Source organism: Notamacropus eugenii, chromosome 4 (genome assembly GCF_028372415.1).
Source record: "Notamacropus eugenii isolate mMacEug1 chromosome 4, mMacEug1.pri_v2, whole genome shotgun sequence".
In the NCBI taxonomy this organism is placed as follows: Eukaryota; Metazoa; Chordata; class Mammalia; order Diprotodontia; family Macropodidae; genus Notamacropus; species Notamacropus eugenii.
In genome coordinates this window covers 336,017,637-336,089,725 of record NC_092875.1, presented here as the reverse complement: position 1 = coordinate 336,089,725, position 72,089 = coordinate 336,017,637, and positions in this window count along the sequence as shown.

Here is a 72,089-nt window from a genome sequence, read left to right as displayed (position 1 = left end):
ATCTCAGTATAGAAGTATACCAATTAAAGATTTTTTCCAGGTGCCTTTGTTCCTTTTTAATACATACACACACATACACACACACATATACATATGTGTATATATATACATACACACACATTTTTTTCATATGTGCTTACACTTGATCCTGGCAACCAGCTCATTAATATTTACTAATTCAGTAATTAATGGATGTATAACAAAATGTTACATTCTCCTTGTCCCTCTGTTATTCTGGAGTCAAGAGTAATGCATTCATTCATTCATGGGATTTAGAGGTAGAAGGGACCCTCAAGTTGATCCATTCATAGATTCAGCTAATGGGAGTCTATATATTAAGTTTGAGGTGAATTTGTGAAGAGAAGTTAGAACTAAAAAGAGAGAATAGGGCTGAATATAAATATCTGATTAATTATCTACATAGAGATTGTAATTGAACCCATGGGAGTCATCACCAAGAGAGCCTGGATAGAGGGAAAATCCAAGAGAGACCCTTCGAGTCACTTCCAATTAGTAGGAGATATTCATTGTTAGAAGGCACAACCTAAGAAAAGATACAGTAAAGACAGTAAAGAAGTGATGAACAGTAGGACTAAAACCAAGACAGAGATGGGTCATGAAAAACCTAGAAAACAAAGGGTATCTCAGAGAAGAAGGTGATTGATAGGATCAAAAACAGCAGAAAGGTCAAGCAGGATAAGAAAAGGTTATTAGATTTGGCAATTAAGAGATCATCAACAACTTTAGAGAGAAAAGTTTCAGTTAAATGATGAAGTTGGAAGCTAGAAAGATGAGACACTAGGAGTGAGTGAGAAGATTGTAGTGGGGAGGCACTGAGGTTAGAAAGATTTTGCAGGTAGACTAGCGATGATGGGGAGCATAGAAAGGATGGTAACTCCTAGGGATGTTTATATAGAGATGCATGGATATACCTGTAGATAATAAAAAAGGATACAGTAGACATTAAACATTAGTGAGAGGGTGGAGGATGACAGATGAAGCAACCTCCTGGAATAGAAGGGTTAGACTGGTATCAAGGGCATAAGTGTTTTCATGAGAAGTGCAACTTCTTCATGTGAGACACAGGTGAAGGAGGAAATATTGGGAGAAGATGTGGTAGTGTGACAAGATTCAGAGGAGAGAAGGGGAAACTCAGAAAATTGCATCATACTTTTGGATGAAATTTATCTGAGAGTGTGGAGTGGGAAGTTGGTGTCACGGGAGGTTTGAGGGAGATAAAAGGGCTCGAAATAGTCGTTGTGGTGAAAAAGATAGCAAATCTAATAAGGAGGCATAATTGATTTCAACTCAAATGTCATAACTTCCATGAAACTTTCTCTGAATACACGGCCCAAAATGACTTTCCTCTATAAGACTTCACAGAATATTTTCTTCACACATTTCCAATAATGTTATCATGTGATACTTTGGAACTTAGTTATTTATATGTGTATGCCATATTATAGCCCTAGCAGACCACATAGTCCATGAAGATAGTCAGTATATATTCTCCAAATATTTTGTCTTACTGGGAGCCCAGTATAGCCTTCTTCACTGAATAAGAGTTTGACAAGTTAAATTGAACTGAGTAGAGGATAAAAGTATGACATCATCTCTGACCTCAAACTTATCATGTAATTGAGTAGGAAAGACTTTGTCTATGTGTACATTGCTCATCCTGAATTTTCTAACTGGGAAATCTGGGTCTTGCTGTTGTGTCAATGGCCATATGCAGTTTGGTTGTAGGCGATGTAACCATATTGATTACTGAGGGTTTCTCAAGGGCTGTGAAAGAGCTCTCTCCATGAAAACTGCAACCAAGTGAGGGAACTATAATGTGGCTATTGAGGGAAAGCATTCTCAGGTGCCTATGGCCCATGCCCATGCTCTAGAAATATTTTTTTGAAGGAAAGGGAGAGTCATATGAGTATCCCAAAGAATAAAGAATCACAATAAAATTAGTTCAGCAATGCCCCAAAAGATTGACTTTCAGAAGACTGTTGAGGAGGGAAGATGTATTCTCACAGTAGTGAAAGGGAGAGGGACCAAAAAGTGAGCAGGGGAGCCATAGACAAATTACTGGGAATACAAGAAAAAAGACCAAAGGTGAAATCTGAGAGAGGAAAAACTACAAGTTCAAAAATCAAGAGAGTAAACCACCAATGAAACTCACAAAAACAGAATGAAAAATGACTAATAATAAGATTATATTATGAATAAAGATGAACCAATACCTACCAACGAAAAGGGGCTTTACAGATTTCCCCAAGATTGTTCAGTCATTTTACACTTGTGTCCTCTTTATGATCCCATTTGGGGTTTTCTTGGCAAAGATACTGGAGTGGTTTGCCATTCCCTTCTCCAGCTCATTTTACCAATGAGGAAACTGAGGCAAACAGGGTTAAACAATCTTCCCAGTGTCATACAGGTAGTGTTTGAGGCCAGATTTGAACTAAGGATGATGAGTCTCCAGAAGTTAGGACTCTACACCCACTGCTCTATCCACTTATCTGCCCTTTGCTACCTAGCTACTCCAAAGATTATTGAACAAGATTAAGAACTCCCAAATAATTCATAAAAGGAATAAGGCTTTTAATAGGAGATGTTATGATACAAATGAGGGATAGAAATGAGAATTCCCAAAAATTTGGGACAGAAGAGACAATTTAGAATACATGATAGACTCTCTAAAGAAGGAAGGCTAAAGGAGAATGACAAATTTGGAGCTCAAAAAATACAGAAATAGAAGAAAATTTGACAGAAGAGAAACAAAAGGCAGTAACTTTATAAATACTTGGTTTTATGTTAGCCAAAGTTGCTGACCTTGAAGACAGGATTTACAGAAAGTGTTTAATGATCACAGTACCTCTGTAACAAAACAAAAAACAAAGACATGATAAGTTAAAATAATCTAAGTGTACAAAACAATAAAATTGTACAGAATGTTTGAATACAGATGATAAAGTTCTGGATGATCACTTCACAGATATTCCATAAGGGAAAAAACAAAAGAAAAACCCAGATTCAAAACTAAAAGCCGTATAGTGATTACATTTCAAAATGTCAGTGACAAACAAATTTTGCAGGCATACGACAATAAAGCCCAATATGAAGGCTTAATTTAAATAACCGAATATTTCATAAAAGCCAGGGGAAATCAGAAAGAAGAAATTAAATATTCAAAAAATCAAAGGAGCTCAAGAAGCAGCCTAGAATAACATATCCTGCAACGATGATGCCAAACATAAAAGAAAACAAAAAGATTTCCTATTAACAGAGAGAAATGAGTCATTTATGCAAAGCAAAATAGAAAAAAAAATCCCAGAAATCAGCAATACATTTTAATTGGAAAAACTCAAACAAAAGAAATGAAAGGACTATGTGTCATTACTAAGAAATATTAAATGAGACAAATTTTCTCATGTTTTGTTGTTATATAACAAATCTGTATTAGAATGTGTCTGATTCTGTGTGTCTGTGTATAAAAATGTGTTTTATAGGGAAATTCCTATTCCTACTGCCTCCTTTTTCTGAGTAGTCAAATCAGGCTGGCTTGGGCTACATTTTAAGCTCTTCTCCATCTCTTACCTCTCTCAGTTTTCCACTATGTTAGTGAGAGAGAGAGAGAGAGAGAGAGAGAGAGAGAGAGAGAGAGAGAGAGAGAGAGAGAGAGAGAGAGAGAAGAAGAAGAAGAAGAAGAAGAAGAAGAAGAAGAAGAAGAAGAAGAAGAAGAAGAGGAAGAAGAAGAAGAAGAAGAAGAGGAAGAAGAAGAAGAAGAAGAGGAAGAAGAAGAAGAGGAAGAAGAAGAAGAAGGAGGAGGAGGAGGAGGAGAGAAAGAGGGAGAGAGTAGGGAAGAAGAATAGAAAAATATTCATTTGTAGGGGAATATAAGATTTTGTTCTATTAATATCAATTTAGTTCTTTTTTTCTTCTACTGATAAAATCTGATAATCCTTTTTCTGATCATAATCCAGCTCTGCCTGCCTTGCAAAGCCCAAACCAGTTCATTCTTTGCATGATCTCCAATATTTTAACCACTTTTTTGATTTTCAGACTTTGAGCTCTACATGGTTACATTATGTTCCTTAGCCCATCTTGACTTCCTAATGGACCAGTTCAAATTTACATTATCCCCCTTTTTTTTTAAACTCCCTTGCCCTCTTTAATCTATTACTGTTCTTGTCTTATTAAACTTCAAAACTGGTTTACTCCTCCCATTTGCTTCTTTCACTCCAATTTATTTATATGCTGCTGAACAAAGCTGGATGGAAAAAATCATCAAACTGTGCTGATCGAATCCATCATAAATTTATATTGTATTATCTCAACCAGGTCCTCAAGTCAGCAAAGCAGTATACACCTGTATAACTGATTCATTATCCTACTGACCACAAGAGTTTTTCCAAACCTTGCCAACTCTTCCAATTGTCATCACTTCTCTTCTCCCTTCTCCCACGCTATCAGCTGAGAATCTTGCCCCATACTTCACTGGAGAAAATTGTAGCCATGGGGCATTAGCTCCCTCTTCATCTCACATCTCCTAGATACTTTTTGCTATTTTTCCTCTACCTTCACTATCTCATAAAAAGAGGTGCCTTTCTCCTAACGAAGGCAAAATTCTCTACATGCACAAGTGATCCCATTTCATCTCCTTTACTCCAACTGATTTCCCCTTCTATCATCCCATTGTCTCATCTACCTCCAATCTTTCCTTCAGTTTTCAATCAAAACCTCCTAGTCACCTAGGTTCACAATGTAGGTGTTATCCTCATATCCTTGCCTAGTGACTGCTTCCTTATGGCTTATAAACATGTGCATGTTTCCTCATTCCCAATAAAATTCTTACTTGATCAAGTCATCGCTGCTTGCTATTATCCCTTATCTTTCCTCCCTTTTGTGGCTAGATGTCTTGAAAACTTCATCTACGATAGATTTTTCCTCTCCCTTTCCTCTCATTCTCTTCTTAACTCTTTACATCTTGGCTTCTGGGTAAACTACTATCTCCAAAATTATCAGTGATCTCCTCAGTGCTGAATATAATAGCCTTTTCTCAATTCTCATTCTTCTTGACCTTTATACTGCTTTTGCCCTAGTCAATCAACCTCTTCTTCTGGATACTTTCTTCTCTTGATACAGTAGACACTGATTTACTGCTTCTTCTCCTACCTATCTGACTATTCTGTCTCAGTTTTCTTAATTAGATCTCCCTCTAGGTTATATCTGCTAACTCTGGTTATCTCCAAAGGGATCTGTCCCGTTCCCTCTTCTCTTCTCATTCTGTACAATTTGATTTGATGATCAACCATCATCTCTATGCACATGATTCTCACATTTATTTATTCAACCCTAATCTCTCTACTGCCCACAAGTCTTATACCCCCAGCTGCCTATTGGACATTTCACACTGTATGTCCTATAGACATCTTAAACTCATCTAAAATTGAACTCACTATCTTTGCTTCCAAACCTGCCCTTCCTCCTAACTTCCCTATCACTTTTAAAGATATTATCATGCTTCCAGTCACTTCCTTTCACAATCTAGATGTTACCCTTATCTCTTCAAACTCTCTCACCCATCATATCTAATCTGTTGCCAAGTCTCGTCAATTTTACTTTTATTGTATATTTTTGTACATTTTCTTGTACTTCCCCCTCCTTCAAGCTCCAGGAGATAGTTGCTGGTCTTAACTTTGGTCAGTGTGGAGAAGGTTCCTATGTTACTATGTCAGAGTTACACAAATGAGGGTTTGCCCTTAGTCCATGTTGCTCAATCCTCTTCCCCTCCCCCTCCCCCACCCAGTTAAAGAGATGCATACTTGAAGGTTTCTGCTCAAACTTTCTATGCTGAACCTCCTCCCCAGTACCTCTGAGCTTCTGCTTATATCCCTGTGCCAAGCTGGCCAAAAACAAAGCAACACAAAACAAAAACAAACAAACAAAAACCTTCTCCACTGTAGTTTCTTCTTGGATTTCTCAAACACAAATTGGTCAGGTGCTCTATCATTTGCAAGATCTGGGCTGTTTTGATTTCTCTCACTTCACCATTTTGCTGATCTTCTTGTTTCTTTAATAATTTGTTAGGAAACTTGATTGTTGTTTCTATTGATTTCTGATTGTTTGTGATAATCTGGTTCTGTTCTGTTTTTCCCAGCTTATTCCCGAGGAAGTCTTATTTTGTTTTGTTTTACACTAGCAGATTCTAAGTAAAATCTAGTACAGAAAGACTCCTACTTTGTATGTCATCCTTCATGGATAATAATGACTTCCTTGTGCTCTGAGGGTGAGAGAGAGAGAGATCTCTTTTCAAGAAAAGGGGACAGACTCTTCTTCAGTCAGGTACTTGAGGTCTGGAAGTAACAACAAACACTATATGGTACTATATTTTTAAAAAGGCTTGAAGTATTTAATACTAAATTAAACAGGATAAATTATATTCCTCTCTTAGCAGGCTTTTCTTTTGAAATTTCCAGGGGTAGTTAAATGCTAGAAAATCAGCCAGCCCTAACCAGTTTGCAAGAGAAATTTCAGGGAAAAGAAATAGTGCCCAGTCGTGTTTGAGACAGAATTATTAATACTATTGGATGTTTTTTTTGGGGGGGGCAAATAAAAGTTCCTACATATTCTAATTGAGTACTAAAAGCATCAGAGCTGGAAATAGAATAAGGAAGAAAGAAAGGAAAAAGGGAAGGAAGGATGGAAAGAAGGAAATTTGTCTCTCTATCTCATGCATCTATTTTCCAACGAATATGCTGGGAGTGGGGATATTTTGATAAGAAGAATTGAAAACTGTGTGAAATAATTATTCTAGATCACTAATAATAAGAGAAAAAATGACTCCAAAGTTTAATATCTTCTTCACCAAATTTGCAAAATTACAAAAGAGGATAAAAGTCAACACTTGAAGGTCTATAGAAAGACAGACACATTAATGCAATGTTCGTGTTTGTCCTTTGTTGCCAAAGAAGATCATGCCATCAGAGAAATGATGACATGAGTTGCACTTGACTTTGTTTTGAGTGACCAGCACGCCACCAACCTCACTTCTCCTCCAGAGCCATCTCAATCTAGTGACCTGATATTCCTCAGGATGACTGGAGATGACCTAGGATGCACTGGGAGACCTTGGACCCTTTCAGTCAAGGTTTTTGCAGGTACTCACTTAGCATGAGGCAACACCCATTCATTGAATAGGCCTGTTTAAGAAGTAGCTCCTTTAATGAGGTAAAGAAAAACAAAGACATCAGGCTGTGTGGGAAACAGCAACAGTTACTATTGATAATCATTGTAAACCTAGCGGGGTCCAGAAACCCTAATGCAATGTTCTTGGGGTTTTGAAGAGGTCAAAGCATACTACAAAGCAATTTGGAATTATGTTATGATACATTGCTGGGCATATACTATAAGAAGGTCAAAGATGGAAAGAGAGATCCCAAATACATTAAAATATTCACAGCAATATGTTTAAGGTAGGCAAGAATTGGAAACAAAGTAGATTCCTAGCAATAGATAAACAAATTGGGGTTTATAAATATAATTGAATGTTACTGTATCAAAAGAAGCAATTTATAAGAATAATTCAGAGAAGCCTGGGAAGACCTACATAAACTGAAGCAGCGTGAGTAAAGTATACAGGAAAAATAATATATACAAATACTAGAAAAATGTAAAAAGAAAAAAATAAAATAATGAAACTAAATATACTATAATTATGATGTCAAATCTGAGCCCAAAGAAAAATTGCAGAAGAACTGATAGAGCCTCCTAGATCTTTGTTTCTTTGTGGGGGTGTGGAGAGATGGGTTGTTAATTGGTAAATTAAGTATTTACTATTTGTTAGGTATTGTAGTAAATCCTATGAATGCAAAGTGAAAAATTGAAAGAGTCTCTGCCCGTAAGACCATATGGGATATATAGAAAGATAAAATCAGGTATTTGGGAGGCTGGATGGCACTAGCTGCTGGGGATCAAGAAAGGAAATTTAGAAGAAAAGTGTTTTGAAAGAAATGAAGGATTCCAACAGTTGGAGGTGAGGAAGGACAACCTTAGGAATGATGAATGCCAGAGAAAAGTCATGGTGATAGGAGAGAGAACGTCATTTGTGCAAAATATCTAGCAGGCTAGAGTGATTAAAACAAATAATAAATGGAGGGGTAAGATGTGCAAGAAGATTGGAAAGATAGGAAGGGAACAGGTTGTGAAAAGCTTCAAGTGTCAAGTAGATAAGTTCACGCTTGATCCTTGAGGTTAATAGGGAAGTACAGGAGTTTATTAAGTGGAGGGGCATTACTTTGTCATATATATTTTAGGAAAATCATTTTGGCAGCTATGTAGAAGATGGAATATAGTAAGAAGACTATGGATATGGAAAAAATCATACAACGAAGTGTCACACTCATTTGATGTGTTAGATTTTCTGAACTGCTTTTTTCTTTTTGAAAATTCATATTTATAACTTTTGCTTACTGAGCTGGGAGAAGGGAAGAATATTTTTGGAAATTTAGATGACAAAAAGTGTATTGACAATAATTTCAATGAATTACAGAAAAGAATAACAGACTTGATAAATATTTAGCTAATTGATCAACAAAAAGATTATGTAGATAATATATATGTGCATATATATGTATATGTATACATATACATACACATATTCAAGGCCTCTTATTCAAGGTCTCTATCAAGGATACTGAAGACAAACCAAATGAGAAAGCTTCACAATTAGTGGTACATATTTCAAATAATGCAGGAGGAGGGTAGACTACACAGGGGATTTTAGAATCCCTTGTATTGATAGGCAAGCAAGAATAACTTGATCAAATACCAAGACTGGCACCTTAAAAATTAGTGCCTTGTTCACTTATTTTAGAAAGTATGATTCATGTATATTTTTTGTTGATAATACTATTGACTGTTCACTAATCTAGAACCTGTTTTCCTTAAGTGAGATACAGAGATATACCACATCCTATTACCTTCTTTGGCAACTCAACCCACTAAGACGTTTTACAGCTCATGCAAAATCATTCCCTGAGCTAGGTTAACAGTAGCTATGGAAAATAAGTTTTTTGCTGGGGTTTTTTTTTGGCCGAGCAATGTAGAAATATGACGTTCATGGTCATTGTATTAGAGTAACATGAGTTTTTTTTTTTTCTTAATGCTCCAAGATTGAAATTTAAAAAGCAGAGTGAGATTACAAAGAATTTGGGGATAGGCTTCAAGACTGTTTCATGAGTAGCTTTTAGAAACATAGACTTTTCTGAATGATCTATGATGTACACAGGGAGCAACCAAAATCACAATAAGACCAGGTGCAGCTAATGGACTAATTAGACTACATGACTGAGGTGTCAGCCAGCTTTCAAATTCTGTGGCTGGAATGTTCATCTCTACTTTGCCTCTCCTATTTACAAATTTATGCCAGTTAAATATTATGCTAGTTAAAGGCATGTTGTAGGTTTAATGTGATCCAGTTTTCCTATTGAGTTTTAAGTTCTTAAAGGGTGTGATTGTCCCTTCCAGATCTTCCCTATCTCCATAGTATTTCTTATAGTCCTCCCCACACAGTGGTCTATCTGTACATGTTTCAACTGACTGACAACTCTTTGAAAGTCATTAGACACATAATATTAGCTAATGTTTATATGGTGTTGTAAGCTTTACAAAAACTGATATTTACATCATCACATCTAATCAGTACAACAACCCTATAATAGAGCTAATACAAGCATTATTTTTTCATTTCTTAGAAGAAGAAATTGGAAGTCAAAGAGGTAAAGTGACTTATCCATAGTTCTACAGCTAGTAATTTCAGTGGTAGGATTTAAAGTCCAGTATTTTTAAGTTAAACACTCATGACATTATTTCATAAACTTTTCAGTAGTGCAACAGAGAATAGAGAAATAATAGGCCTCATTCTGCCTTCCACGTAACAGCATGTATAACAACATTAGCAATATCTAAGTAATTCATTCCAATGTTTTTGATATTTCATTGCAAGTATTTAGGGAATGACTAGAAACATTCCTTAAGTCATGTCCCTTCTTTAAATTCCTCAAAAATAAACTGAAAGAATAGTAAGGTTTTTTTTAACCATTATGTTTTAATTTATGTAACTACAAATCATAAAATAACAAAATACCAGAGGAAGAAAAATCACAGGTGACCCAAAGGAAAATGGAGGTATGATACTGAGGTAGGTTAAAATGTGTTAGGATCTTCTTATGAAGATGCCATATAAGACATCTACTAAAATATATCGTTAGGAAAAAGGCAGGTAAGTTTGGCACAAAGAGTAAGGGACAATGGAAGAAAGGCTACATTGATATCCACGGAATTTTCAAATGATGCAGATGAAGAACTTTTCCATTTTTAAGAAATCTTCCACTGAAAAGACAAGCATCTCACAAGATGAAAAGACATAGGTGAATTGTGTTCTGCATTGATGGAAGAATTAACCACACTGATAAGGTGATGGATAAGTTGAAGTACTAAGATATGCTCATAGGACACCATTGGATTCCTTGCACAATTTTCACTAGGTAAGACTCCAAAAAAAGTAGCATGGTGTGGTAGATAGAATGTTCAACTTGGAATCAGGAAGAACTAGATTCAGTTTACTCCCTCTGAGATCTACTAGCTGGATGAACCTGGGAAGTCACTTAAATTCAAAGTGCCTCAACCATATGGGGATCAAAACTTTTTTGATCATGTACTCCTATCAGAAAAAAGGAGCACATACACCTTTGTGTATTTTAAATTAATAAATCATGTTTGTGTAATAAATGCTTCCACCCCCCCCCCAAAAAGGTGTGGGGGGGGACTGGAGGAGATAGGTAATAGGGTTCTCATTCATCATCCATTGTCTGAAGTACAGAAATACCTTGAAGAGTTGTTTGTCATAGCCACAAAGTGAATATGCAAGCTAGGGATTGGCAGTAGAGTGGGAGTTTTTCCAAAGATACTAAGCATTGCTGCTGCTTTTGGGTGCCTGGGTAGGTGTTAAGTTTTAACTGTCCTGGGAAGTTGGGGAGGGAGTTTGGGAGGTTGCCTAGTAGTAGGAGATATTGTATTAGCTATACTGTTGGAAAAAAGAGATAAATAGGTATGCCTAGATTTGAAACAAAGACCTATGATTGGCCAAAGCATGAAGTATAAGGGTCATCCCATCTGCCTACCCCAACTAACTGATCATCCTTCCTCAGTTTATACCACAACCCTCAGGAGGATGTAGTCTTCACTTTGGAGACCACTGCATTAAACAATTCCCTAATCTTTATAGATTAAGTTGCACATGGAATCAACTATGTTGTATTTTTTGAGTCATGAGGGTATTTCTTTATGTTGCACAGAGCCTTCCTATATTAAGAGGAAGACCCCATTTCACTTTGCTATCAAATCTACATTGTCTTCAAATCAAAAAAGCTCAAGAAGAATCATGAGTATTTTGTACTTGGGGTCAAATATCACTTTTTTCTGTTAATGAAGCATTGTCTTCCATGACTAAGAAATTACATGAGGTCTTGGTAAATGTAGCAGCAATTGAGAAATCCATTATGTATACTTTAGAGTACAAGCAGAATTTCAATTTGTTCTTTTTTTAAAAAATTTCTTTCAATGATCTGCACATCAAGAGTACCAGGATTAAGAATAGACAATGGAAGGGAAAGAGAAAGACCAACATAGATAGAAAGACATACAGACAGACAGAGACAGACTGACATAGAAAGACAGAGAGGAGAGGGAGAGAGAATGAATATGGAAGGGAGAAAGAAAAGAAGGAAAGAAGGAAGGAGAAGGGGAGGGAGAAAAGTGAAGAAAGGAAGAAAAAAAGAACAAAAAGGATTCCAAAATAGCCAATACATAACTTCATATAGTTTGGCACATCTACAGCCTGACATTATAGCTTTCCTGCCAGGGTAGGTAAGTTAACACTTAATTAGTATGTGTACCAAACAAAAACACAATTCTGTGCAGCACATTTTTTTTTCATTTCCCCCCACTGCCCCACAAATAAATAGACTGGTTTCTACCCAAAATATTCAAGGAAAAGACTGTGCTTGCCTGGAGCAGGGGCCAGATGCTTTGACTTCCAGCTTTCTTCCATCAAAGCTGTGCAGTTTGGAAATTAAAATCTACAGCAATAATGAAACATATTAAAATGCATGCAAAGTCTTGAGGGCTTATAATATGCTAAAAACTGGCAATGCATGTTTACATCCATATATCAACTTGGATGTGCTGAAAAGATTTAAAGTGTAAAATATGCAAATATGTGTCATATTGTCACACTTGGTCTCTCTAATGGAACTCCCTTTCATCTCAAGTCTCCTTAATTTCATGAATATTACATGGCCCTCACACCTTTTACTCCTGCTGTTGCTAGGCTGAGAAGATTATGAAAATATGTTAATAGTAACTTTCATCAAATAAAAGTTGCAATATTCTAAATAAAGAGTTTTTTCTCCTCTTCTTAAAATACAAATGGTAGAAGGTTTCAAGCTATTTTGTTTCCCCATGGGAGAGCAGATAACTATAGGTCAATTAAATTAATGAGAAAAGCCCATAGGAATGGAAATATTTGTGCACACTCGTGGCTAGCCACACGTGCAGCTGAGATAACCAGACAGGTGTGTGGTGGGATTGAAAATGTGCTTGAGGGATGGAACTATTCCTTGTTCTAAGGGAACCAAAAGCTTATGAAAATGGACTCTGGAATTATTCTGACCTGGATGAAAGTCAGTGGGTTAGTATTGAATTGATGAAGTTGCTGAGGGAATAGGAGGGCTGGACAAACCTCTGAGAAGTGTGCACATATAAAGGTGACAAGGAATGCTGGGGTGAAACATGATTTGCTTTACCTCTTGTCCACTCCTAGCTTATTATCCTCAGCCTTTCTGAATGACAACCTTGTCCTACTATCCTGACATCTGCTGTAAGTCTAATTCTGGTAACAGTCAGGCAACTGAAAAATTCTTGACTTGCTTTGCTGACAGTTTCATCAGTCAGAAGGTAGTGGAAGCAATAAGGGAAACTACTCCGTTATACATAATTCTGACCAGCAGGAAGATGTGGCACTGACAGCAACATTGGAAGGAAGTGCCCATGTCATCCTTGAGCTTGTAATATAAGAAGAAAGGGACACCAGGTATAGTGAGATCCTAGACTTTAGGAAAGGGCAGCCAAAGAAATGAAAGGATAAGTCTAATGTCTTGGTCAGAGAGGTAAAAGAGGAAATTAGGACTACAAAGGATGTGAAGTATGATAGGAACAAGTGCGATGAAGGAAGAAAGGAAGGAAGGAAAGGAAGGAAGAAAGAAGAGAGGGAGGGAGGAAGGAAGAAAGGAAGCAGATGCTGAGTAAACAATTGTAAACAATCACAGTGAGAAAGAAAAGGGAATTACCTAAGAAACTAATTTGACTACAGATAAAACTCTCTAATAAACTTAGATATTTTTAAAAGGAATACATATGAAAGAATAAAAATACAACTGAAGACAAATATAAGTGTATAAAAATGCCAAGACTAAAGGAAATTTTGAAAAAAAATCCCTAATGATGAAAAAAATGATCATTAAAGCTATGTTTGAAGCAAGAGGGAAAAGAAAGAATACACTCATATATTGGGATAGGTGGCATATTATGATCGGAGATTATGGGTAAAAAAAACCTACTAAGTCCTATTTTTCTTCCATATTTTCTAGGAAAAATAATTTTAAGATGAGAAAGGGAAGTATAAATATCAAATACAAACTCCTCTGTTTGGCATTTAAAGCTCCAGATGACCCTTCTAGACCTATTACACATTTCTCCTGTTCATGTACTCTGCAATCCAGCCAAACTGACCTTCTCCCTGTTCCTCACACATAACATTCCAGCTCCTGTCTTCATGCCATGCACAGTCTGTCCTCAGTGATGGAAATGCACACCTTACTTCTATCTCTCAGAAGTCCTATTTTTTTTTTTTGATAAATCAGATGTCCAATCAGCCAACAAGCACTGATCAAGCACCTCCTATATAACAGATGCTGTACCAAGTGATGTATATAACAATGACAAAAGTGAAATGGTCCCTGACCTCAAGGAACTTATACTTTATTGGGGGAAATAGGCACATGTATTACTACACAAAAGTTTTATGTAGAGTAAATATAAGATGTTTTTGTAAGAAAAGCACTAACAATTGGGAAGATGACTTCAGCTGAGTTTGGAAGAAGTTTGGGATCCTAACAAGTAGATGTGAGGAGGTAGAACATTCCAGTGGTCAGGTATAGCCTATGCAAAGTTAAAGAACAGAAAGAAGGAATGCTATGTTTAAGGCAGAGCAAATAGGCCAGTTTTACTGCACTATGAAGTGTGTGAAGGGGACTAATGTGTACTAAACCTGGAAGATAGACTGGTGTTGTGAAAGGCTTTAAATGCCAAATAGAGGAGTCTTCTATTTTTCCCTTTTGGATACTACAGAAAAAGAGGGAACCACCGGATTTTGTTAAATAAAGGAGTAATGTAGTTGGATCAGTGCTTTGAGAGAAGTACTTCAGCAGCTCTTTGGAGGATGAATTGGAGATGGGAAAGACTTGAGGCCAAGGGAACAATTAGGAAACTAATGTAATAGTCTGATTGAGAAATTATAATGGCCTGGATTATTTTGTTGGCTAAGTATTTATAGAAGGGGATGGATATTAGAAATATTGCAAGTAGAATCAGACAGATATTACAACTGAATGAACAAGTGATGTGAAGGAACAATAAGGTGTCAAGTATATTTTTTTCAGGTGCCAAACCTGGGAGCCTGTAGGATAGTGGTGCCTTTGACATTCATGGGAAAATATGAAAGAGGGCTAGGTTTCAGGAAAAGACAGTAAGTTCTGTTTTGGATATGTTGAGTTTGAGTTTCCTGGGAAACATTCACTTGGAAATTTCCATTACACTTTTGATGATGTAGGACTAGAATTCACAAGAGAAACTAATGCTGATTATGTAAATCTGGAAGTCATCTCTATAAAGATGGGAATATAACCTTTGGGAGTTAAGAAAATCACCAAGGGAAGGAATATAGAAAGAGAAGAAAAGAGGGGCTAAGACAGAGTCTTTGAGTATACCCTCGGATAGTAAATGTGATATGGATGGTACTCTAGCATAAGACACTGAGAAGGATGAGGTAAATCAAAAAAAAACAATGTCATGTAAACCTGGGGAGAAAAGAGTATCAAAAAGTAGAGGATAATCAATAGTATCAAATGAGATAATAAATGGAGTATATTGTATAATATTTACAAAGCTTTCTTAGGACCTAAAGTTCTACATAAATATTAGCTAACAAATGCAAGTCATGAATAAGGTTGAAGACTTAGAAAAAAAATTATTACTTGGCAAATAATTGATCATTGGTAACCTTGAAGAGAGCAGTTTCACCTGAATGATGAGTTTGTAAGACAGTTTCCAAGAGGATCCGAAGAAAGCAACGAAAAAGGGAAGTGGAGGCAGCTAGAATAAGAAGCTTTTTAAGATTTTTTTCTGTGAAAGTAAAAAGATAAAGAGGATGATAACTAGTGGACATAGTCAAATAGTTTCTTTTTCTTTTCTTTTTTTTTTAAAAGTTAGGAGAGACCTATACTTGGTTGTACTTACCAAGGAAGGAACTCATAATAGGAAGAGATTTTAGATTAGGGAAAGGGAAAGAATGGTTATTGGAAAATGACAAAAAATGCATATGTAGAGGGGATTGCCTTGGCATTGGGAAAGGTCAACTCTTCATCAAACATCAGAGAAGAGGATAGAAATGATGATTTCAAGGTGTTTTGATATATAGAATAGGGAAGTAGAATTTGCTTTAATACTTCAGGATCTTTTATTTCCATAGTGGGTTTATTCCTACCATATTTGTAGACTGAAACCCATCCACAGCACAAGGATTGTACTGTTAATTTTTTATTTTATGTTAAAAAAATTATAATCATCACATGATAGTCCACTCTCTGAAGATTGAACAAACAGGTGCAATTCTTTACAGTGTCTCATATTTTGTACTGCTACTCCAAGAAGAAAGTCCTGGATTGTACTCTAGTTTACAAATAGTCCTTTAAAATATAAAAAAAAATAACAAGTATGGTATATCCTATACATCCTTTATACATCATCTGATAAACAACCTCTCTACTTAGCTAGTCCTTCTCATATATCACAGTTTAACTTGAAGTCTATCAATCTTGTTTAAGATCTTTTAGTCCTTGGCCTTTGCTGCCAAGGCTTCCATGTAACAACAAGATTGGGAGATGACTAATGGAGGGAGATAAAAAGTAATAAAATAACTATTTATAGTCACAAAAATTAGACCCAAAGGAGTAGGAGATATTGTGGAACAATGGAAAGAGAATTGGATTTGGAGTCAGGAAGCCAGAGTATGAATTCTAGATTTCCACCAACTAGCAGTGTGACTTTGGAAAAACCCCTTTACATCTCCAGGTCTCCATTTCCTCATTTGTACAAGAGGGTAATATTAGTAGTGGTAGTGGTAAATTAGATGATCTTTAATTACAGCACCTTCCAGTTCTAATACAGGAAGTCTTGTTAGGATAGATTTGGATGGGTAACAATTCATGTCAAAAACACTTGGAGATATTACTTACTCTCAATCTAAAATATGCCACAAATACTACAAAAGCTAATGCAATCTTAACTATGGTAATTAAATTATAATCCATAATTAAAGGGAAGTTATAATCCCACTCCACTGTCTGAAAATCAGTACTTTCAAAAAAGTACTAGCACTATTGGAAGAGTCATTTAACTAAAGCAGAGTATATTCAGAGGGGAAAATTCAAGATGGGGAAGGGAATCTACAAAATATGTCACTTGAGGAATCATGAAAGAACTAGTTATTTTTAACCTTAAGGAGAAAAGACCAAGTAAAAACAAGAAAGTGATCTTCAAATATTTAAAGCGCTTGTTCCAACTTTCTCCAGAAGGCAGAACTAAAAGAAAGTACCAGAAGACAGGAGACTAGCTTTAACTAAACACAAGAAAATAAGTTCTGATAACTGGAGCTATCCCAAAATTGAAGGGGTTAATTTAGATAACTAATGGTGTTCAAGAAAAATCTGGGAAACCATCAAGGATACCGAAACTGAAGAAAGGAGTCTTATGAGGTTAGAGGCAGCATGGTATAAAGGAAAGCAAACTATGACATGATTTGGGCTTGAATCTTAGTTCTGTGTGATCTAGGACAAATCATCTGGCCTCTCTGGGTTCCATTTTTCTCATGTGCAAAATGAAAGAAAGATGGTACTGAAACAATTTGATTTTTAGTGACTTTCCCCTTTCTGGATCCTATAACATCTATGTTTCTTTTTACCTCTAAGATTCCAAGACCATACTATTTCTTCCACTGCACATTTTTCTCAGGTTAGATTTTGATCATGACATCCATGTGGGCCCAATGCAGCCTGCAGCAGATGCTTCTTCATGTCACTGGCAATAGCATCATCCTCAGAGTAAAACTGGAAAGTATCTGTAGCAATCAATTTCCACTTGTGACATTTCTACTTCTTGATATCTGCCTCAATTAGATTATTAAGTCATGCCTTACTTTATATGACTCCTGGTTACCTCACCCCACAACTGAAGACTTGAACAATATATTTGACTTTAACAAAGGGTTTCCTTGGTCTTTACCACTTTGTTAATGAAGAGGATTTTGAAACTGAATAGAGCTCTTTTCACACCTTTAACTTTTAACTGAAAAGCTATGTAGAATTAGAATCATTAGATTAATAGGCATAGGAAACAAAGCAATTCTTTATAACCCCTCAATATTTCTTGATATTGCTTCCTTAGAAGACAGTATCCTGCTGAAGCTGCATTGAGAGACTTTAAGTAACTAGATATAAAAACTGAGTGTTTTCTGTTTACTCACATGTTCTGGCATTGTCAACAATGCTAACTACCAGGAAAATAAATGAAATACAATCTTCATGTTTAGCATTATTGTATAAATTTTTTTCTTGAGTTCCACCTACAAGGGTCCTTTCTCTCCAACAAGGTATCCCATTTCTATCCTGTTCCATCCAAAGCCTTAATGCTGCCTCTATGACCTTGTACAAGTCATTGAACTTCTACTAACTTTATTTCCCTCATCCATAAAATTAAAAGGTGGAAGGACACCATATGATCCTTCCAATTCTTGATCCATTTTGGGACAACTTCAACTATTAAGAAATATTTTCTACACTAAGCTAAAGGCTTAAGCTACACTGAGCTAAAGGCTGTCTTCCCATAAACTCTTTCCAAAGGCCTTGTGCTGAATTGTGAGTTTCTCCACCCATGGTCTTCTCTTTTATGTTTATGGCTCCAGACCAAGAGTTGTGATTGTTTTTTCACTCACAGAATTTGGGACCCCGATATTCATGGCTAATCTGATTTTGTACGTTACCAGGGGCCAGAAGAGTGCTGACTCTGAGTGTCTCTGCTTCCCCTACATTTATCATTGCTATAAAAAGGAAAACAAAGAGCAGCATGCTTTTAATATGGCCACATTACCTGCTGAGCCAACCAGCCCACCCCCCTTGGTCATAAAGCAGGCCTGCCCAATGAGGGCAAGGCAAAATCCCTCAGTTATCATTGTGTAACTTTCTCAAAGTGTTCCTTTTATTATCTGTCCTAAAGCTCATCTATTTTTAACTGCCCAGATTTATTATAAATGGAATAGCACAGCTTATAAGGTCAGGCAACCCTTGATTACCGCTACAGTAAATCAGCCTAGATTCATTTTAATGAGACACATCATTTCAGGGCCTTTTTTTTTTCTTTTTTTCTTTTCTTTTTTTTTTTTTTTTTTTTTTTTGGTGAGAGTTCATCTAAGCACAAACTTTTCAAAGCTCAGTTTATGGTAATTGGTTGGAAGGTTCTTCATTTTATGTCTCCTGACCCTGCCCCTTCTTATTTTCATATGCACTGAAGCAAGAGTCATCCTCAGAAACCAAAGCAGACAAATCTGTTATGAAGATCTGGAATTAAAAATGCTCAAAGGTGTCAGGAGGAAGAGCAGGTCAGAGGCTTTCATGTTCATTTCTGTCCTACATCATCCATCATCACCATGTGCAAACAAATAGTAGCCTTTCTGGTCAATGGGACTAAACACCAGCAGTCAGAACAGAGTAAATAGCAGCAGGCCTGTGTCTACACAATGGCAAAACAATCAGGTGAAAAGTAAGAAAAGTGAGTCAATCAGATGTTTGTTTTCTCTCCCTTATGTTTTCTTTTTTCACTAACTTTACTAAGCTGAGCTATGGTACATCCAGGACCAGCCTTCACCATTCTGTAAACCCAGGTAGGGCAAGGAATAGAATTTATTCATTCTTTCATTTAGCAAATATCTGTTCACTAATTTCTTAATTTAAAACAATTAGCTAGATGCAATGAGATATGTAAAGATGAATAAGACACATACTCTTCCCTCTAGGAGCTTGCCATCAAGGAAGGGAGATAATATATGAATCCTATAGAAAGGAGAATATCTCTGTAGATGGAAAAGGTATCATTAAACCTTGAAGGAATTAAGCAGGTTGGGAGGTGAACATGGAGTAAGGGGAGGGAAAAGTCTTTGTAGTTAGAATAAATAGCTGAATAAAGACATCAAGCCTGGAAATTCTTGAAATGATTATTGCAATTTGGCTGAAATGTAGGCTGTCTAAAAGGGATCTAGATTTGAGTACTATGCCCATCCTTTCTTATTAATAAGTAAAATATAAGCTACTTGATGATAAGGGTGGTTTCATTTTTGTCTTTTTACCCTGTGTAATAAGCATCGTGACTTGCATAAAGCAGGAATTTAATAAATGTCTGATTGCTGAGATAAATTAATATTTCATATATATATATATATATATATATATATACTTACATGTAACTATTAGCAAAACATTCTACATATAATACTGTAATACACTTGACTAATGTGGAGGTTAGCTACTCTGAAGGCAAGGTCTTAGAACCATGATGACCAAAAATTGTATTTTTGACCAATATGGTTTCTTCACCTGTTAGTATAGCTGGAGTGATTGAATGAAAGGATTAAAAAGCATTCAATTCCTGCCCTTGAAGACCTTACATTGCTAACACAGAGATTCTACACATATAGGTGAAAGATGACTATGGAAGGGAGTTTTGATCTGGTAGTCACAGAGATGATAGGTGGGACCATAGAGCATTTGATTGTCATATCCTTTTCATAAGCAGTGGTAGTACTAATTTTTATTAATAATCCAAAACAATAATTTGAAAGTGGGGATGTGTGTGGGTATCATGACAGATGACAAAACACCCATAGTAAATGGCTTCATGATTTAAGGTTGGCTAAATATAGTGAATTAAGCAAATTTGTACTCACATTCACTCGCTAATCAGTGCAGCTCAGCTCCTATGTTGACTTCCAAATTTGAATGGATTAGATGGTACCAGTGACTAGGGATACACGGAGAATGGCCTTTGGAGAGCCAGTCCAGAGGGTATTTCTCTGAGTAGAAAGAGAGGGAGGAGGGAAGCTGAATAGACAGACACTAATGTATCCTGCCTGCCTGCTTTGCTGTGGATATGATCAGAACAGATTGTTTCAAATGACAGTAATAGTGATAATGGTTATCAGGATTTTTTTTTCCTTCTCTGCAAATAGCTGCCCCCTTGCAAGTTCCATTTCAAATTATTATTTTTCCTCATGGATAAGTTCAAAAGCAACTCTTTTTTTCCTGAGTGCTACTAGAGCCTACCTCCACCCAACATTCAACTTGAAACTGGGGTTCTTTCAAAAAACAAACTCCATATGTGATGGCAAAGTGATGTGATTAAATTCTCAAGCTACCAGGACAGGAAGAAAATTAAAATGAACCAAAGAAAGTTTAAATTACTTATCAAATTTCATACTGTAGGCTTGGCTATGCTTGTTCACATATATACATTTTCAAAAGTTTCTGCCACATTTTGAATTACTAAACAAATTATCTTTTGTTTCCTCCTGTTTGTCCTACCCAGATCAAAGAATGCTATAATAATAGCTAGAAAGAAGTTCAAAAACTGATTTTCCCAAGATAACATGGTATATCTAGGATGAGAACTCAAGAATACTGAGTCTCCAGAGAGTAAATAGTAGTCAAACTACTATTCACCGGGCCCTCTTCCTAATCTCTATATGACTGGATAATCTATTAATACTGTGCTAACTAGTTATTCTATCCATGTCTGACCATGCCACTATGCTGCTCAAAAATATTTCGTGGTTCCATATTGTCTCTAAGACAAAATACACAATCTACTGTTTAAAACTCTTAGCGATCTGGCTCCAACCTACTTTTTAGCCTGATTTTTCAATATTATCCTTCATTCACTCTGCATTTTGGCCAAACAGAAATACTAGCTACTCCCAAACTCAACCTGTCGTGTCTCAACTTTATTCATTACGTAAACCATTCAGTTAGCCTGAAGTGCACTACCACCTTGTCCTCACCTTTCAAAATCCTTCTCTTTCTTCAAGGTGCTACATTTCTTCCTATGTTATTCCTTCTGTGAAGCCTTCCCTGATTTTCCGGGCTAAACTTGTTTTCTTCTCTCCACAAATTTCCCTAAAGCATTTTGTCTAGTTATCCCTTTTTCTCTATACCTATCACATTTTCTCTTCTATTATATCTATATATGTAAATGCCATTCCCTCTCTTAGCAAAATACTACATTTCTGTGTGTAGGGACAGCATTATTTTTCCTTTTTATTCCCTCAGTACCCACCACAGTGCCTTGTGTATATTAGCTGCTTAATAAACGTTGGATTGAATTGACATGTCTTTCTCAGACTGCAAATGCCTAGGCCACAGGGAATGTCACTATGCAAGGCTATATGGAATTTAGTGCTTAATTAATGAAGGATTTGTGGTGGTAGTGGTGATGATTATAATGAATATGAAAGTATTCATTAGCCTACTCAGGTAGAGCTCTTAATACCTGACTTCTGAGTTGTCTCCCAATTCTGAGATGTTATGATTCTATGAAGTCTTGCTTTCATTTCCTTAAACACATCTATATTCTTTCCTCAATAGACTCAATAGTCTGTTGAATATCAGTCCCTCTTAGTATTGATGTGGAAATTTCAGGGTAAGGGGAACACCAAATAGTCCATTTTAAATTCTCTATGCATTTCTTGATAGTAAAAATGACTTACTAAAGAACAGCTGACCAGCATTAAAGGTGGGGCAAGGAAAGAAGAGGGGAGAATCAGGACCCTGCCCACAGTTTGAGCAGAAAAAAGGAGGAAACCCAGATCAACCACTGAGGCAAACAGTTCTTCCTGGGGTCCTGACTCTTTGTGTTTGGTGAGAGTCTTCTTTTGCCCTACCCACCTTTTATCATCTTTCTGGTAAAGAATTGACTTTGTTTCACTGCTTTTGTGTTGACAACCATTTGTCCCCCTCTCCCCATCATCTCCCACAGACCTCTGACAAGAAAAGATATTTGGTAGGGCCTGTAACTTCCATATAATCCTTCCCAGCTTTGAAGTGCTATCATTCACATGTAAAGACAAATACTTTCTTCTCATGTAATGGTATAGTATTTCCACATAATGAAGGGAATTATAACATCAGAGAATATCAGAACTACATGAAAACCCAGAGATTAATCCATCAACAAACATTTATTAATTGTTCACTACATTCTAAGTGCTGTGTTAATACTAGGGATACAAGAACAATTTGAAAATAGTCTGTGGTCTCAAGGAACTTACATTCTAATGAAGGTAGCATAAATAAGTAAGCACATTCATAATATAAGCAGAATAAAAAGAAGGTAGTTTGGGGATGGAGTGCACAAGGTACTGAAGTCAAAAATGACTTCATTTAGAAAGTAGCCACTGAGCTGATTTTTGAAGTTGGACAAATATTCAGAATTACAAAGATCATGGAGAATAGGCAGTACAAAGATACAGAATTGGAAGGTAGGGTGCACTGTATGTGGAATAAGGAATTGTCCAGGATAGCTAGCTCACAGAGGGCACAGAGACAAGTAATGTATAAGTAGACCAGGAAGGTAAAAAGGAACCAGGCAGTGAAGATGTTTAAATGCCAAATAATGGGGTTATATTCCACATTGAAGGTAATATGGAGGCATTGGTATTTACTGAGTAGGAGAGGGGATACGCTCAGTACTGGACTTTAGGAAAACTGTTTTGGTGGCAATGTATAGCATGGGTTGAGTGGGGAGAAGCCTGAGGTAGAAAGACATATTAGTAATTGCAACTGTCCAGGAAAAAGGTGATGAGGCCCTGAACTAAGGGGGCTGTGGGAGTGGAGAGGAAGGGTCAAATTTTAGAGAGATTGTGGAGATAGAAATAAAAAGATCTGACAACTGAACGATCATGAAAGCTGAGAGAATGAGCAGTTTGAGCCACTGGATTACAGTGATGGTGGCACCATCTAGGCACTACCCAGAGAAATTCAAAGGAAGAATGAGTTTCAAGCAAAATAGAGTTTTGTTTTGTACCTACTGAGTTTGACGACTATCAGAGAACCAGTTTATTGGTAATGTTAGAGTTCAGGAGAGAAACTCTGGCTAAATATAATGACCTGGGGGATTTCTAAAGGGTGACTGAAGGATGACAATTGAATTTAATAGAAGCTGATAAAGTCCTCAGTTGCATTATATATCATTAAATCTAATGTTTTCATTTCTCACATAGAAAAAGTGAAGCTCTATGAGGTAATGCTATTTGTTCCCAGCCATACAGCTAGCTAATAATTGACCTAAGTATAGAAACCATGTCTCCCATCTTCTAGTATAGCAAACTGGGTAGTGAGTGAGAACAACTCCAGACTTACAATTTGATATCAATCATGACCATTGAAAATATTCTGGCATTTCTTTTTTTTCATAATATCATGGTTAACCTCTACATAGTGCTGCATCTCAAGGAAATGGAGAAGGTCTAGAAAATATTAATTAAATTGACAGAAGAACTTGGGTGGCAGATGAAGGTTATTGTGTAACATAGATATTGAAAAAAGTATTCAGCAGTCTGGAAAGATAAGGAAGATTGAAAAGAAAAAATCAAAATCTATAAAATGATGAAGGAAAGAGAACAGACAAAACAACATAGAATTAATTTTAAATCAGCAAATATAGATTAAGTACCTATTATGTGAAAACCTCCTGTCTTCAAGAAGTTTACAGTCTACTGGCAGGATATAACCCATGCAAAAATAATTGAATACATAATAATTTCAGGAGGACACAGAATTACCAAAGAGGAGGATCAGGACAAGATTTGGGTACCAAGTGACCTGTAAGCTGAGCCTTGATGAAAGTTAGGGATAGTAAATAACAAAAATAAGGAGTTAGTGCATTGTAAGCATGGAGCTTACAATGGTGGGGGGAGGGGGGGCGGTGTTTAGGAGAGAAACTTATGCAAAAGTACCCATATAGAACTTAGCTTTATAAGTTTGATGAATAAAACCAGAAGGTCACTTAAGCTATAACACAGAATTCTTGAAGTGAAGTTCATTAGGTTTTTAATTCATCCATCAAATATGAGTCCCTTGAGAGTAAGAACAGTCTTCTGCCTTTCTTTGGAATTTCAGCACTTAGTACAGAACCTGGAAAATTGTAGGCATTTATTAAATTCTCATTGACTCACTGACCAATTTGAAATTTCTAGAAGACCGGTAAAAGCCAAGTTTTAGAGACTTTAAATTCCAGAATGAAAGATTTGTATGTTATCTTAGAACCAACAGCATCATTAAGAATTTCTTGAGTTAGTGACATGATCAGACTTCTGTTTTAGAAATATTTGGGTGAAGGATAGATTAGAGAAGGGGTAGTCTAATACCAAGAAAATCAATTAGAAGACTTTTGCAATATGTCATTCTAGAGATGATGACTTATTAAACTTTGGTTGTTGCTATCTTGGGACAAAAAAGAAGAGGGAATGGGCAGATGTGACACATATGCAAGTAGAATCAACAAAGCCTGACAACTGATTGTATGTGGGGGTTAGGGGGAAGGGTATCAAGGATTAATTTGAAGTTGTGATGCAGGTTGACCTGGATAAGGAACATATTCTCCAAGAAGAAAATTTAGAGAAGGCATGAATTTTATGGAAAATATGGGTACTAGAGTGTTGGTTCATGCCCAGATTACTTAAGATTGAGTCAACCACATGGCAGATACCAGGGACCTGTGTTCATTATATCTTCTGGGATAAGACATTCTGTGTTGGCCTGTTATGTAGGTGGGAATAGCCTCTTCTCATTGGCTACATAGTCTTAATTGTCCTTATCTTTAAATCCACCTGATTGAGGCACGATCTTTCTCTGTTTCTGGGACACTGTGCAGTAAACTAGGCAGTTAAATGTGATTTTCTCCTAGTGAAACTTGTGGTTTTGTCTTTTTTCAGTTGATCTTCTCCATTCTAGATGTAGGGAGTGGATTTGCCTAAGCCTGAGAGCTCAAACAATGGGAATTTGGAGCCCAGGTTTCTAGGCCCAAGATTGCAACTTGCTCAACATAGAAGCCTTAAAAAGTCAAAGGCCCAGGATGCAAGTTGGGTGTATATGTGGCAGGGTAGGGTGGTTGAGGGTGAAAATTGGAATTGAACAAGACTAATGTTATAGAGGAATTGAGCCAATCTAAGATCTGAAGTTTCTTTCCCTCTACCCAGTCTAAAGGAAATAGTGGAAGGGGGAATTATGCTCCCAAGATGTTTATTTGTTCTTGCTATACTTTTGAAGAAAATATTTCTTTGAAAAAGCTAATCTGATTGTTAAGTGAGTGGAAAATGGAACTGGGGTGCATTAAAACTGGGAGTTAAGATAGCATCAAAGATGAGAGACTCCCCCAGTGAGAGGACTAGAAGACTCTGGGGAAGTGAAAATGTAATACAATTGACTTTCAAAAAGTAGAGACCACAAAATCATTGATATATATGTAAAAAAGGCTTTGAGTCATTCTAGATAGCCTAAAATTGAGACAGTCACATGGAGGATACTAGGGATCTGCTTTTAGGGGAGGACATTATAAATTGGTTTCTCATGTGAGTACATCTATGTTAGGTAACTTTGACCTTCACCAAAGACTTGTCACATATGTAGTAAGCTTTACTCTGGATATGTGGAGTTTGAGATGCCATTGGGATATCTATGAAGTGATGTTCTGCAAGGAGATTTTTAAAATGTGTATAGAGTTCAGGACACATACTCCTGGTAATGCACATTTAGAAATTATCTTAATAGAGATGATAATTGACCTCTGTGGAAACTGATGAGATTACTGGAGATATGAGAAAAGAAAGAAGCAGGTCAAAAATAGAACTTTGGTAGATATTGATGCTTAATAAATTGAAGATGGAAGATGATCCAGCAAAGGTTACTGAGAAGTAGTCAGACAAGAAGGAGAACCAGGAGAAAGCTATGACACAGAAACTGGCAAAGAAACGAGTGGGCAGAAGGGAGTAGGGAGAAGAGACAAGCCAGAAGTCTGACTGCCAAATGCTTAAGAAAAATCCAGAAGAAAATTTTCCAATTCAGTCATTAAAAGAAGATGGATGGGGGAGCTGAGCCAAGATGGTGGAGTTGAAGGATAGGCCTGCTGTAGCTCTCCCCCCAAAGCCCATAAAATACCTATAAAAATGACTCTAAACAAATACTAAAGCAGAAGACGCCGCAAAACAACAGAGTGAAAGAGAGTTCCAGCCCAAGGCAACCTGGAAAGCTGACAAGAATAGTCTATCACACAGGGCTCAGAGCAGAGCCCACGGAGTGCAGCCCAGCCTTAGTCCTGTGGCAGGGACAGGACTGGAGTAGGCTGAGTTTCCATTTTTGGAGCCCTTGGCCTAAAGAATCTAGGGAAATCAAGTAGCTGATCTGAATCTCAGCCCTGAGTGGCAGCCCTGGGGTGAGGAGGAGCACTGGCATGGTAGAGCTGGAGGCAGCTGTAGAAAGGGAACCCTACTCACAGATCCTGGGCAGAAAAATTTGTGGTTGCTCCCAGACCAGAGTACAGACCGGGAGAGGAGTACACTCCTCTCCCTTGATTGTGCCACCTTGGAGTAACTGAGAACTTACAGGAGTATACCCTTGAGTTGACAAAGGACTCAAACATCAAGTAACTGGCTGGGAAAATGCCCAAAAAAGGGGAAAAAAAAGAAGACTATAGAAGGTTACTTCCTTGGTGAACAGTTTTCCTCATGGACAAGTTCAAAAGCAACTCTCAGGTGAGGAAGAACAAAGCATATCATTAGAAAAAGACATCAAAGTCAAGGCTTCTTCATCCAAAACCTCCAAAATGAATTTTCAATGGTCTCAGGCCATAGAAGAGCTCCAAAGAAGATCAAGTAATAGAGGTGGAGGAAAAATTGGGAAGAGAAATGAGAGCAATGCAAGAAAATCATGAAAAGCAAGTCAACAGCTTGCTAAAGGACATGTAAGAAAATGCTGAAGAAAATAACACCTTTAAAATTAGACCAGTCCAAAATAGGTCCAAAAAGCCAATGAAAAAGAAAAAGCAGAATTAGTCAAATGGAAAAGAGGTTCAAAATATTACTGAAGAAAATAGTTCTTTAAAAATTAAAATGAAGTAAACAGAAGTTAATGACTTTATGAGAAAACAAGAAATTACAAAACAACATCAAAAGAATTAAAAAATTGAAGACAATGTGAAATATCTCTTTGGAAAAACAACTGACCTGGAAAATAGATCCAGGAGAGACAATTTAAAAATTATGGGGCTACCTGAAAGCCATGATGAAAAAAAATCTTTCATGAAATTATCAAGGAAAACTGCCCTGATATTCTAGAACCAGAGGGTAAAATATTGAAAGAATCAACTGATTACCTCCTGAAAGAGATCCAAAAAGAAAAACTCCTAGGAATATTGTAGCCAGATTCCAGAGTTCCCAGGTCAAGGAGAGAATATTGCAAGCAGCCACAAAGAAACAATTCGAGTATTGTGGAAATACAATCAGGATAACACAAGCAGCTTCTATATTAAGGGATCATAGAGCTTGGAATATGATATTCCAGAAGTCAAAGGAACTAGGATTAAAACCAAAAATCACTTACCCAGCAAAACTGAGTATAATACTTCAAGGGAAAAAAATGGTCATTCGATGAAATAGAGGACTTTCAAGCATTCTTAATGAAAAGACCAGAGCTGAATAGAAAAATTTGACTTTCAAACACAAGAATCAAGGGAAGCATGAAAAAGTAAACAGGAAAGAGAAATCACGAAGGACTTACTAAAGTTGAACTGTTTATATTCCTACATGGAAAAATAATATTTGTAACTCTTGAGACTTTTCTCAGTATTTGGGTAGTTGGAGGGATTGTATACATATAGACAGAAGGCATAAGGTGAGTTTAATAGGAAGAGATGATATCTAAAAAAAAATAAAATTAAGGAGAGAGGAATATAATGGGAGGGAAAAGGGAGAAATGTAGTAGGGCAAATTTTCTCTCACAAAAGAGGCAAGAAAAAACTTTTTCAATATAGGGGAAAGTGGGGGAGATGAGAGGGGGAAAAGTGAAGCTTACTCTCATCATATTTGGCTTAGAGAGGGAATAACATGCACACTCAATTTTGTATAAAATTCTATCTTACACTACAGGTAGGCAGGGGATAAAGGGATAAATGGACTGTGGGAGGAGGGCAAATGGGAAGAGGGAGTAATTAGAAGTAATTAGAACCTTTGGGGAGGAACAAGGATAAAAGAGAGAATAGAATAAATGGGGGACAGGATAGGATGGAGGGATATATAGTTAGTCTTTCACAACATGACTATTATGGAATTTTTTTACATAACTATACATGTATAGCCTACATTGAATTGCTTGCCTTCACAGTGGGGATATGTGGGGAGGGAGAAAGAAAGAGAAGTTGGAACTCAAAGAATTAGGAACAAATTTTGAGAATTGTTTTTACATGCAGCTGGAAAATAAGAAATATAGGTAATGGGGTATAGAAATCTGTCTTACCCTACAAGAAAAGAGAGAAGATGGGGAGAATGGAAAGGAAGGGTGTGTCAGAAGACAGGGCAGGTTGGGGGAAGGGATAATCAGAATGCACGATGTCTTGAGGTGGGGGAGGGAAGAGATGGGGAGAAAATTTGGAACTCAAAATCTTGTGGAAATGAATATTAAAAACTAAAAGGAAATAAATAATTTTTTAAAAAAAGAACACTGGGAATCTTAAAAACAATAAATTCAATCAAAGGCTGGAATCGAAAACTAGACTTCAAGGGGGAAGAACAGGATTTGTTTCTAAGTCTTTAGGAAGGCATGGATAGATAAAGAGAAAATAGAAAAAGAAATAGTAAGTGCTTAATAAACACTAGTTGACTGCCTGGCTGACTATGACATTAAGTATTCCTAATCCTCCCTACTGTTCCAGACCATGATCTAGTTTTGTTGTTGTTGTTTTTCTTCTGTAGAAAGAGAAAGAAAGAATGATGATCAAGCAAAGGGGCTCCTTAAAGATAAATGAAGGAATGGGATCAAGGGCATAAGGGAACTCACAGCAGATGTCCTTTACTATTTCAGAAGTAAAAACCTCTACTCAAAGGAAGGAAGCAATATTTTGTAAAATGTTTCAAGACTGAAATGTATGAAATAGTCACTGTGAAAAAGGTGATAGGGCCAATTAAGAAAAAAAAAGAATTTTCTGCAATAGTGAGGACCCATTTGAGATTAGATGACATAAATATATAGTCTTCCCAGCAGACATCATTTCATAATTATCAAACATGAGAAAGTATAGTTCTCTTTTCAGTAGCCAAAGAAGACAGATAAGATAAATAGTGATGGCTCCCTGGGATTGGTATTTGAAAAGTCATGACCAGTGAGGGAAAAAAGAAGCAAGAGATTTAAGAGTGGAGGATACCTATGAAGACATACAGCAAGGACCATAGTCTGGAAAAACAGAGAGTATTAGAGGTATTTAAGGTCATAATCAGTTAGGCAGTCAACTAGCATTTATGGAATACTATGTACCAGGCACTATGGTATGCAGTGAGGATACAAAGGAAGATTAAAAAAATGATCCATAGTCTCAAGGAGTTCAAAGTTGAATGGAGGGTGAGGAGGGGAACGTCACAAACATCTATGTACAAACAAGATAGTCCCAACTTTTGCAACAATCCTTCCCAGGGATGACTTTTCATTTAAATTTTACCTTACTTTTGATACTTTTTTCTATCACTTTGATTTTTAAATACATCTCTTGCTCCTTGCCTACCCAGAGAGCCATTCCTTATTTTAAAAGATTTTTAAAAGAAAGAGGAAAAAACATTCAGAGTTGGGTTAAATCAACACATCCCCCTTGTCTGCATCTACATGCAATAGTCCACTTCCTAAATTCCTTACCTCTACAAAAGTGTGAGAGAGATACATTTTCTCAGAACTTCTGTGGGGCTGAGTCATCATTTATACATGGATTATACAATATTAAGTTTCTTTTGTTGTATTTGCTTTTGTTTCCCATTTACATTGTTACAGACATTGTTTCTAACTTTTTTTTTGTTCTACTTCATTATTAGTTCATATAGGTCTTCCCAGGCTTCTCTGAATTCTTCATATGTTTTTTACTTATGACACAGAACTATTTTCTAATATTACTGTGCCACAATGTGGCTAGATATTCCCCAATCTCTGGCCATTTAGTTTATTTCTAGTTCTTTTCTGTCACAAAACGTGTCACTATGAATATTTTGTTGTATATGAGTTCTTTCTGTCTTTGGCCTCATTGTGAGGGTAAACTGACTTATTTAAACTGGCTACTATTGCTAAAAAATAAAAGCAAATAGAAATGCATAAAAGAATACATATTGATATAGTCTCATAACATGTCCTAGGAAAATTCAACTGTCATAAATCAATCATCATAATGAGGAGGCCAAAAGAGGCTAGAAACCATTTTATACTGTTTTGGATTATTAACCTACTTATGAAAAATTTGGGGTGGAGGACAATAAAACATCATGAGTTTCTCCCTCATCTCACTACAGAGGGAACAGCAGTAGGTAGGGGGAAAAAGGGTGGGGAAATTAAGGCATCTTGGCAAGTGATTCGTATAAAGCAAATTAATTTGAGGATATGTAAGAATGGAATTGAAATTAAGACAATGATTAGGTTGTTTTAAATGAATGCTCTGCACTGATTTCCACAACAGTCTATTCGCCATTGATTATAGTTGAGTCACCATATTTTGATTCTGACATGATTGGATCTTAGTATTCTACACGACGAAATAGAAGTAAAATTAAAGAAATCTAAGATGAGCAGAAAACATAGAATAGATTGAGTGTTCACATGAGATATGTGTTCTGATTGAGGAAAAGTTTTTTGAGTGAAATAAAAAAAATTATCAGAAGATATTTGAAAGACAAGATGTCAAAAGCTTAAAATAAATCATGACCCTTATCACAAAGATGTGATTTTAAAAAATCCAAAATAATCATTAAAAACTACTGTCCATTCTTTATTTTTTGATTGCTTCCTTTATTATTGCCTTTGATTTTACAAGAGTAATGTCCTTATATGTTCTCAATGACTCCTTATTTACAAGAAAAACAATTATACAAAACCAAACAACAAAAAAATTATTCTACCTATAACTCTCCAAAATCATCATTTACCACCTCTCTATGTCAAGAGAAAGTAGTTGTGATTCAGCATTTTTCTCTAGGAGAGATGGTTTTTTGAATTAATCAAAATTTAACTGTTAGTGTTTACTTTCATTTAAATAGCTGTAGTCATTGTGTATATATTATTCTCCTGATTCTGCTTATCTCATTCTGAGTCAGTTTATATGAGTCTTCCTGTGATTCTCTGAGTCATCATGCTCATCATGTCTTATTGTGCAATATTTTATTACATGAATAGAACATATTTTCTTCAACTATTCCCTATTTTGTCTCCAGATTTTTTCTTCCATAAAAGTTATAGTCATGTGTATTTTGACATCATATATTATATTATATTGCATTGTATCATATATATTATATATTATATTATATTATTTTACTTATATATGTTTCTGGTTTTGCTCTCATAAGTAAATGTAACCTGTAGTGAAACTGCATGAAAATACAGAAATTATTTATCTTTCATAATTACAAATTAATTTCCAGAAGAGTTAAACAAATCCATACTTTCAGTAATAATATATTAATACATTCATTTTCTACAATCCCTCCAATACCATTTTTGTAATTTTATCATCAAAACTACCTTAATTGTCATTTGTTATTAGAAGTTTGAAACTTTTTTTTTATCTGAGTGTGGATATTTTGCAACTGACATTTAGAAAACTATTTGTTTAATACCTATCTCTACAAAAATTTTATGAAAATTGTCTACAAAAGACAGACTTTTCCAAGCATAATTCTTCTTTAAGTCACATAATTAGAATAGTGAAATTGTCTCAAAATGTAGAAAATAAAAGACTCTACTAACCTCACTGTTTTGTTGATTAGAAAAACATATTTGATCTAGTAGAAAGAAAACACTATTTTGCTCCAACAATAGGTCTCAAAATTATGTGAGATATCATCAAGGAATAAAGAACAAAGATAAGATTGTTCAATGACCCTAATTATCAATATCATGTAAGGAATAACACAGGGAAATGTATACTAACCAAAATATTTGTCATCAACATGTAAGATTTTTAGCATAGAGTTCAAATGAAAATTGAATTCCCTATGGTGTCATTTGGTCTCTGACCAGCACCGTGTTATCTGTGCCGATTTTATGAAGCCCTGGAAACCTGAAAATTCAGCTAAGTAAGTGAGATCCATAATTACTCAAAATCATTTGATCTAAATAGTCACACTGGAAAATACAAGTGGATAAAGAAGATTTATTGTTCAGAAAAAGGAATATTTCTTATCCATTCTATCATTTTCAGTTCAATGGACAACAAATAGAGCTGGCTCATCAGCTCATATATCCTGGATAGACAGTTCAAATGGGTAAGGAAGAGCTGGACCCACAGGGCAAAGCCTTTAGGAAATACTTTTAATTATCCCAAAATTTCTCCTTAAAATAAATGCCAATCTTTGTTTTCTTCTTTTTCTTATTTTCTTTTACTTTTTTCCTTAGCTTTCTTTTTTTTTTCTTTCCTTTCCTTTCCTTTTTTGTGACTAGCATCCCTATATTACTTAGGCTCACAGGATAGCAGCCACTTATGAGTAGTGTCACTTTTTATCAATACAGGAGTCACAAATTTTGTTGCTGTTGTTCAGTCCTTCCAATCATGTTCAACCCTTCATGACCTCATTTGGGTTTTCTTGGCAAAGATACTGGAGTTGTTTGCCATTTCCTTCTCCAGCTCATTTTATAGATGAACAAATTGAGGCAAACAGAATTAAATGACTTGTCTTGAGTCACACAGTAAATGTCTGCTGTCAGACTTGAACTCAGGTGTCCTGAGTCCAAACCCAGGGCTCTATCCACTTAGCCACCTAGTTGCTCTAAGTTATAAACTACTCCATTTCAAACTTTCACCTATTTATGCCTCTTCAAAAGGCTGGTGATTTCCTTTTTCCTGACGGTTCATCATATTGTGCTAGATTTAGCGTAGATTCCTTTAGCACTCTGTAGCACAGAATTCCTGAGTTCAAGCAATCTTTAACCTCTCTGGTAGCAGCAATAATAGACAAATGCGAAAAATCCTGGTCCTATGTTTCAAACATCTATATTTCTTCCAGTGATATTGTAGTCCTATAGATAATACACACTCTCTGCACAGCTCAAGCTGAATGTCAACAAAAGTACAAAGGAGAGGTACATAGTGGAAGAGAACAGGTTGCATCTCATTACTAAGGATGCAAAGGGAAAATAACAAATAAAGGCACTTGACAGGGGTATGAACAGAAAAAGATGTAGGTCTGTTAAGTCACAATAGTGAGCAATAATCAATGATGATTTTGCTTGCCCAGTAGCATCCCTACAGTACAAAGAGATCTGAAGGAAGTAATCCAACAACTCTCAGTAGAAAATGTATAAAGACATGGATAAGAATTACATGGAAGAAGACATGCATGGGCTACAATATGCAAGGCTGGAGAGATTCTCACTCTCTGTGAGACCAAAGAGCCATGCAAGAATTTAGTTAGTGTCCCCAGGGTCTTAAGACAGCCTTTGGTTATCATTTGAATGAGTTATTTTTTTCATAAAATATGGCATACGAAAATTTTAAATGTAACAATTTACTTTTATTACATTTATGCATTAACACAACACAAACACCTTCAAAATCTAATTAGTGGACATCTCACCTTTCAAGTATGTTAAAAGTGAGAAGAACTAGAGAGAGACTTGCTATTTGAAACTTTCCAAGGTCTCCATCACTTTGTGACCATAAAAAATGTCTTGGAATTTATTTTTCCCAACAGAATAAGCAACATCATTTCTTTTCTGGCCATAGATAAACAAGTATAAATATGATTTTTTTTCTCAAATTCCTTGCTTGTGAGTAGTAATGAATTATTTTTACTTCCTGTCCTAAAGCCTTAGTTTTTGCTAGGAAAACATGAGATACAATACACAGACCCCCTACAAAAAACTGCACTTGAGCATTAGTATAGTGCAGCTAGTAAGTTGTTTCAGATGATTCAAAATACATATGACCAAGTTCATTGGACATAAAACATTAGTTCAACCAGGACAAGTTCTCAGGGTGCATGATAGGCCATGGTCTTCGGGGGAACAGGAGAGGGGGGTGGATGGTGTCTATGGAAAAAAATAATCACTGGAATGGGAATAAGGAGATCAGAATTATAGTTCAAGTTTTGGTACCTGGCAACTGTATGGCCTTGGACAAGTCACTTAATCTCAACGTCAGTTTTGTTATCTGTAAAATGAGGGGTTTTAACCTAAGTGACCTCAGCATTTAATAACTTAATGAGAATGGCTAGAGTATATGAGATACCTAATATGATCCAGGCTTAAGGTCAATGTATGAATGTAGCATAATTATGTTCGTCCTTTGTTGCTGACAAAGACCATGCCATCAGAGAAATGATGAAGAGTAAGAAGGACTGTATGTGACCAATAAGGATATTAATTGATGAACACAATTTTCCTCAAAATCACTACCTCTCCTGTCTAGAAAATTAGAAAATATATATGTATATGCATACATACACTTACGTACATATATATACACACACATACATACACATACATGTACACATATAGTGCACAAGCAAATATGTGCATGTGTGTGTTTAAATGTGTATGTACATGCATGCATACATATGATATATGCACATATATACACACAAGCATATATATACATATACATAATCTTTTCAAAGTGGAAAAACTGCTATCTCTAATGTAAGGACAACCCCAGCTGGGTTAAAAGATGCTCTTCTCTAGGTCTAACTTAGTTCTGTTTGTTTGGAGTCATAATAGTTCTTGAGAATGTTCAGCTGAGATGGGTGAAGTTGTTTTCTCCATAAGCAAGGAGTAAACTTACAAGATGAAATTATACTTGCTGGAAGCATTAGAATAAACACTTAACATTGAGTCTAAATGGAAATTAAAATCTCTGTGATGTCATTTGGTCCCTGATCAGCACAGTGTTACCAGTGCTGACTGTATGAAGCCTAAAAAACCAGAAAAATCAACTGAGTTCCATAATTACTCAAAAGCATTTGGCCTAAATATCCACACTGCAAAATACAAGTGGATAAAGAATATTTGTTGCTGAAAAAAAAGAGAATGTCTACTATCCATTCTTTCATTTTTAGTTCAATGGACAACAAATAGAGCTGGGTCATCATTACATATATCCTGGACAGACAGTTCAAAATGGGTAATGAAGAACTGGGCCCAGAATAGAAAATGAGGAATGCTACTAAACACTCGTTTTGCTTAGAAATATATCAACATCATCATGTGCTATGTAGAGAGGTCACCTCATGCTGGGTTTAGGTCCTGTTTCTAATGCATAGACTAACTGTGGTTAATCTGGCCAAGTCACTTTAGCCTCTCTGAGTGACATACAATTCTCCAAGATTAAAAGCTGCAAAGCAGAAGCTGTTCTTCATTGGTAGAGGAACTTTTTTCACTGGGAGCTTCCTATATGGATGAAATAACAGTTATAGTTAAAAAATAACTGCAGAATTCACAAGACAGACTGAGTCATTTGTGGAGGAATTTTTGGAAGATTTATGATCTGAGTTTGGCTTTGCAAGAAATAAGGGACAGGGATTGACAGAAAGGCCAGTGATTTAGAGAGAAATAATGACACAAGAATGAGATATAGAAAGGCAGGTGTCCAAATTAGTCATGTGTGCAAATGATAAGTCTTTCCCTAAGTCCCATTGGAAAGACTAACTCTCACTAATGTAAGAAATTCATAGGAGACATTCTTTATTCAATTAGTCATGGGATAGGCTTAGTGTTCTAAGTCACTAAAAAACCCAGGTTCGACTATCTCGGCAACTTCCTGTTAGGCACATTATCTTGTCTACTATCCAATTATTTAAGGAAGTAGAAACATAACCACCATATTTTAGGGTCCTTTTATCACTGGCTATGTATATATATACACACAATTGATTTGACTGTCTGTTGAACTGCATAGTCATCTTGAACAGTTAGTTTAATAAGTTAAAAAAAAATAAAGTCATGGCCCTATACCTATTTTTAATTAAATTAAATTGAATTAAATGAAATTTTATTTTCTGGAGACAGAATCTCCCTTATTTCTCCCAAGCTAGAAGTATTAGGATCATTCAAAGACTCAATCCCACCATTAATAGGAATAGAAGCTTTGACTTACTTCATTTCTGACCTTGGCTGATTAACTCCCCCCCCCCCCTTAGGTAATTAGTGTCCCCTCATCTCCAGGGTCCTATGATACTGGTGTCAAATTTAATATAGATATCCAGTCGGCTTAGTATACTTTACTCAGAATTCCAGAGCTCAAGCAATCCATCAGCCTTAGTCTTCCTGGTATACTGGCATGGAATACAATAAAAAAATTAAGGTGGGTCCCTGTAATCCATTTTTTAAAAGAAATTAAAATATTTTCTTTAAAATATCATTGTAATATTAAGTAGAATTTATTATCATAGATGCAAGCTGAATTAAGAGGAAGAATGATATTCTGGAAAGAGTATGAGATTGGGAATCAATGCTTATGTTTTAGTTCTGGCTCTGTGGTATAGCAGATAGCATGCAGGTCTTGATGTCAAAATCTTCCTTAGGACTTTGCTACCTTGGTTACCTTGGGGAAAATCCCTTAACCTCTTAGCCTAGCACATACTTCAAAGGGTTCTTAGGAGGATCAAATGAGAGTTTACATACACACACATATACACATAAATATGTATATAATCAAAAGGCTCTTCCAAATCTGAAATTCTATGATTCTGTAACCAGTTCTTAGAACAAATTAACTGTTTATTCCAATGCTTCCAAGAAGTATGATATCATCTTATGAGTATAATTCCTACTTATGAAGCAAACAACCTCCATCCATCTCAGCTGAAAATTCTCAAGAATTGCTATGACTCAAGACAAACAAACAAAACTAAGCTAGTGGCCAATCTCCTAGAGAAGACATCTCTGAACCTAGATGGGGTTGTCTTTGCATAAGAGATGAGAGCCTTTCCAGCTTGACAATATTATAAATACAGTATTATGTGTGTATATCTGTATGTATGTGTGTATATATATATATGTATATAGAGATCTATGTATATGTGTATATATATTTGATGTATTTTGTATATGTGTGTATATATATCTGTGTATATACATGTGTGTACATAATTTTATAAATATATATACATGTATATATATGTACACATATAAATACACATATATGTTTGTGTAGATAGATAGATAGATAGATAGATAGATAGATAGATAGATAGATAGATGGATGGATGGATGGATGGATGGATGGATGGATGGATGATCATGAGCCTCAATGGTCACCTCAATAGAACAAGAAAAAAGGTAAATGGGACTCAATGGAAGAAACTCAGATTTTCTGAAGATATTGAGTACTTTATTCTCTCAGAAGGTTCAAAATACTTTCATCTATGAATTAATCTTATACCTCCCTTCCCACCCCACCCCCCTTTTTTATTAGACTATTATCCAACAGAATATCTAAAGTTTCTGCTGGGCTAAAGTCGTATATAACAGAAATCCAGACCTTTTACAAGTCTACCAAGAAGTTTTCCCCCAATATTGAAATAGATATACTTCAGACATTTGGCTCTGAGGGACAGTAACTTGTAACAGTGGACATTTTAGCATTTTTCTAGGTTCAGGGCATCTGATTAGTCTTGTGACATCCTGGCAAGTCTGACTTCATTGAGGGACAGTTTCTGTGACAAGCCATTCCCTGACCACATATGTGAGTGACTTTACTTGTCCCCCTAATAACCTCTCTCCCTATCTTTATCAGACCTCAGCATTGCTTGCGAAGTATTTCCCAATATTTTACTTACATTTTTGCTTCTCAGTGGTGGAGGTCATTGAGTTCATCATCCACCATGGGAGTAGATAGTTATTGAAAACTTTAGAATCCAAATTCTTTCCTGACCACTTTTTTTGTTGGTGCTCAAGTACTGGTTGTTGCCAAAATTGCTTTCATCAGCAAAGTGGGCCATTTTTGGGGACAGCTCTGCAAAAAACATTTAGGATTTTCAGTACTGACCATCAAGCTAATCATTCATGTTCATATACATATTTAAGAATGATCAGTTAATAGCAACAAAACACAAGTTTTCAAATTGTATCTTGTAATGATTAGACATGGTATCAGGTATTTCACTAAATGATAAAATGTTACCAGTCCTTCATTCAGCTAAATTACTGTCTCTATTTGTGTATCTCTTTGTCTACCTGTCTTTCCATCTCCCACTCTCTCAAAATCACTGCACATTTCTTGATGGTAGTGTCCTTTGGGATTTCACTCAGACCCAGTCCCCTGGAAGGTTGCTTGGACCTGTTCTGCCTTTTCATTTGGACATAGAAAGCACCAGGATTTTATTGACTGATGACAGTTAGTCTAGGTAAAAGCAACTAAACACAGTCAGGGACACTGCTCCACTCTTCGTTGTCTTTGAGTGGTTCTCTTTTTTGGCTGGCTTAATGTCTCTTTCATTTTAACAACTCCCAAGGCATTTACCTTTTCTGAGCCTCTTGTTTTACTTCTCAAAATTTAATCACAGAATCTCAAAGTTGGAAGACCTCAGCCAACCAATCCATACTTGAATAAGAATTAATTTAACACAACTTAGCTAACACTTATTAATTATTGTGTTACTTGATGTGTTAAGCTCTAAGGATGATTACAAAGGAAAAAAAAAATTCTTGCCCTAAGAAAGCTTGTATTCTATTGTGGGAGAATAGGGGCTTATCTAAAGATAGAGGGATTTCAGAATTATTAACCATGATTGTGGCACATGTGGGTGTTAAGGAAATCAAGGGTGTGGTCATATTTCTATGTGATGAAGGTGAAATGGAGGTGTTGGAATGTGGAGGTTGAGGATTTTGATTAGCAAGGAGGCAAGAGAGTTTGAGGTAAGAACTTTATATAAATTGAAGTCTCCAAATATAAGGACAGGGGCTGAGGTGAACAGGAAGTTTGTCCTTCAGGTACTAAATTCACCAGCAAGTACTTAGGTACTTGCTCTTAAGTTCTCCATAGAGCCCAGTCTGTTCTTCCCTCATAGATTGATCTATGACTGACGTAACCTACAGCACCCTCTGGGTCAAACATTCCCCATTATTGAGTGACTTGCTAAAGGTGGAGCAGATTTAAGGGTAAACTAAAAATGTTACTCACAGGAGGTTTCTGTCTTTGTCTGAAATTCATCGAGAAAAGAGGGAGGAGGACCTAGGAATTGGTAAAGAATTGCAACCATGATCTGAATAGGGTATATTTTTGGGATGGAGTGGACTCCAAAGGAAGAGAAGTTATTAGATATGATGGCATAACTGTAAGTAACAGTAAGGAATATTCATATATTTCTTAGGGAGTCCAGAGGCAAGGGAAAAGGTACCTTTGGTATTTAAAGTGAGATGCTTTACATAGCAAATGATGCTAATTCTCTTCCTTGGAAAGGATAGTCAGGGATCTAGTACATTCTGGGGACAGACAGGTTCCTGTGATTGCAAGAAGATGGAAAAAGTTTTAAAAGAAGAAGACTAATGTGGAAAACAGTTTCTTAACAATGCAATGGAATTACATCATGGAAACGGAGGATAGACTAGAATAGTAATCCAGATGGGATTGATATGCACAGGTTTTGGGGAGCAGGAAAGGTTAGATGGAGAAGGGACCTTCCATCCAGTCAGCCTATGTTTCTGAATCACAGGAATAGAGCTATAGTGAAATAGATTGATGCCCTCTTCCAAGAAGAAATGCGACTGTTGATTTGTCATCCATGAGTAAGAAACAGTGGCAAAGGTACATTGTGCACAGGCAGATGTAGAATAGCTGGACCAGTGTTCAGTACCAGGAACTGTATGGCACTGAGTTTGGGCCTTGGCTGCTAATACAACGTTGAGATGTGGTCAATTTACTCACCTTGATGACCAGCCAAGAGGAGTTTTGCTAGTGTCAGATACAAAGTTGAGTTGCATATTTCCCTTGAATTAGAGGGTAATACCTCCAGAAGGCACATAGCCCTAGTGTGGAGAAGCATATATAAGGCAGCCAGATGGCAAGTTCTCAGTTTTGGCCTAGTGATCATTGTGAGGGATTAAGAGACTCCCCAACATTTGGCTATTAAGCCTTTATTTAAAGATGTTCAAAGAGAGGCAAGTTATTATTTCAAAGACAGTCTTGCACCCATGCCAACCCATTTAATGATACTTTTAATTGTTAAGAAATGCTTTCCTAGAACAAGTGCAAATTTTCTTCTTTGCAACTTCTACCCACCTTTTTTTGCCCTGTAGGACAAGCTAAGCAAGTCTAATGCTTCTTCCATATGGCCTTCAAACATGGAAGCCTTCTATCATGCTGTACCACCCCCTTTTATGTCTTCTCTCCACCAAAGTTAACACCCCTAGTTCCCTAAACTGATCCTTATAAGTCATGAACTCAAAACTCTCTGAATTCAGGTTTTTGGTTTCTGTCTTTGTGATCAAAAAAGCTGAACAGTGCTATATAAGAGAAGTTCAAGTAAGGCTATTCTAATATCATATACCCTAGAACGGTTCATTTGTTAGTCTAACAGAGGTTTTACTTTTAAAGGAAAGAAGCTGGAGGGAACATAGCTCATTGCTAATTCATATCCACCTTACCATTCAATTCTTGCTCTTAAGTTCTCCATAGCACCCAGTCTGTTCTTCCCTCATAGATTGATCTATGACTGATGTAACCTACAGCATCCTCTGGGTCAAACATCCCCCATTATTGAGTGACCTGCTAAAGGTGGAGCAGATTTAAGGGCAAACTAAAAATGTTACTCACAGGAGGTTTCTGTCTTTGTCTGAAATGATTGGATAAAGTTACAAGACTGTCCAACATTTATGGGACTATTTCAAAGCCTTCCTTTTGTATGGCAGGCTAAATGTCATGTCTAGACTACAAGCTGACATGCCCAAAGCAATATAGATGGGTTTATTAATTACATGAATTCTATGGATAAAAGATAATAGAATGTCAGAGCTAGAAGAGACCTTGGAGATCCTCTAGTTCAATCCCCATCTGTTTCTACATATATGTCAATTCCTACAGATTAGAATATACTCAGTAAATTGCTGACCTCTTGTCTGCCTAACTGAAATCATTAAAAAAAAAAAGTAGCTTGAATTTCAATTGATCATTGCTTTCTCTGAACTTCTTATTGTTCTCTGAAAACTTATTTCCCATAACTCTCATTTGGCTTAATCATATACACTTAATCGTCTATTTAATCACTGTGTTTAAAAAAAAGTAAACTGTACTGGAATTGAAACATTATCTGAGAGACAATTTTGCCTACAAATGTCTAAACATAAGATTGACTTATAAAAGTTTAATAATAAGGTCCTTAATAGATTTTGCCATAACAAATACTCATAGCTTCCAAATTATGGGAATGTCAAGCTCTCCAAATATAGAAACCCAGTGAAAGAAGTCAAAACCATGAGGGGACAGGATGAGAAACATATACTTCATCCTATAGGTGATTGACTGCATTAAGTATATTATCAATGAGCCTATGAAGGTTGGGTTTACACCCATTACTTTTTATTCAACTACAAAAAGTTAATTATTCTGCCCACATACTCCACAGTTTGCCAAACATTAAGTACGAAAGCATAATAGTAGACTAGGAACTTGTTCTAGGACTGTTTCAATTTGAGCTCCATTGAAGACAAGATAAAAAGAAGAAAAAAAGGAAAAAACAATATTAACACTATTGAGACCTGTGATTTCAACTCAAAGTGAAGAAACTCCCTCCAACAATGCAAGCTGACAGCAAATTTATAACTTGTAGTCTTAGATAGACACCTAGGGCCCTGAGAGACTAATTACAAAAAAAGATTAATGATAACAATGATAAAAATAATAAAAATTTGACATAATGCTTTGAGGTTTACAAAATGTTTAACATATATTATCTTTCTTGAATGATATGCTAAGGATTTGATTTCAGTTCCAATTAATTCAAAATATCAATGAGAAATGATATTAGCTAAGTAGTAGAAGTTGAGATAAAGTAGAAGTTTGATGCTAGCAATCAAATTGTGGAACAATTATTTCATGTTTTTAAAAATAAAATGTTTTTAAATTGTAGACACATTTAAGGCAAATACCTTTAAGTGAAATTTGTGAGTTGAATACAATAATCCCTATTTTCCTCTCTTGCTCCTCTCCAACCCCACTCCCTTCATAAACTTACTATCATTTGCCCTTCTACAGTCCTCTGTGACCTCACCTGTCCTGCATGAGTTCTCAAAAATAATTGCTAGCAGTTCTGCTATTTCTTCTTCTGACTGCTTTGGCACTTGAGGCTGAATTTTATAGGGCCTTGCTGATTTGAATATGTTCCAGGCATGCTGGCATCTTTAACATTTTGCTTCCTTTTGACTTCTCTCTATTTTTGTGAGAACTCTCATTGTTATAATTCTCTTCCTAATTGTACATACTGAAACAACATGTTTGCATCTTCTTGTACCTCCAAGGATCAGATTTCCTGGCTATTCTGGGCCCAATATTCACCTTTGCCCAACATGTGGGGAAAATGAGACCTCCACAGAGGAAAAACAGTCTAAAATGGGAAAGAGTTCAAACCAGCCAAATGACCATTAGCTCCATTAAATTGTAAGTTCCTTCAGGGCAAGAATTGTCTTTTGCCTCTTTTTGTATCCCCAGCACATTATTCCGGCTCTTAATAAGTGATACATAGTAAGCTCTTAATAAATGTTTATTGATTTACTAGGGCAGGTAGGGGGCACACTAGAGTACAGGGCCTGAAGTCAGAAAAACTCATCTTCCCGAGTTCCTGAACTCAGGAATTTACTGGCTGTGTGACCCTGTTTGCCTCAGTTTGCTCATCTGTATAATGGATTAGAAAAGGGAATGGCCAATATCTTTGCCAAGAAAATCCCCAATGGAGTCATGAAGAGTCAAAAACAAAAGAAAATAACTGAACAATGATGATTGATTAAATTAGCAATGCTTTGGAAATAATATAAAAGTTAGAGGGGAGCACCTACCAAGTTTAACTGTTTAAAGCTCTTTGGAAACTATAGAGGAGTTTACTATCTTATTAGAAACATAGGACAAACACATAAGAAGCAAATGTCAAAGGATACAAAGCAGCATGCAATTAAGTGATTTAAGAGATTATGCAATTTGGAAATATAAGCGAATTTAAGGATCACCTAATGCAAAAAGCTTATTAATGCCAAACTCACTTTACCAATAAAGTGATCAAAACACAGCGAGATTAAATGACTTGCTCAACCTAGCACAGCTAGTCACACTACAGCATTCAACTTCCATCCAAATTCAAGTTTCTTTCTTTTACATTTTGCCTCCTCTCCATGGAGACTAAAATAGCTGGAAAAGGCTTTGTAGGTCTAAAAGTATTTAGCCACTTATTTCTTGAGTTCTTGAGTTTTTGTCTGATTTTAGGCATCTATTCTTTAAGCTAGTACAGAGGTAAGAGCCCTGCTAAAATTTTGGAGCATGAAAGAAGGGTCCCTCAATGAAAGGGGCAAAATGATAATTAAAACAGTACCATTCAGCCAGCATGATCTCACTCACCATAATTTAAGGTGATCAAAAGTGAGTCTCACTAACTTTTCATGAACCCAATTTTGTGTCTGTGACCTTCCATTTCTCCTAAAAGATCTGCATTTCATTTTACTGACTTCATCCCAAGTACTTACACAGTTTGTCATGACCACTTTATTCCTCCATCTATATGAAATAATGCTGATTTTCCTCTTTTTGCTTTAAATTCAGTTTTTTTGGCTTTGATCACCCCTAGTCATTCTAGTTCTCTTACAGAGGAAGGAGAAAAGAAAAGAAGGAATAAAACAAGCATTAAGGACTTAATGTGCAGGGCACTGTGTTAAGCCCTTCACAAATTTTATCTCATTTAATTCTCATGGTGACTCTTGGAGATAGGTGCTATCATTAACACCCTGTTTATAATGGAAGAAACCAAGGTAAACAGAGGAGAAATGACTTGCCCAGGATCACACAGCTAGTAAGTATCTGAGGCTGGATTTGATCTCACATCTTCCCAACTCCAATTGTTCCAGACTCTATCCATTGTTCCACATAGCAGCCTCTAATCAGAATAGAAAGTGTTAGAGGTTGGAAACTTTTATGGTCCAGTTAGCATATATACGTGCCTTTAACTTTGTTTTCCCCCAAGAACAAAGATTTTTAATTAAGATATGAAACTATAGAAATAACAGGAAGAGAATCATGTAGGATGATAGGTTTTGTAGCCATACACAGGAATACACTCTCATACACTTCCAGGGGATTAGAATATAATTCCCTTTAAATCCCTCAAATTTCCCCACACAGAGTCACTATAGATTCATGGTTTCAGTAGTAAACATTAGTTTATGGAATGATTTTCCTTTTGATTCCCCACCCTGCTTTGCCATACCCTTCTCCAGGATTCTTTTACATAAGATTACAAGTCTCAGGACATCATGGCTATAGTCTTCCATATGCTTTCCCTTCCCCAATGGTAGGCTCAGTTTGCCTATCTGACAGCCTTCACTTATTCTGCCCATATCTACTTGCCCCAAGGCCTTAGAGGCTTCAGTCATATATATATATATATATATATATATATATATATATATATATATATATATATATATATATATGTATGTATGTATATGTATGTATATGTATATATATATAATATATACACACACATATATATACAATTTATGCTTATATTTATACATATATTTAAATTTATATTTTTTCAAATTAAATGTAAAAACAATTTGACATTCATTTTGTTTTATATTTTGAGTTCCAAATCCTTTCTCTCCAATACTCCCCTCCCCCCTTCTTGAGAAGGCAAATAATTTGATATAGACTAACAAGTACAGTTATACAGAAGATACTTCCATGTTAGGCGACTTGTGAAAGAAAACATAGACCCAAAAAAATAAAGGGAAAAAAGTATTCTTCAATCTGCATTCAGAATCCATCAGTTTTCTCTCTGGAGGTAGATAGTATTTTTCACCATGCATCTTTCAGAATTGTCTTGGATCATTGAATCGCTGAGAATAACCAAGTCATTCACAATTAATCATTGTGCAATATTGCTGTTGCTATGCAAAATGTTCTCCTGATTCTGCTCACTTCACTTTATGTCAGCTCATATAAGTCTTTCCAGGTTTTTCTGAAACCATCTACTTGTCATTCCTTATAGCACAATAATATTCAATCACAATCATATATCAAACCTTGTTCAGCCATTCCCTAGTTGGTAGGCATCCCATCAATTTCTAATTCTTTGACAATACAAAAAGAGTTGCTATAAATGTTTTGATACATATAGATCCTTTTCCATTTTCTTTTTATCTCTTTGGGACAGAAATCTAGTAGTAGAATTGCTGGATCAAAGGATATGTACAGTTTTATAGCCCTTTGGGCATAGTTCCAAATTGCTGTCTAGAATGGTTGGATCACGTCACAGCTCTACCAGCAGTGCGTTTAGTTTCTCAATTTTTCCACATCTTTTCCAGCACTTATCATAGTGCCTTTCTGTTGTATCATTCAATCCGATAGGTATGAGGTAGCCTCTCAGAATTGTTTTAATTTGCATTTCTCTAATCAATAGAGATTTCAAGCACTTTTTTCATATTACTACAGATTGGTTTTCTTTGTCTGAAAACTGCCTAGTCATGTATTTAACAATTTATCAACTGGGGAATGACTCATATTCTTATAAATTTGACACCATTCTTTATATATTTGAGAAATGAGGGGTTTATCAGAGAAATTTGTTGTAAAAAAAAATTTCCTGCACCTTCTTGCTTTCATTCTAATCTTGGATACATTGGATTTGTTTTTGCAAAAAGATCTTTAATTTAATATAATTAAAATTATCAATTTTACTTCCCATAACGTTATCTCCTATTTTGTTATAAATTCCCCTTTATTCAAAGATTTGACAAGTAAGATATTCAATTATCCCATAATTTAGAAAGAATATCATCATTTATGTTGAAATCATGTATCCATTTTGACCTTATCTTATATACAATGTGAGATGTTGTTCTATACCTCATTTTTGCCAAACTGCTTTACAGCTTGCTTAGCAATTTTTGTCAAATAGTGAGGTTTTGTCCTAAAAGCTAGGATATTTGAGTTTATCAAACGCTAGATTACTATGGTCATTTATTATTATGTACTGTATATCTAATCTATTCCAGTGATCCACCTCTTTATTTCCTAGCCAGTACCAGATTGTATTGATAATTACCATTTTGTAATGCAGTTTCAGATCCAATACTGCTAGACCACTCTCCTTTACATTTTTTTCATTGATTCCCTTGATATTCTTTACCTTTTGTTCTTCCAGATGAATTATGTTATTACTTTTTATAGTTCTATAAAACATTTTTGGATAGTTTGATTGATATAGCACTGAATAAATCATATAATTTAGGTAAAGCTGTCATTTTTATTATTTCACTGAACCTATACATGAGTAATTAATATTTCCAGAATTATTTAGATCTGACTTAATTTGTGTGAAAAGTGTTTTATATTTATGTTCATATGGGGGGCAGAGCCAAGATGGCCCAGTAAAAGCAGGGACTTCCTGAGCTTTCCCCCAAAACCTTCCAAATTCTTGTAAAAATGACTCTAAACAACTTCTAGAGCTATAGAACCCACAAAATGACAGAGTGAAATGAATCTTCAGCCCAAGACAACCAGGAAAGTCAACAAGAAGTGTCTATCGCGCTGGGCAGGGAGCAGAGCACAGTCCAATGTGGGCTGTACCAGCAGAGATGAGTTCAGTTCTGGACATTTTGAATTTAAGGATCCAAGAATGTAAGGAATCTTCTTAGCATCCTAAATAGCGATAATTTAATTAATTTTTTTTCTATCTCCCATAAGGGTATAACAAGGAATAAGTAGAAAGGAAGAAAGCAAATATTTATTACGCACCTACTAGGTGCCAGGTACTACATTAAGTGTTTTACATATATTATCTCATTTGACCCTCACATCAACTGTGGGAGGTAGGTGCTATTATTATTCCCACTTTATAGATAAGGAAACTGAAGTACAGAGAGGTTAAGTGATGTTCTGAAAGTCATACAACTAGCAGATTTGAACTCAAGTCTTCTTGACTCCAGGTTCAGCATTCTGTCTGCTCTGACAACCAACTGGTTAATGAGGAGGCAAGGAGAGAATTTGTCTCAGATACAGAATGAACATGGTGGTAGATGATTTGGATTCAATTCACTTCAACAAAAAATTTCATTGGATAATAAATTTAGAGTAGAAAGAAACTTAGAGGCTCTCTAATACAAAACCTTAATTTTGCAGGTAAAAAAACTGTTGTTTTATCTTCTCTTTCTGTTCCCTCTTGGGTTCCCTTCTGTCTAATCACAGAGGCTGACACCTGGGTCAGGTCCTTAATACTTCTCATCTGAACCATTGCAATAATCTAAGTCGTGTTTCTTTCCTTCTTCTCTCACTCACTCCAATCCTTCTTTTACTCAGCTGCCAAGCTAATTTTTCTGCCTTCTAAGTCAGACCATGTTACCTCCTTTTCCTTCCTTCAGTGAGTTTCACTGGCTCCCTATTCCTTCAGGATCAAATATAAACTTCTATGTTTGTCATTTACAACTTATTTTAACCAGGTCCCTTTCTAGAGTTTCAGTATTCTTATACATTTCTCCCCTCCACACACTTATGAGATAGATCATAGTTACTCTAGTCTACTTTGTCTTCCTCAAGAAAGATGTTCCATCAACCTCTCATCTCAGTGCCTCATCACCGACTGTCTCCCATACTCACAATGTTCTTTCTATCTTTTCAACCCTCTCTAGGTTTCCCTAGGCTTCAAGTCTCAAGTCCTAACTTTCGCTGGAAGTAAGCTCATAGAACTGTCCCATTTGAAGGGAAATCTACTTTTATGTACATTGCCTATGACTAGTTATTTATGTTTTGTTTCCACATTTTGAATGGCTGTTTCTTAAGCATAAGATCTGGTTTTGCCTTTTTTTTTTTTTTTTTGTATATCCAGTGCCTGGAACAGAGTGACTAATAAATGCTTGTTGACTGAGTAATTCGTACATAAAATTCAATTACATGAATCATAATTATGAATACATAAACCCTCTACTACAGCCGAACTGAGGAAACTTGGTTCATTAGAAAGGGTATTTGCTGATATAACATTCCGAAGACCTTGGGTGCAGATACCAACTCTTCTGTTTATAACCTAACTGGTAATGAGATTTTCAGGCTCTAAAATGAGAGTTTGGTGCTAGAAGTCCTTTCCAAATTTAAATTATTATGTTATTATGATTGATTATTCCACAAAATATGATCTGTTTATATACACAAAATCAAAAAAGAAAAGGAGACCTCAGGGTCATGTAGCGGAAATGTCCCAGAACAGGAATCCCTTCTACATAATGGTCAATATAGAGTAATTCAGCCTATGTTAAAAGATCTTAAAGATACCTATCTCCAAAGGTAGTTCATTCTACTTTGGAACTCTAATTGTGAAGAAGATATTTCTTAGAATGAGTCCTCATGTGCCTATTTGCAACCTCATTCTGTCTTTGGGTTCTGAGAAGAACACATATAATTTTTCTTCCACATACTAGTTCTTCAAATCCTCAAAGGCATTGATCATTTTCTCAAAACGTTTCTCAGGTTAAATATCCTGAGGTCAATGAACAATGATGATGTTGATTCTAATGTCAATCTTCCATGGTCTAGAATGTCAAAGAGGAAAACCAAAAGTGAGCATGAGTATACAAAGACATCAACACTTCCTGCTCCTGCAGCCTCTGGAAAGGAAGACACCCTCTGCCATGCTTTCAGTCTTATTACTCTGCCCCCGCCCATTCCCTCTAGGTCTGGGAAGTTATGAACATATGCCACTGCTCCCAAATCTGTCACTTTCCTCCTCTAGGTCCTGGTAATCTCTCACCCCATCTGCTAGAATACACATTCCCCATTATTCAATACCCAGCACTGAGCCCTTTTTTTCTCCTGGTCTTTCTGGAATAGGGAAGGCAGGCATTCAATTATTTTTACTAAACTTTCTAAAATACACTCATTCATTTTACAAACATCATTGAGCACACATTATGTGCAAAGTACTGTAGATACTTGGAAGAATGTGCCATGGCCCTTGTCATCTGGGAACCCATAGTGTAGTAGGGGGAGATGAGATATACAGAAGTAATGGTCATTCCAGGTGGTCAGTGAGAAGAAACAAAGGAGAGATATCAAGAAATACTATGAGAGTTCAGAGGAACTCTGGGAACTGGGAAGATCAAGGAAATATTCACAGAAAAAGTAGTAACTAAGTAGAGATAGTGTATTCCAAGCATTGGGAAATGCATAATCCAAGGCAAGAAGGCTTAGACCAGGATGTGTATTTTGGAAAGAGAGAATAGCCCAAATTGGTGAGGTAGAAGAGTGAAAGATGTGTGGAGGAGAGATGGGGGCTAGATACTAGTTGAACTTAGATACTCGTTCCTTATTAAAGGTATTGAATTTTATTGACAGCACAATAATTATCATAACTATTTTACATAGGATGTTCAAGTTTCCATAGTAAATCTATACATTTTGTCTCATTTTAGCTTCATGTTAATTCTTCAAGTTATGCACTAAAGGTATTATTTATTACCCTGTTTTACAAATGAGGAAATGGGGTCCAACAAAGATGAAGATTTTGTTCATGTTCACAAAGCTGAAAAAATATTAGAGATGATTTCTGACACTGGTTGTTCCAGATCACAAATTCAACAAGCTATGTGCTTATGTGCTAAGCTATTTTGTCATGGGAAGTCATTGAATATTTGGGAAAAAATGGATTTAAAGGTAACTATGTAATATATGTGTGTATATAGCCACATGTGTATATGTATAAATATATATGTGTACACACACAGAGAAATGCAGAGAGATAAAAAAGAGACAGAGATAGAGAGACAGAGCACCTAATATACAGACTGTTCCTAAAGACTTATTCAGTAGTATCTGAACCTCTGAATCTTGGAATGACTTCTTCAGTTGATGATTATAATTCCCTAACATCTCCTGTTGCCTTACTAGTATACATTGAGGAAAAAAATAGCTGTAAAGTCAAATACATGCTCATTACTATGCTCGTTGCGAATCAACCAATCAAAATTTTTTCTTGAACATTAAGTATATTCCCAGGTCCTATAATATCTAATGTAGGAAATGCAAAAAAAAAAAAAAAAAGTGAGATCATATTGGTTCCCTGCAGAGATTTAAAATCTAGTTGGAAAGATAAGACACAAACAACTGAAAAATTAAAAGTAACATAAGATTGGAGTCATTGAGTATGTGACCTAGATTATGGAAATCAATAATTCCAGGATGAGGAAAATTCTTCTACCAAAGGAGGTTGATATATTCTCAACAATTTATAATCTTAGAGAGTTACCTAGATCACTGAAAGTTTAAGTGACTTGCTTATGGTCACACAGCCTACAGATAGATAGATAGATAGATAGATAGATAGATAGATAGATAGATAGATAGATAGATAGATAGATAGATAGATAGATAGATGATAGATAGATAGATAGATGATAGATAGATAGATAGATAGATAGATAGATGATAGATAGATGGATAGATGGATAGATAGATAGATAGATAGATAGATAGATAGATAGATATTAAGCAAACTTTAACCCTTGGCTCCTTGCACCTACGGCCAGCTTTCTAACCAGTATTTCATGTTGTCTTGATTTAAAAGACAATGTAATATAGCATTAGAATTCCTACCCCAAAAAAGTTCATGATTAATTTCTGAAAGAATAGTATAGACCGTGTATACTATCATTCAGAGAAAAGCAGAATCATCATTTGCTGAGGGTTACATGAAAGAGATAGGCCTTGAGCTGAGTATTATAGACTGATAGCATTATGACGGGGAAAAAAAAAGTATAAGCAGAATAATAGAAGTAGAGGAAATCTGTGAGCAAAGGCATAGAGCTAGGAAATCATGATGCATGGTCATGGGACAGTGCGTAGACCAATTTGGTTAATCTCCTAATTAGAATGGGTAATTGAATGCCGACAGTAATTATTTTAGTCATTTGTAAGCAATAGTTGAATATGTAAATAGGTTCAAGAGGAAAGTGAATATATTCTCAGAATACTATTGCATCCATCACCTACTCCATGAAGACTTCCATGATCTTCTTGGTCAGTAAGGACCTACCTAGTTGTTGAAACACCTGGGCATTAACATTACCTCACTTTCTCCATATGTATCAATCAGCAAACAATTGGTAATACCTACTATGTTTTCAGCTAGTGCTAGGTGTTTCATGGCATACAAAGAAATGAAGGCAAGATTTAACCAAACCCTTAAAAAACTTATACTTTAGTTAGACAAAGAGAGATATGGTTATGGACACCACACATGTGTTTGTGTGTGTATGTATGTATAGATACATGCATGCATACACACATATATGTTTATATGTGGTGTGTGATATATAAGCATAAACATACACATTGTATATGGATATGCATGTGTTTATGTGTATATCTGATGTTATCATATGCTAAAGAGAGCGAGAAGGTACAAGTAGCATATACCCTAGACACTTAAAGGGGACAACAAATAAGGACAAGGCTTCTAAAAGGAAGTAAGATTTAAACAAGACCTTGAAGAATGGGCAGAATTAGGTAGGATTTGAGTTAGTCCTGGGAAGCTGAAGGGATGAAAATACATAAGGAGAAGCCTATTCTAATTAGCAGAATTCTTATCAGGCATAGGTCATAATATTCTATAGCTTGTTTGCAGTATTCTCCATACAACAGGATATAATCAGCTAGTCTAGAGAGGATAAAATGGTGGAGTGGGTTTTGGCCCTTCCAAAACTCATTTTGAAGAAACTCTTATTCTTCCCTCCAGCCTTCTTCCATTTTGCTTTTATTATAACATTTCTCTAAGCCCCATTCTTTTCGGACACAAGGACACAAAGAGAGTGGCTATATGGTCTAGAGGCTTTGGTTAAGGATTCTTAGAGGGAGAAAGAAAGTTTCCCTCATCTATTCTTATTATGAGGGAATGGATTGATCCAAAGAGGTATAGGGCACAACAGAACTTTGGGGCTACGTAATTGGGACAAGTCTATCCTTTACAAGGCTGTAGTCAAGGAGAAGCCATTCTTCTTTTGTCCTTAAAGCACAAAAAAGAGAAAAAAACATGTATTTTCATAAGAGTTCACACAGAGAATCAATTTCATTGTGCACTTAGCAAAGCAGGGAAGAGAGATGCAGCATGAGAATCTTTATATTTTGCTGGTTTTGCGAGTTGTACTACATCAAAGGGCAGCACATTACCTCCATTATTGTGCAACATTGCAACATCCACCTGTCCCTCAGTCACCCCATTCCTTCCAAAGAGGTTGCTTGAGATTTATCAAATGAGAATCTGAAAATCAGCCTTACTCTCTGGGTTTCCAGGATAAATTAAACAAAGAATCATAACATTCAATTCAATTCAACCTTTATATACACATTACTGACTAAGCTGTTGTTCAGTTACATCTCATCTCAGTTGTTTGACACTTTATGCCCCCATTTGGAGCTTTCTTAGCAAAGACTGGGGTGATCTGCCATTTCCTTCTCCAGTTCATTTTACAGATGAGGAAACTGAGGCAAACAGAGTTAAGCCATTTGCCCAGAGGTCAGATTTGAATTCAGGAAGATGAATTTCCCTGATTGCAGGTCCAATGCTTTATTTACTTCGCCATCTACCTGTCCTGGGGTGTAGGGGGTATTCAGAAGAACCAGCAGCTCTTGTGTGAGGGCTTGCTGAACACTTTTCAGGACTTCTTATCCACCTTTGCTGTCTACCTGCCAGCTAAATCTGACCTGTGGCTCCTAAAAGCTGGGACCCATGTATCAGTCACACCCCACTAAACCATCTTAGTAAATAAGCTAAACCAGATTGAGAGTAACTGACAAGCCTTATACCTCTCAGTGAGTTGGGGGGATGTCTGCCCCAAGCATATGAAAACTTCTCCCTGTGGAATGGGCGGAGGAGAACGATTTGTTCCAATGGCCATGACGGCAGCTGAAGTAGCCTCTGTGAAGGACTTACAGCTTGCTCAGGCATCAAAGATGCTAAAATCATACACTGTCATCACCAGTCATCTTGACTTTTGTTCTGTCACTAGACTTTGGAAGAGAGCATGAGGCTGATGACTTTGTGCAACTCTGCCTTTCTTAAATCTAATTCACACATTAGTCAAGATATCACCAGTGATGGCATTGGTCTTCTTTGAAAATGAAGGACAAATAGCAACTGAATAAGGTATCGAAAAAGTTTAGATAAGATGCAGGTCTTTGGCTGCCCAGAGCTCACCGTCTTGTTAGGGAGATAGGATACATTAACAGATAACTAAAGTACTCAATATTACAGTTTAAGTGCATTAGAGAGTTTTGCAATAATGAGTTTAGCAAAATCCTAGGGGAATGGGGTTGTTGTTGATTAAGGGGATAAACAAAGGCTTCCTACAGGAAGTTTCTGAATAGAGTTTTAAACAGTGAACAAGAACTTAACAGGCAAACATCAGGAAGAAGGATAATTCAATTAAAGTGAATAGCATTAGCAAAGCAAGAAATACAGAAATTTCAAGTAGTGCTAGGACCCAGGGGATAGTTTGGTTTGGTTGGAGTATATGGAGGGGCATAAAACACTCTAAGGGGAAAGTTAGCAATAGTAGTGGAGGGCCTTGAATGCCAGGTGTAGCATTTTGAACTCTTCTTGGTAGGTAATATAAAGACGCTGACAGCTTGTGAGTAAAGGCATGAAATGACAAGATCATGGCAATGGGAAAAATATAGGGAAGACATGGAATGGAAAGAGTATTTCATTGGAGTGGGCATCAAGAAGCTCAGGCTCTTGCTCTTATTTTCCCACTTACTGGCTTTCAGGTTTCTTCATTTGTAAAACAAGGAATGTTATAAAAAAAAGAATCTTTGTTTCCTCATAGCTTAAAATATTGTATTATAGATATTACATATGCTCTATATTATATATATATATACATATATATATATATATATATATATATTCTATCTATATCTATCATCTCTATTTCTATTTAGTTGGACTTGATGGAAGAGGCTGGCTTGAGTTGGACCCTTAGCGATATGTAGAATTTGGATGAGTGGAGATAAGTGGGGAAGATGTGCCAGGTACTTCAATCTGGCTCATGTTATGCCGAGGTAATATTGTCACCAAATGTAGTATATTCTCCCATAATTTTGAAGTCTAAGGGATTAGTTTTGACTTCCTTCAAAGCTCATGTCAAGCACCATTCTTTTCTAATCTTCTGGTGGTTTGTACCTTCTCACCTACCTTCACAAAAGTTACCTTGGCTTGACTTTGTATTTCTTTTTCATTTACTCTGTGTGTGTGTGTGTGTGTGTGTGTGTGTTATTTCCTCTGACAGAAAGCAAACTCATTGAAATCAGGGACTATTTCAATTTCTTCTTTATGTTCTCAATGACTAGCACGGTGCTTGGCACTTAGTAAGCATTTATTAGGAAGACAGCAGTGAGGGATTGTACTAGAAGAGTTACTTGCTTGGAATCAGGAAGGCCTGAGTTCCAATTCTGCCTCAGGTACTTAGGAACTGTGTGACACTGAGAAAATCACTTAATCTGTGTTTGCCTCAGTTTCCTTATCTGAAAATGAGGATAATAATTGTACCTCCCTTCCAGGGTTATTGTGAGGATTAAATAAATTAAGATGTGCAAAATACTTTTCATGCTTTACAGCACTATATCAATGATGGCTATTATCAAAATGTTTGGTGGCAAACTAATTATAGCAGGTAGAGCTATAAAAGACATTAGAAATCATTGGTACCCAACCCCCTAATTTTGCAAATGAGGAAATAGTCTAAGTATAGCCAATGACTGATCTGAGGTTATACTATTAAAACAGAATTGGAACTAAAATTCACTATTACTGATTCCAAATGCAGCATTCTTTCATCTATAAGATATTGCTTCCTCTTAGTCATGGCTGGCAAAGTTCTTGCTAGACTCCTTAATAGGCTGATCCTTCACCTGGAAGATGGGCACATACCTGAGAGCCCGTGTGGCTTCAGAAAGGGCCAAGGAACAGTCAATATGGTGTTTGCTGCCTGACAACTTCAGGAGAAATGCCAGGAGCAGAACAGAGTACACAGTGTTTGTAGATCTGACCAAAGCCTTTGACACTGTTAGTCCTGAGGGTTTTTGGAAAATTATGTCAAAATTTGGTTGCCTGGAGAAGTTCATCAGTATTGTATGTCAATTTCATAATGGCATGTTTGCCCGGGTTCTGGATAATGGACAATGCTCTCATGCTTTCCCAGTCACCAATGGAGTGAAACAGGGCTGTGTGCTTGCTCCCATGCTTTTTAGCATGATGTTTTCAGCCATGTTGACAAATGCTTTCAATGAGGATGAACATGGCATCAAGGTCAACTACTGTACTGATGGTAAGTTCTTCAATTTGAAAAGGTTATAAGCCAACACCAAAGTTGGTGTGTGATTTTCTGTTTGCACCTGATTGTGCACTCAATGCAGCCTCTGAAGCTGAGATGCAACAAAGTATGGATCAATTCTCTGCTGCCTGCAAAGTAGAATTGAGATAGCACAAAGTAAATGTAGGATGCACAAATTTGGGATTTCCACCTCAAATATTCATGTGGACTATCTGTGCCCAACCTGTGGTAGAGCACTCAGAGCTCATATTGGTCGGATCAGCCACAGTCGGACACACTGAAACTTCACTTTATCATGGTAATGTCATTTTGGTCCTCTTCAAAGACAAAGGACAACAACCAGCCAACCATCTATCTTCAGCTACAATGACACCTAATGAAGTCTTTCTCCCAGATGCAATCAACCAATGGTTACTCATTGAAGGCTCACTATGTGCCCAGTGATGGATCCCTAGATGCCTCCAAACAGTGGCCTGTCATCTACTGGTATGTAGTGGGAGGAGCTGGTTCTATATGAGACTATGGTTCATTTCAAGAAGCATTTCTTAAAAGTAGCCTATATACACAATATCATACAACGGTAGAAAGACAAACATGAAAGAGAGACCCTGTCTTTAAAGAGTTTGCATACCACTGGTAGATTCACCATGAAAACAGTTCAGTTCATTTAAGCTCAAAAAAGTGGGAAATAAAGGAAGAAAGTAATAACAACTGTATATGTTTTCTTGTCAGAAGTGACTCCCAAGCCATATCTCAAAGAAATCCAGAGATTCTAAGAGATAGAGTTGAGAAGAAACCACAATACAGAAACACAAGGTCAATATGTCTTCATGGCTATTTTGGTCTACACTTTCCTTTCCTTCTGTGAGTAGATGCAGTTGGCTGAATGCTAGCTGGGTACCTCACTTCCTCCTCTCCTGTCTGCCTGTCACTCCCCTTCCTTCTCCTCTCCAAAGGAAGGTAAATTTGCATGGCCAAAAGTTGCCCAGTTGACCTAGGTTTTACTGCCTCCTTTTCTTTCCCCTTTCCTCACCTCTCCCCTCTCCTCCCCTCCCCTCCTTTCCCCTGTCCTGTCCCAAAACCTTAAACCTACTACACTCTGAAACTGGGACTCCAAGGGGCCCCTGCCAAGGGTTCCTGGACCCCACTAGCTTTAGAGTGATTATCAATAGTAATTGTTGCTGTTACCCACCCAGCCTGATATCTTTGTTTTTCTTGACCTCATTAAAGGGGTCATGCCCTGGCTACTTCTTAAACAGGCCTATTCAATAAATGAGCGTTGCCTCACCCTAAGCGAGTGCCTGCAAAGACCTTGGCCTAAAGGGCCCAAGTCTCCCAGTACATCCTGGGCCATCTCCAGTCATCCTGAGGCATCTCTAGTCATCCTGATGAATATTTGGTCACTGGATTCAGATGGCTCTGGAGAAGTGAGGCTGGTGACCTGCACAGCCCTCCTTCACTCAAAACAAAGTCAAGTGCAAGTGATGTCATCATTTTTCTGATGGTATGGTCTTCTTTGGCAACGAAGAATGAACACGAGGTTATCTAGGGATCTACAATTCTTTACTCAAAATGCATCCCTACAAAGAAGCCTTCCTTCTTTACTATATCTGTTTCTTTCATTTTATTGTTCTTCATACATATATGTCATTGGGCCAACTATGTTATTATACTTCAGTTATGCTGATACATATGCTATGAATACTAGTGGTGAAAGATAACCACTGATGAAAAGACAAGGCTGTTCATCTACTGACCAAGTGGTTTTTCCTTGAAGAATTGTTTTGGGTTCACTATTCAGTGGAGGAAAAGAATGAACCTTTCAATTGGAGACTATTGCCACTAATCTTGGGTAAATGACAACATGCTTTACAGAAATAATATGGCTGCTCCACCATCAGGAGGCCTCACATTTTAAGTTGTTTTTCCAAAGGAGATATCTTAATGCTGTCCTATTTACGAACTTTCACCCAATCCCCCCTGGCACTGATAATATATCTTTACAAGTAAGTAAGCAGGGAGTGAGAGCAAGTTGGCCATGTTGAAGAATAAAATTGCCTGACCCACACAGTGATGGAGCCCTTGACATTAATCTCATTAGAATCAGTTTCTAATCAACTGAGCGGATACCATCAGCTGAACACCTAGTGGGAAGGAACATAATAAGGAAATTCCATGGTATGTATACATTTCACGAGGCATTATTAGCCTATTTGATATTTACCCTGCCTAATATAGTGACAAGAACATTGTGGTCAGTCAATCTATACCCAAGTAAATGACAATACATGAATTTTTCTTCTCTAAGTAATATAGATTAAGTAGAACTTCTTTGGGGAAGAGAAAGAATAAGGTACAGTATAGTATGGTACAACAAAAATAGCAGTGGATTGTAATCTGAAAGATTTGTCTTCAAATCCTAGGTCTGCTACTCAGTACCTATGTGAGTTTAGCAAATGACTTATGTCTTTGGGCTTTTGTACACATCTGTAAGATGAAAGGGATGAACTAATGGTCCCTAAACCCTATTAAAAGCTAAACCTGTGATCTTTTATTTGCTGATCAAGGTAGATCACCTACTTCCTTCACTTGGAAAACTTTTTTTTTTTCTTTTCTGAAAGCTATCTTTCTTTTCCTCTCTCTCTGCCTGATTATTCATATCCTACTGGTCCTTTAAATCTCAGCTCATGTTTGCTCTCCCAACTATCCTTTCTTATCCTCCCAGGCTGAAGTGATTTCTCTTTTCCATTAAATTAATAGCAATTAACTTTTCATGGGTTTATTATCATCCTTGATAAACTGTAACTACAATTCTTTGTCCCTACTTCATTCAATATATTATAAGATTTTTGAAGGCAGAAACCATTCTTTTATCCCCATCATATAGTACGACTGAACATAGTAGGTTCTCAGCAAATATGTGGTGATTGACTTCAAAGATAAAGATGGGTTTATTTGATGATATATCAAACAGAGGAAAGGAGTGTGGTGCAGTGAACTGAATACTGGCTTTGGAGCCTGAGAACTTGGGCATGAATTTCTCCTTCACCATTTACTCCCTATGGTAAATTCAGTCACTTAACTCTTCTGCTCTTCCATAAAATAAGAGATTGGACTGTATGAGGGCTTCTTTAACCTTCTTTTTGGCAGCCTGTTGAAGTTTATAGACTCCTCAGAATAATGTTACTAAATGCTGAAAATAAAATAATAGTATAATGAAAGGTACAAATTATATTGAAATATAGTTATTGAAGTATATCTAGATGATATATGTATGCATGTAGTCACATGTGTTATATGTTATATATTAAATGTATAAATATGCATATACATATTAAGACAGATGAGATATACACATGAAATAGTAAATATGCATATACACATGAAATATGCAAATGTGTAAATATGCATGTGTGTATGTATATATACATATATACATTACATGTACATGTATATATATACACACCAAGTTCCCAGACCCAGGTTAAGAACTTCTAGACTAGATGGCTGCTAGGTTCTTTCCAACTACAGATCTATGACTAGATGACCTCTAAAGTCTCTTCCATTTCTAAATCTGTGATCCTGTGACAGAGGGGTGAATTGTCTGCAATTCTGCAGCCTCCAACAAGGGTCTGGAGGTTCTCAAACCCTATGTAGAAGTAAAGTTGGGGAATCAAAATCCCAATTAGGCCAAATTCGTGAAAACAAACTCTCCAAAATTGGCTTGTACAGCCTTCCTAATTCAAGCTGCTGAATTTCACACAGCTCTAAATGGAATTTAATCCTTTCCTATATGCCAATACCTAATTATAAACCTCTCTAATTAGTCAGGAAATAGGACTGCTGCTTCTTTATGAGGGGAAGCTGTAGGTGCCTCCATCCTCCAGAAAAGATGGCAAAGTGAGTTGAGGTAGTTAATTCAAATCAGTTGGTCTCATTCCATGAAGATTATTTCCCAGCATCCTCTGGCTCTACTGCACGTTTTATCGGATATCTTCAGTTTACTCTGTGGCTCTGACTTCACTAAAGCTCTCACTTCTCACTGCAGATCCCTGCTTCATTGTAGCAAGTCTTTAAAAGCAGGAACAAATGTTATGTAAAATAGGCCTGTGACTTTGAATTAAATGGATCTTCAGAATTTCTTAAGGCAAGAAGAGACTCTTGGGGACTGGGGGTAGGGTTGAAGAGAAGGGAGAGTGTCTTAATATTCCAGATCTTAGGAGTTTGTTTTACAATGTATGGCTCATTTTTTTTTCTCTCTACATTGTTTTCACTTGGTTTTCTTTCATATTCCAGTTAGCAAAGGAATTGACCAGAGCTAAGAGCCCTAGAGCAATAGCTGCAATTCCACTGAGCTTGTCAGAGACTGTCTGACCACTGATTATAGCCCAAGGGGGATATTGCTTCCTTTATAAACTTTTTGGTGTGTTCCCATTGCCAGAAAAACGTTACCCTTTCTCTCTCTCAGGGGTGTGGCAGGATTGTAAGTAGGGAAGCATATACTTTTTAAATTTTATTTTATTTTATGTGCTATTCTAAAGGGTAAGATGAAACGTAGGCCATTGCCTCATGTAGTACTGAAATTTGAACATCATAATTATTGATGGGGTCAAGCACGAGCCCATCTGGAATCATGCATCTGGCAAAGGCTTATATTGAGCATGTTAGATAAAGTCCAAATGGAGTCTTCCTTTCCCTTCTTCCAATCCCATTCCCCTGTCACACACCCTGCTAATTGATCAATTCTACATACCAGAGGGAGAAGGTTTGGATAAAACAAATGATGGATGGAACTATGGGTAACTAACAGTTCAGGATATTTCTTCCCCTGTCTTTATGTAATAAAACCTCAAAACTACTGAATTTTTGCAAGTGCCTGGTCACCTGTTTATTTAATATATGAAGCTCTAGAGTTCCTTGATTCATATATATCCTTTCACCAAACAATTCATGGAGAGTCACTTGTGAGATAGGAATGGGCTTGGAAGAAACAGGTCAGGAGATGAACTAAGGCCAAAGGATGTATAAGCACCAAAAGCCAGAGTTATACAGAGAGGTTAAGCATCCAAATAGTGAGGATGATGATGTAAAGAAACAATCAGTAATCAACCTCAGCTACTTAATAATAGTGTATAGTCAGACTTCAAACTCAATTCTTTGCTTCCAGCATTCTTTTCTTTAGACAAAGCTTGGATACATTATTATTTTCTGAATTAACTTCCTCAAACTTGGAACATATGTATTTAATCACCATATCCAGCCTCTGAACACTATTCCCAGGGTTCCACTTATGGTTTATATTTTAACCAGTTAGTTCTTGGGCTGCTTCCTTAGGATGAATGAACATAGTCCCAAATTCATAGTTACCATTCAGGCATTTGGTCAACAACCATTGTTGAGCAGTTGCTGTGTATATTATGTGCACTCAAATTTATTTCTTGGAGCTGGGGCTGGACTACACTGAGCTATATTGCTATCTAGCTAAGTATCGTTCAGGACACCCATAAACAGTTTATCATTGGACTAAAACAAAATACCTCCACAGATAAAACAATGGCAGAGCCAAAGCAGTCTTTCATAGAAGTAATATTTGTAGTGGGTCTTGAACAGGCAGAATTTTACTAAGCAAATTAAGAAGGGAAATGATTGTTAGAAGAAACATTATGAGCAGAGAGAGACAGGAATGGAGAGAGAAATCACCAGGGCAGGTAGGGAGCAGTCAGGCTGTAGCAGAAGATTCTTACTGGGGAGCAGTGGGGGGAAACATTGAATAAGTAAGCCTGGGGCCAGATTATAAAGTGAGCAAAGTTCACAAAATCAGAGCATCAAAGGATTGGAAAGGATCTTGAAAAGTCACCTTGGTTCATTCACCTCTCTTTAAGTAGGATCACACAAAAACCATCCCAGCAAAAACAGAATCTAGCCTATTTTTAAAACCGCTCCAAAGAAAAAAGATTTTCTCCAGTCCAAACCTAGTCCTTTGGGTGGTGTCAAAACCTATATTCTGACCTTTGTGCCTTGTTCATATCCTGGGCATTATTTCTAGTGGTCTTCTGTTTGTTACCTGAGCTGAAAAACCCTGGCTTGGAAGTAAGAGACATGGATTCTAGTTTTGCCTCTGACACTAACTACCTGGATCCCCTGGGGCAAGTGACTTTCCCTCTTTCAGTCTTAATTTCATCATCTGTAAATTCAGGGCATTGATCCATATAACTCTAAGGCCTGTTCCAGCTGTAACAATTCATGATCTTTTTTGTTGTTGTTCAGCAGGTCTACAGCATGCCACAACTGGGGATATTTTGCATGTAAGTATATAGTCTTGCTGTGCTAATTTCATTCAACCTCCATTTGAAAAATAGTTGTTGAATAGCTACTATTGCAAAGCTTTCAGCTATCAGTGGGTGAGGAAAAGAAGCAGCATACATGGTCGCTGTCCTTAAGCACCTTATATTGGAACTGAAGAGATAACATACAGAAATACAAAGTTAACAATATTTTAGACATAAATTTAAATCTATATAAATTATATTATGTAGAATATGTAATATATATTATACTCTGTATTATATAGTATTTAAATGTGTGCATGAATTATATCATATACATATGTAATATTTGCCTGTGTATATAAATTATACACATTCATACATATATATATATATAGAGAGAGAGAGAGAGAGAGAGATAGATGTGTGTTGTGCATGTTTCTTTAATTCCTGGTATGTTAAAAGTAAATATGTCCTAAGTGCCCAATGGCTGCAGGAAAGAGTCGATGTAACAGTTTTTTTTGGTTTTATTGGTTTTTTTTAGTATCATGGTTTAAATTTTTATCCTGAAGGTTGTACATGATACTGTTACTATCTTACATACTACTTGCTTCTCTTTTTTCAATTACATGATAAATTCCCTGTATTGCTGTCAAACCAGACTTCCTCCTAGAGGTGGGAGCAAGTAATTCCATATAGGGAAACAACAGGAATGAAGGTAAGAGAAAGGAATGCTCAGTGTTTTTTGGAGGGATGGTTAAGTGGCTGTGGCTAATGCCAATTAATTAAACAGTAAGCTTTGACCAAGTGTTCCAGACCCTGGAGATACAAAGACAAAAAATGAAACAGTCTTTGTTTTCAAGAAGATTACATTCTACTAGCTAGAAGACAAAGAGTTTATCTATAGATTTGTGCACGATTGGCACAAAATGAATACAAGGCGATGTGGAGGAAGGTGAGTATTCTGTATTATTTAAGTGATCTACAAGTGGTCAACTTGGATTGGGAGAGAGAAGTGGAGAGATCAGAAAGGTCTCATGGAGGAGACAGCATTTGCACTGAGCTTTGAAGGAAGCTTGGAATTCCAAGAGGGAGTCATACTGAGGGAGTATTCCAGGAAGAATTAATGCAAAGACTTAGAGATGGAAGACAGTAGGAAGGCCAGTTTGACTGGACAGGGTATGGGAAGGATATTAGTGTAAAATAAGGTTAGAAAGGTAAGTTAGGACATATTATGGTACGAGGCAATTCTGGGTTCTTAAGGGTTATGCCAATGGAGTGTAAGGTCAATCAATAATCATTGTCTGTAATTACTATTATTACTTTCATTATAGCTAGCATTTATGTAGTGCTTTGAGGTTTACAAAGCATATTATAAATATTGTCTCATCTTATCCTCACAACAACTGAGGGGGAGGTACTATTATCATTTCATTTTACAGATGAGAAAGTTGAGGATAGTTAAATGATTCACCTTAGGTCACATAGCTGATGAATATCTGAGACTGGATTTGAACTCAGGTTTTCTTTACTTCATGTTCAAAACTCTATCCACTGTGCTAACTCTAGATCAAGGAGGTTCTATCAAGTTTGAAAGGCTTTGGGTATAAGGAGGCAACATCTTTGATTTGTGTCTTCCAAGGACCATCCGAGCTGGATTCTACTGCCACAAGATTAGTCCAGGAATTCATGAAGCATGTATATTAAGTTATAGAATAGTTTTGAGCTCAGTCTTTTGAGACACTCCCTGTGTGAATGGAATCACAATTCCTTAAAGTATTAAAGTTAAATGACTGGACGCCTATGCTTGAGAAAATCACTCATGGGGAGGAATAATGGAACGTTAAGTGTGGAAAAGTAGAAGGAGGTAAGATTTGGTAGTACACTGAATGCCAGATTAAGGAGTTTCAAATTGTTCCTTATACGTAGGATGGAACCACTGACATTTTTACTTCTGTACAGGAAAAGGATGTGATATGGTGGTGTATTGAGTAGTGAATTTGGTGGTGATATACAAGACGAACAGGAGCAAGAGCAAGCAGAAAAGAACTGCTCAGTTAGGATGTTAATCCAGGCCTGGGGTGAGGAAGCTCTATTAAGCAGAACTTAATGTATAGTTCTGTTTAGGTACTTGGCTCCATCAGTTCAACAAATAATTTCTACTTGTTTAGTTATGTTGTATTTCATCAACAGTTGCCTTTACAGATCTGCCTTTAAAGATGTCTTTACAGGATCTGTTTCTACTTTCTGGTACATTGAATAGTATAGTGGGTATACACAATTCCTTCTACTGATCTGCCTCCCAAGTGTAGATTCTGCAACTTTGGCTGATCTTTGCTTCATTCAAGTTTCATTTAAAGAAAGAACAACAGAAAGAACATTCTCAGTCTTTGCTGTTGGGGAAAATCTCCTTATTCAGCATAAGATAATGCACGGTTGCCCTGTTAACTCAGCCTTGCAGAAAACACTCCTGCCAGTTGGCATGAACTTCGCTTCTTTCACCTCTGGCAGGTGGTAAAGGCATTTTGCAAAGGAAGATTCCAAATTGGGTTAAGTACCCAAATAGGCAAATGGCTCAGCTCTCCAGGGTGAGGAATTGCATTGAAGCTAACCTTTGCAAACCCTGGTTCTGTGCCACCAAACAAGGAAGCCATCAAGAAAACTGTAATGTAAAAGGAACTTGTCCTTTGCACCCTCCCACTTCTCCCTTTTTTGTTATTCTTCTGCCCTCCTGACTTTGGTGTCCTATAGTATACCAGTGTCTCCTTACTCTCAGCTATTATGATGCCAGCTAATCTCTTAACTCAAGTGATAAGAAGGGGTTTAAGGTATGTTCCTTCTCAAGAAGGATATCCCAGAAAACACCAAAGCCTGTAAAACCTAAAGATATGGATTAAACTCTTTTCTAGCCTGTGCTCTTTAACTCAACTCACATAAGAGACTACCTGATCTATTCGTAACGTTGTCCCTGCCACTAATAAGAAGAACAGCTAACATTTATATATCACCTACTATGTGTTAGGAACTGTGCTAAATATTTGACAAATATTATCTCATTCAATCCTCCTAACAAATCTGAGAGGTAAATGCAATTATTTTACAGTTGAAGAAACTGGGGCAAACAGAGGTTTAATGATTTGCCTTGGGTCACAAGGCTTATAAATGTCTCAGGCCAGATCCGAACTCAAACTTTTCTGACTGCAGGTCCAGAGTTTTATCTAGTGCCATCTAACCTCCTAATTTTAGCCACCAGTTTATAGATTTGTTTTGCATTTACCAAACCAGGGCACTAACACCAGGAAAACCAGCTAATTAATTTATGTGGATGTTGGCATTACACATGGATTCCCAGCAATCAAGGGGACCTCTAAAAGTACCCCACCACATCCACAATAAAAAGGAGATATTTCTAAGGGTTTCAGGCTAGGATAAGTACTTTTCATTTTTAAAAATTTGATTTGTTTCTGCGGTTTTGCTGGAGATAATAGGGATTAAGTGACTTGTCCAGAGTCACACAGCTAGTAAGTGTCTGTCCAGAGGCCAGATCTGAACTCAGGAAGGGGAGTCTTCTTAACTGCAGGGCCAGAACTCTATCCATTGTGCCACCTAGCTGCCCCTAGAACATGTACTTCTTAAAGGAAGTTTTTTGACTTAACAGAATTTGAGTTTAAACTGATGATCAAGCATGGATCATGCCTCTTTCTTACTCAAGAGTTGAACCTCCAAGAAATTCATAGATTTAGAAGCAAAAGGAAGCTTATAGATCTTCTACTCTGACCTCACTTTAATATAATGGAACTGAGGGCTAGAGGAAGTAACTTACATAAGATTGCATAATTTATAAATGAAAGAGACAGAATTTGAACCTTACACTGATTCTAAATCTTGATTTCTTTTCATTGCATTATGTTGTCCTACATTCATATGAACTTCCCTGACCCCTCCAGACCTCATGGAGCCCCCTCTCCAACATGATGCTATACAAGTTGTTACCTATTGACATAACTTAACACTTCATCATATTCCGCCTTATACATTTTGCTGTAGTTTCATCTACTGTCCTGGTCTCTCCAATTCAGTTAAGAATTCCTTGAAAATAGGAACTATTTGTCTCTTCCATATAGCACTTAGCACATGGGCCAATTGCACAGTAGTTGATTACTTGTTTTGTTAGCTCCCTCCCCCCTTGTTTTCTATTTATTTTGTTTTGATTTAATTGAGGAAACTTTTAGAGGTCTAAAACAGAGAGCTGATGGCAGAATGATGCCCTAGGGTGGGTCTATGGCCACCAGTTCTTCAGCTAGCTCAGTGATTTTTGCGTTCTACAGCTTAGCTTGTGAGGTTGAATAGCATTCACAAGATCATCTGTGTTTCTCAGATCTTCTCTTTGGAGATGGCATCACTTTCATCTCAGCATCAGCATAGAAAGCAGGGGGGGAAAGGGCTACAGACTTCACAAGGGCTCAAAATAATTAATGAAAGACAACTCCTCTCTTATTTAAGTATTGGCTCTGTTCAGTGACACATGCCCATGGGGATATTGATGTGGTTCATTTGCGGATGTGCTGGGAGATGTTTTTTTTTTAAGCTGCTCTCTTTTTACTGGGCCAGAGGAAGAACTAAAAGGACATACTGGCCTGGCTGGTGATTTTTTTTTTTAAATGTTGGTGTTTCGTTGTTACTTAACAAATCATAGAGAAATGTTGGGCTCAAGCACGAAAGAGGCAATCTCATGATGATAAACCATTCCAGAGGATAAAGTGCAGTGAAGTCCCAGGAATTAAGTCCCAAAAATCTATACTCACATCTGAGCTCCCTAAGGCTTGTGTTTTACTACAGGGCCCAAGAGCTTTACTAGAACCAAATGAATCAGAAGAGAACACCTCCCTATCAAAATCACATCCAAATCTCTTCTTTCTCTATTTTCAAATGTTCTCCCTCTCTTAAAATTCCTCTCACAAAAATCTTTTTTGATTAACCCCACTTGCTTCGTATGTTCTGCCCTAGATTCCTAGACAGCACCTAAACTGGTGCTCTTCATACGATGAGTTCTCAATTGTTGATATTTTTCAGTCTTTTTTCAGTCATAACTGACTGTTCATGACCCTGTTTAGGGTTTTCTTGGCAAACATACTGGAGTCATTTGCCATTCCCTTCTCCAATTCATTTTACAGATAAGGAAACTGAGACAAAGAGAATTAAGCAACTTGCTCCAGGTCATACAACTAGAAAGTATCTGAGGTCAAATTTGAACTCAGAAAGATGAGTCTTCCTGACTCCAAGTCAGGCACTCTATCCACTGAGCCACCTAATTGCCCATGAGTTCTCAATAAATGCTACTAATTGGCAGGTCTGACTTTCTAACTCTCCTCATTCAAATTTTTTTAAAATGGTATCTTCTATTGTATGTTTCTATATTCAGTAACATACATGGCAGTTTTGTAGACACTTATTGGAAGTTAGCCTCTACCTCTTTACTATCTCCCTATCATTATCTTTATTTAAACCTGACCAACTTTCATTCTATATTGGCAAAAGAAATTGGAAGTGTCGTAATCTCCTTGGCTGAGGCAAAAAAAAATAAAACAGTGCAATAATTTGCTTAGTCCATTGTGGAGTGCTTTGCCTCCACATGTTGGCCAAAATAAGCAGGGAGTTTGTCAGAAACCCATCTGCCTTGCTCTATGTTGACACGATCTCAGCAAGTTTCTTGGAGAGGACATATAGTGTGGTAGTAAAGGAAAAGTCTGGGTTTCAGGAAAGCTGGGTTTAAATTCTGTAGCTACCCCTTACTTGAAAATCACTTTGTGACTTTGAACTAGTCACTTTTCTCCTTTTGGCCTTGGCATTCCCTTCCATAAAAATGTGGGAGGGGGTTGCTAGAGCTCTTCCAGCACCAACATTTTGATAGGCTAAATTTTCTCTATACAACACACACACACACACACACACACACACACGCGCGTGCGCACGCACACACACATACACACACACACACACATACACATACACACACACAATGAAGGTATCCTCTCCTGAAACCAGGATTTTAGTATTTCCCTTAGATTGAAGCTTTGCTCATATGAATCTAACTTCAAAGCTTTTGCAAGAAAAGCTTTGCAGGTCATCCAACTTCAAAGCCGAATAGAGATGATTTAACATCATTAAGCAGGGCAATCGAAGAAACAAAGACTCAGGCTCAAGTCAAAGCAGCCATTCATGGCATCCAATTTATTGTTTTTCCTGTTATCCCCAAGCCCCAACTTCCTAAGGAATTTCACACTATAAAAGCACATCCCAAGAGGTAGCAACTGTCTGGTTTTCCCTTAACTCACTGCTTTACTTGATTTCCCTCCTAAACTCATTTTCTCCTCTTTAGCAAACATGTACATTCAATTCAATACATTCTTTTAAAAAAAAAATTAATTTTATTTATTTTCAGTGTTCTACAATCACTGCCATATAACTTAGATTTTTCCCCCTCCTTCATCCCTACCTTTCCCCCTCCCTCCCTGAGACAGCATACAATTTTATATAGGTTCTACACATACATTCCTATTAAATACATTTTCACTGTTGTCATGCTGTGTAGAGGAATTAAAATGAATGGGAGAAATCATATAACAAACCAAAACATAATACAAAAGAAAATGATCTGTTACATTCTGGGACTGAATTCCATAGTCCTTTCTCTGGATGTGGAAGGCCTTAAAAAAGGCCTTAAAAGACCATTGGGATTTTTTTAAGTCCTTGCATTGCAATGAAGTTCCAAGTCTACCAGAAAAAACTCTCACATACTGCGGTTGTTGCTGAATTCAATACATTCTAATAAACATTTATTGAATGCCTACTATGTGCAAAGCACTATGAAGTTAAAAAATACCCAGAGTGTCCCAAAATTCTTGTTACAGTTTTAAGATTTAATAGTGGAAGGATTTTAATTTTAGTAAGTTTTAAACTTTAATAACTTTAAGTTTTAGGTTTTAGTAGCTTAAAACTGAACTAAGACTTTTAGGACACCCTGTTACATAAGATCACAAATGTAGCTCTGAAAAAGGAACTTAAATATCAACTAGTCCAACTCCTTCACTTACAGATGAGTAAAATGAGGCTCATAAAAGGTCCAATATTTCATTGATCCTCATTAAAAAAAAAAAAAGTTAAAAATACCTCTATGAAGTATTCAAGATAGTCGGACTAGGACTGTTACCCCAATTTACAGATGAGGAAACTAAGGACTAGTAAGTTTAAATAACTTGTTCAGTATGTGCCAAATGTAATTCTGAGAGACAAAATCCAGAGCATGGTTAATCAATTTATTAGTTGTTAGCAAAAACCAATAAATTGAAGTCTTTGGTCTCTCTAGGTTACCAAAGATAACATATGAGAGTCACAGTGCCCTTTAAATGCAAGCATATTTTTCTTCTTGATCTATAATACATCTTTGGGACCTCCCCTGACAAACATAAGGCACCGCTGCTGATTGGTAGGTGGGTTGGTCTTCAGATGTGGTTGATCATGCCCCTCTCTGACGACACTCAAAGAATACTAGTTGCTTCTAGACAGAAAGCTGCCTCCAGTAATCTTGACTTATTAAGGTTTTCACTGGCTCAAGCTCCCTTCTGTTGAAAAAGTTGCTCCAAACTTTGGTAAAGGAAAAAGTTAGAACAAAAGAGTCATCCCTTGAAGAACTTAGCTCAAACTGGCTTCTTTTTATGGGGTAAACAGAAACCTGGTCTCCCTGAACCTCTCCAACTAGATTAGGAGCAGATGCCTTGGGGGCTGGGTGTGATGATCTTACTCAATGATACTCTTCAGAAGTGGGATCTGAGGAAATGAATGGATTCACTGAGAGATGTAGCCTATTAAATAAGACAATCCAAATATTAATTTTCCTCTGTATCACACAGCTAGTAAAATATGGAGTAACAACTCTAGATCTTTTGAGTCTAGAGGTAGATTAGAACATAGCTACCTTTCCAGCAATTCATCCATTTTTCAATGATGACAATTGGTTGCTGTTGTTGATGTCCCAGCACAATCCACTGCTGTAGAATCATCAAATGGAATCATGCCCATAAGAAGATGACTTGGTACTTGACAAGTTTTGTGAGACCTTTCTCTTCTCTTCCTAATGATTCTCTTTCACGTATTAATCTTTGTCAAACTTTATTGACACTAGTACATCTTAAGCTTCTTTGTTAGTATCCATGTTATGACTTTTTTAACGTTTAATGCTTCATAAATCTGGAGTCCAGTTGGAGTTTGAAAGGAGAGAAGTTAGGAACAAAAATGCCATCTTCTTCTGACAACAGCTAGAAGTGAATTGAATGCAAATTCTATGAAAGTCATCTATATCAATCAATGAGCACACATTTACCAAGTGCCATGCCACATCAGTGTTCAAATATGAAAGTGGTGTAGGCCCTACCCTCAAGGATTTTACATTCTACTAGATGGGAACAAAGAGAGTTTAGGAACAAAGCTGGTGAAGTTGTGAGGTAGGAAATGGAAGCAGCCTGACTTATTAGTGAGAGGACCTGCCTTGTAGTCAGAAAGGCCTAGGTTTTAGTCTTACTAGATACATTCTTGGGCAAATGATTAACTTCTCACTTCCTCTGTTAACTCTCTAAGAAAATAAGATATAGAAGAGTTACTGATCACCATTAATGGTAGAAGTTTTCACAGAGCAATTTGAAAAATATTTTTAATAGCAACCTTATGAAATAGTATAAATATTGCTATTCATGTTTTACAGATGTGGACACTGAGATTCAGAGAGGTTGTCACTTGTGCAAGTTTAGATAGCTATTAAGAGATGAAGCTTGGACTCACTTCAAGTCTTCTAACTCTCAATTCAGAGTACTTCCTACCACAAAATCTTCAGCTGAATGACAAAGACAGAAAGATTCTTTAGATAAAATTTTTTGGAGAAAAAAGAATTGTCAGATTCTGAGACATTTTTGGGAGGAATCATATAAGAAGGAAGCAGAAAATGCAGAAAAGTCATATCTCAGGGGTTTGAGAGGCCTGGAATCATTTCCATATTTGTAGAAATACAGTTCTTGAGCCTAAAGCTAATATCTTAGGAGACCTCTAACCTCCACAAGAGACAAGAGATAGGGTACCAAGCTGGTATATATTTTCAGCACTGTTTGTCCAAGTTATAATCCTTCAAGTGATCCATAATTTTATCTATGTGATCACTTCCCTTAGTAAAGAAAATTCTGTCTTTTCCAATGACATCTTTTTTTCTGGGCCATTCTTGTCCACATGTCTTGTATGTTAAAGGGACTAATGCAATCTAATCTGAACCTACCCCTCAATTTTGCTCTAGGAACAGACTATGTCCTTTTCTGGTAATATACATCCTTAATTATGTGTTTTACTTCACTTTCTGCATGTCAGTTGCCACTGGTGACATACTATAACTTTCTTATGCTCATCATGCATCTTTACCTTATTCTGTGGTATATTTGTTACTCCAAGATTCAAAGAATGAGAAAACCAGCAGAAGAATATTAGATTAAAGAGATAGGCTCATCATGTCTTCTCACCCTGGTGATTGTTTAGCACGTCAAAC